Raw genomic sequence first — 72089 nt, forward strand, 5'->3', positions numbered from 1 at the left:
TGATTAGGGTTGACAATAAGTTGGGTTTAACCCGGACATGACCCCTACCGAACCCTATAGGGTCAGGGTTCGGTGCTAAAAAAAGAGGTCCAATTAGAATCCAGCTCAGACACAAAGTGTCCAATTAGTATATGGAACTGGGTATGGTTTATAAAAATTCATATGGGTCCGAACCCAAGTTCCAATTTAGATCCATACATTTTCATTGTAAAAAAATAAAAGGTTCATGTAATCTTTATATGACCTGAGTATGGTTTTTCTTATGGTAGGTCTGATCAGACCTGGCACCAGCACATCAAAGTCAGATCCAGGTTTGGACCCACCTAGGTCTGTCCCGTTGACATCCTTAATCTCGATGTGTGCATATTGAAACGGGCTAGATCAGAAGGTTGGAATAACACACCGGTTGTTGGTTTACCAAACTAGGTTGGAATACCACATTTGGGCTGTTTGTTTCAGGCAGCTGGGGAAAGCAGCCATTTTCATGCGAAAATGTTTTCCTTCCCCGTGCAACAAACGGGTCTTCAGAGAGAAAAGTAGAGATGAGGCGTGACGATAACTCCATAGTGACAAAAAAAAAACAGTCAGTAAAAGTTAAAACTGCTGATAAAATCATGATATTGATATTTGTATCAGCAAAATCTTGCGGAAACATACATCATTTTAGTTCTTTTCTTATATTTATAAAATATCAACTTTGTTTTTTTTGTTGACATTTCTGGAGAAAAAAAATCCAAGAAAAGTAAAGTTTTGAAAATTTCCTGAGGATTTTCATGGCAAGCTATTATTTGGGCTGCAAACAACAAGAATACTAATTTATAAGGATTTCCTAACCAACCACCTTTCCTTTTGGGCACCACCTGATCATTTGTTTATTGACAGAATCAAAACGAACTTCAATTCATGATCAACAGTAGTTTTTGTTTCAAGTGTGATTCAATTTGTTCTGGTGCACAATGCCCACTGAATGGCAGCTGTTAGTATGATTTAAACTGTTACATGCAAGAAACAGCATCATCAAAGCACTCCAAAGATGTTCCAACTTCCATCATCAGTCCACATTTACAATACAGAGAAATCTTTTGAATAAAATCATAGCTCCCACTTGGAGTAGCTCACCATTGGCTTTGTATATTAATATGATGAAATACCAAACCTTGAATCAAGATCATCAGCTAGTCTATTCTTGACAAAGTTTAAGTACCGATGATTGACCAAGCTCAAATCGTAGTTGATTCTAAGATCAGTAATTTGGATTATAGCAATAAGAACCTCTGCACAATTTATCCAACTAAGATGATGAAACATACACGCAAGAAGATGTGAGAACAAGGGAAACCACATCCACTGATTTTCTTACTGCTGCATCAACATTCCAGCAGAAGAGAAAAAAAGTCACCGCCAGTGTTCTTGCCTTGCCACCATCAGAGCTCTAAGCGATTTTTTTTGCTTATATTTATCAGGTGATTATGGGCATTACTATTTCCCAGGTATTTTTTTTTTCAATAATATAGGCAATTCTGTTTTTTCTTTCAAAAAGTATCTTTCATCCTGCATACTTATCAGTATCAATATATCACTACTTGATTAAGGCCTTGAAGTTGTTACTTAGACAATATACTACCTCCAAATGCTCACCAATAATCCCCACAAGAACAGATCCCATACCTGAAACAGTGGAATCTATTTACATCTCTAAGTACTATTTCCCGATTAGTAGTAATGGAAATAAACTTCATAGCAGCATGACAATCATCGCAAACACGAAGATTCTTGAAGATGCGAATATTTGTTCCACTGGGAGTGCTGATATGTCCAAAAGCTACAGCCAGCTTCTCACTATGATATCTAAGGCATTCCTCTTTCTGCTCCTCATCAACATCATGCAACACGCTGGCCACATAAGGAATATCCTGCAACTCTTATCTCAGCCAATAATTCAGCCAGTTTCCCATAGATGTGACCTAGCTGTGGATGTTCTCTATCCTCTGAAACGAAAACATGCGTGTGATTTTTCACCTGTATCCAGCTTACTCCTGGTTCTTTCTTGACATCGTTGGCCTTCATTCACCTACGTATCTCGGTTACTTCAGTCCATCTTCTTGATGTAGCATAGATATTTGATAGAAGTATACAAGTCCCTGCATCATCTGGATAAAATCGAAGGATGAAATCTGCAATTTTCTTTCCTAAAGCTGCATTCTTGTAAACTTGGCAAGCATTGAGCAGAGTTCTCCATAAAACGTCACAACGAACTGGCATTGATTTGATGAGACTCTCGGCTTCATCAAACAATCCAGCTCTACCCAGAAGACCAACCATGCAGGTATAGTGCTCTAGTCCAGGTGAAATGTTAAATTCTTTCATCAAATGATTCAAATAGTAGAACCCATCATTTACAAGGCCCAGGCACCCGCAGGCGCTAAGCACCCCAACAAAGGTAACATGGTTTGGAGCCTCGTCAGCCACAAACATATGCTTAAAGGTCTGTAGAGCTTGAGCCCCAAGGCCATGGTGGGAATATCCAGAAATCATTGAATTCCATGAAATTACATCTCTAGTATCCAGAGAATCAAAGTCCATAAGCACACTCTCAATGCTGTCACTCTTGACAAGTGCATTTCCAACAGGCAAATGTGTGATGTAGCCCATCTTCTTGGCATGGCAATGCAGCTGATTCCCATGATCTAGAGCCGATAAACAAGCAGAGGAGTTCAATAATACAGCATATGTGAACTCATTTGGCTAAATTCTTTCAAAGCACATATGAGACAACAGATTCAAAGCTTCCTCAAAAAGCCCATTTTGAGCATAGGCAGACATGAGTGCTGTTCACAAGATGACATTCCGGTATCCCTGCAAAAGCTAGAAAACTTTACTAGCACATTCAAGTTCACCACATTTCCCATACATATCAACAAGAGCACAACTGACAAACACATCAAGCTCAACCTGAGTCTTCATTATCTGGTTATGGATTTGTAGTCCTAACCTTAAATATTTCATACTAGAACATAAATTAAGAACAGTGACATACGTGATGTTATCCCAATCTTCATGGTTAACAGGCATTTTGGTAAGGAATTCCAAGGCCTCCTGATGACACCCATGTCTCATAAACCCAAAAACCATGACATTACATGATGAAATATCCCATCCATTCATACCATAATAAAATTTCAGGGAGTCTTCCAAATCACCACACTTGCAATACATGACAAGAATGGCATTCTCATCATACACATATGACGTAAAACCGTATTTGACCACGCAAGCATGGAGTTGTTTACCTCCATTGAGATCGAGAAGAGCCGAACATGACCCAATAACTGTTGAAAACACAAAGTGGTTTGGCTCCAATCTATCACCCACCATCATCTGAAACAGAGTTAGAACCTCCCCTGCATAACCATTCTGTAAATATCCAGCCATCAGTGAGCACCAAGAGACCACGTTTCTCTCAGACATTCTATCGAACACATGGCGCGCAATAGCCACAGAGCCACACTTGGCATACAAATTGATGAGTGTATTTGCTCCGACCAAGTTGCCATCCGACTGTGTTCTCATCGTATGAGCATGAACCGCCTTACCATGCTCTAATTGTCTTGTATCCGTTGCGTTCTTCAAGAGGTTAATGCAAAGGGCCAGGTTAGAAGAGCTCAAATTCGTAGGAAAATGGCAATTCTCACTGACACAATCAATCTTTCCAAAGGCTCTACAAAAAAGCCTCGGTTTTCCATATTCCATCACCCGCCTAAACATTCATACAGGGTGACAAATGTTTCTACTTCAAGGGGGTCAAACTGCCCAAACCATAATAGCCTAATTCCATTTCCTCTTGCAATGGGTATTTGAAAAAGTGTGTTTTTTTGAGAAATCTTAAAAAATATCAGTTTATCTAAATATATAAAATATATGAAAATGAAAGTAAAAATACAGTAATATAAAAAACTAGGCAAAAGCGTTTTTGTTGTGTTAATATCGGGTTAAAAAGATGGCATCTTAACAACAGGTGATATTCTGAAAATATCACGCCTTCCTCTGTATAATGTCGGCTTTTGAAAGTATTGCATTTTTATCGCGATATTTTCAAACAGTTGTGACTATGGTTGGTAGACCTGGATGAGGGAACTGGTGCATAAGAGTTTGAAAAGTTTTGGATACACTTTACTTGGAATGGACATTGAAATAGTTTAAAAAAAATATTGATACGAATTTCTAATAGACATTTATACGATTTTTCAAGAAATTTGTGCAAGTTTCTAAAAATTAATAAGTATATATTTTTATAAAAATAATTACGAATTAAAACAATTAAATATACACATTTAAATCAATCATTACCATATTATAATTTCTTTTTTGTTTGTAATGTTTAAACGTTTTAATGACACATCGTATCTTTGCAGAATGACATTTTTGTTTGTATTCAAAAGGATGTTGATAGCAACGAATATGATATTCACTTATAATGTAATAAAAAAAAGCCTTAAAAAAAGAATAAAAAATGGCCATACTATGCCTGAGAATAATGGTATTTTAGAGCAACCCATGGACCCTATTTCTGCTGAATTTGAGGGCATTCTTAACGATTTTTAGCTAAAACTATCCAACAAAACTCACTGCTAGCTAGGGGTGGGTATCGGGCGGCCTGGACTGGGCTCATTTAGAGCTCGGCCCGGCCAGGCCCGGAGATGGCACGATTCTTAACAGGCTCAGATTTGAAGAGCAGCCCATGACCCTGCTCATTGGCCCAATGAGCCAATGTGAAGCGGGCTAGCCGGGCTGGGCCCGACCAAGCCCAAACCCAATTAATTAGTGCAACTAATAAATAATTCACAAGTTCCCATGTACCCAACTAATTATTTTTTTAATTTTTATAAACTTAATGCAACTAATTAGGTAAATAATAATAGTTATCGAGTTACTATGCAATTAATTAAATTTATTTATTTTATATTATTAATAATTAATACATATTTAAGCTCGTCAAGCCAGCCCAGTAGCCTGCGAGCTGACCAAGACCCGACCCACATATATAACGAGCCGGCTTTCAGCCCAGTAGCTAAATGGGCTCAGGCCTAAAACCTTGATTCAAACCGGGCACATGACAGGTCAGGTCAGCTTGGCCCATTGGGCTGCTAGGCTTGTGGACCACCCTACTCACAGCTTCAGCAAAACTCAAAATTTGCCAGCAAAACACGATTATACATCAAAATAGCAAAACTCACCAGCATCGCCATTGCCACCGCCCCCATCATCACTGTCATCACCACCATTACACCATTCATCACCACCGTTATCGATCCAGCAAAATAGAATAGCTTTTTAAGTTTTATCAAACTTGACTTTCACCTACAAAACTTAGTTGCAATAGAATAACTAAACTAGGTTGCAATAGAATAACAAAACCCAATTGTGATAGAATTACGAAACTCTATTATAATATAATACTAAAACTCAGTTGTAATAGAATAGTGAAACTCAATTGTAAAACCTAATTGCTAAAGACTAGCAAAACCTAGTGGTGGTGGTGATGGTATTGATGATGATAATGGTGAATGGAGATGGTGGCAGCATTGATGACGTTGGTAATGGTAATGGTAGTTGGTGAATGAAAGTGATAGCAATGATGGTGGTGGTGGTGGTGGTGGTGATAATAATAACGATGATGAAAATAGTAGTGGGGATGAAAAATGGTGATTGATAGTGGTGGGGATAATGGTAGTGATGACAATAGTGATGGATGATGGTAAGTGGTAGTGACGACGATGGTAAAGATGGTGGTGGTAGTGATAATCGTGGTAAAGATGATGTTAGTGGTGATGGGAGTGGAGTGGAAGAAAAGAAGCAATTAAAAAAAAAAGCAAATTTCATGATTGAGATTTTTTTAGTTTTGTGGGGACTAGGTTTTGCAACTGAGTTTGCTAGTTTGATGTACAGGCGAATCTCACGAAAGTCAAGTTTCTCTAACAAAAGTTGAGTTTAGATAGATTGGTGATAGTGAAAGCTGCTTTAATGTTTTAGCGGAAAGGTAAAATCATAAAAAATGCCCCCAAATTCAGTGAAAATCAGGTGAGTGCATATGCGAAAAATATCTTCTAGCTATTCTTTGAAATACCATTATTCTAATGGGTAAGAGGACCATTTTTCCAAAAAAGAAAAAACAAGATTATACCAAAGATGACATGATTTTACTAGAGAGGGTATAATTTCTCAAATAAATGGAGATGAGTTTTTTTATCATTGGATACCTCTATTATGGTTTCTGGAAGAGGCTTCCTACCAGTACCTAATACGGGAAAACTTGAAACACGATACACTAGGCTGTATCAAGTACGAGGGAGACTATGCTATGCTTCGGAGTATCTTGATGCTATTTGTCAGGAAACATGGTATTGGGTGGAACTGAATTCTTTTCCTGCTTAGAGCCCGAGTTCCGTTCTGTTGAGCTTTAGAGCATCAAACTTTGATGGGGAATTAAAAAACCTCAAAATGGAGCTGTGATGGGAACCGAAAAACCAAGGACCGGATGCTTTCAGAAAGAAAGAGCAGTGTTGTATCATATCAGCCAAAAAAACAATTTGATAAGTGCAAATTCAGCACTTGGCCAATTTTTAATATTTTAAGATTTTTAAAATCTTTAAATATTTTAATAATCTTTCCTAAACCGTAATAATTTTTATATTTAAAAAAAGAAAAAATGGCCGATTTAGCTCTATTCAGTTTCGAGTCAGAATTAGCTGATTCTTTGAATTTAAGGCCGAAACCGATATTGGCAACATTGAGAAAAAAGGCAGGTTCTACAATTGATTCTGCTTGATAATTAACTTATTGACAAGAGTCCAAGGTACCTGAATTCATTGTGTGGGCATACGTTTTGAATACTCATGTAGGTGTTTGGATTCTTTTAAGATGTGAACATGCATAACTTCATGTACTTACAGAAACAAGGATTTATTGTTAAATCCAGAGGTATATCTCAATGAGTTTTCTTTCTCTTGTTCGGATCTTTTGCAAATGAATACTAACACAGGTCAATACATGTTCAGGATATGATGCTGATACGTCCAAACACTACCTTGGTGTAGCAAGAAAATGCTCATTGACACAATTATGACATGATGGTTTTATGGCAACTGATGAGAATGAGTCTGTAAAGATAGTGTGATTATGTATGAAGTAATTTTGTATTTTAATCTTAATTTAAGGCAACATAATTTGAGCACACCCAACATTTTGCATGAATGACTCCAAGCACTTGGCCAATTTTCACGGCCACTCGTTTGAGAGATGAAATTACACTCATAACGCAATAGACTGTCACAGACATCTACAATATAACTGATACGAGAAAAAAGGATAAGACGTCATCATATAGCAAGAGACGCAAGGTGCCAGTTAGAAGTCAAATCCACAAATTCCATGATTTCTACCTTCCAAGTTCCAACCAGTTTACCGTTTCAAAGTATTCAAAATATTTTTGCTCTCAATGGTTGGTTTCTCATGTAGGAAAAATAATGACATAAATCAGTTGTTTAAGATAAAAATCCAATTATAAAGTTCATTAGTAACTAATGCATATTAAAGCGTGTTGGTTGCACTTTGCACAACACTTGGAATAAATTGGCCTTCAGATCACCTTCTCGCATTTGTCTACTACTTGGAATCATTCCTGGTGGACGCCCCAAAAGTTGAAAATTTCTTGCTTCAATCTTGGATCTGTTGTAGTTTCCCATGTTGGCTGTGAGATTTATCATGCGATTTGGACTTTGCAAACAAAGACAATCTGCATAAGACCAAGAAGGTATTTAATCCCCACCACACAAGCAAGCAACCCTAGAGGAGAATTGAACATGGCAAAAAATGGAAGCATACAGCACACAGACTGTCATTTACCAAATCCTAAAAATACTGGATTGATGCAAACAAAGGCATATTAACCTGTAGCCAGCACACACACACACACACACATAACAAAACATTTGATGGAGTATCTCAATTTAATATAGCAGATGGTTTGCCATTAACTGATCTAAGGAAAAGCACCAATAACAGGAGCAACTCCATTAAGAGCTACCTGACCCCCTTGTCAAAGACGATCAAAAGATAATGCTTTTTTCTAGATAGTTTTCCAGACAAGAGTGCATCTTGGGATCTGAAGAATGAAAATGGAAGAAAGAATTGTTTCCGCTGACAACTTCCTCAAGGATAACATAATCAGGGAAAAAGAGTGAATTGCAAAATATTTTTCTATTGATTTTGACTGCTCAGTATGAGAGTAATTCCTCCCAAATTCAACCAAAGAATGAAAAGCATTTTGAAAATACAAGAGAGCAACTGCTTCAAGTCAAGCATGACAAGCATTCTTCAGGGATTTTGTTAACTATAAATAGATTTTTAGGAGCTAAACATTGCATATGATACAGCCACCAAATTGAAAAGGAGACCTGAGCTACTCAAGAACCATTTAAAGAGGTATTGGCTATTACCTCTTCTAAAAGAGGAAAGAAGCCATAGATTGTTTTTCTCCAACCCAATGGTGTACTTGGCATCTGTGAACAGTGGGTTGCAACAAGGAGTGAGAGCAAGAAGGGCAACTCCACGTTGTTCTCAGGTGGAGGTAGAGCTAACAAGAGTAGAGGACTATTCTTTCATATTAGATCTGGATATCAAGAGCAAACTGAAGATAAGATATATACTCCATGCATGGCATTAGATTTAGTTCTGATGACAAGACCAAGAAATAAGATTCATTCTGCCAGAAACATGTCCATCTGGTGGTTTCAAGTCCTGATTACTCCAGCAAATGGCATAAGAATTGGGAAAAAGGAAATGGTTTATCACCTTCATGAAGCCCTGACATGAAAAATTCATTTTTTTTTCATTTTTCAAAAGTCAAGCAAAAGAGATGCTGAGATCAAGCCTATGGGCTTCAATGCAATGATATTCTTTGCTTGGTCAAGCCAACAACACGAGCATGCTCTTCACTCATATGACGCTCATAACTTTTAATGTGATTAGCCTTATCATGTTTAGTACCGAGCATTCCTCTACATCCATAGAAGCCACCAAGCTACTTTGACCAATTGCCATAGATTCAACCACTTCTTTCCACAACCCCTAAAGCAAGTTCCCAGGGGTAGATTTTTCATGCAACAATCTTACACCATTCTTTTACACCTTTGTAGACCCAAAAATGAAAAGGTATTAGAGCATTTTTGCACTAGTACAAGGATCCAATAAGAGAATAAAATTCAAGATGATGTGCCAAAGGTATATCCAGAATTGGCAGCAGATTTAACTACATGTCTCATCTTCAAGGTATAATTTGGCATTTAGCAACTGCATATTGGTTTAGTAGGTAACCCATTCGCTGCCTCCATTTCCACTGCATTCTATCTCATTGTATGACATTTTATTCTACGATATTTGAGAATCACCATCAAATTCTTGGTGTAGACCCAGAATAATCCTTTGCTCCATAGCTCTGGAGCTATTTACAACCAGCCAATTAAGAATTCTCAAGTAATGAGTATTGAAGAAAATACATGTTACACTGGTTGCACGACAGATAATCAAGATTGGAGTCACTAGAATGGTCATCCATTCACATGGTTGGATGAATCAAAGCAGCTGAAGAATATCTGGATGCACCGCATAGGCTTTTTTTTTTTGAAGTTGTTCTTTTTAAGACATCATTTGTTTTCTTCTTCGAAGAGGAGAAGAAGAAGAAAGAGAAGACAATATACATGTTTTTTATGTTTCTTTTAATTTTTTTATTTTGGGTACCGCCTAAGCCTTTTTAGGGGCTCACCACCTAGGCTCTGCCAAGCGCCTATGACAACTAAGATCGGCGTCCATGCCAGGTTAGAATGCCGAACTCAGGACAAAGCTTCCACTTCAAGATTTCTAATTGCATAGGGGCCCTTTACGAGGCCAAGTTCAATTTCCAACAACTTAGCACAAGTAGTTAGAGTTCGGTGGAAGGATAAAGCTCAAGAAGTATAGATCAGTTATGAGCCATACAAAGAGAATAATAGGGAGGAGTCCTCAAAAAATCTGAACCTTCAGACTTAGGGTGGTGTTTCTTTCAGATGGTTGGTACACTTATCATATGTTACAATGCTCCCATAAGTTAGGTTCTGAGGACAAATTGATTGCAAGGTCAGCTTAGTCATGTATAAAGTCTATAAGGGCACCAAATGATGCCAACAATGAAGAAGCCTTCATGAAGTGCAAGAGCATTATAGATTTTGTAGCATACGGTTGCACCTACACTATTCATCAAGTAAAGACTGAATCGTTATCCACTCAAAATTTAATGTTACCAATGAAAAACGTCCAAGGTGGACACAACTTGGAAATAGTCCACATGCAGTTCATCCATAACACAAACATCACCATCTTCATACCTTGTCTCAATCCAATTGCTTTATTAGCAAGCCTACAAGATGCCAAGATAGAGGAGATGACTGCATCATAGTAGAAATTCAAAAAAGTATGACCAGCTATGTCACATGAACACTCCATTTCAGAGTTACCGGAAGCGCCATACAATATGAGGAAGCGCGCTTCCCCGAAGCACGAAACGTGGAGCTTCCCATTTAAGGGAAGCTCGCTTCCCCATATTTTTTTGTGTTTTTTTTTATTTTTCTTACTTTTTTCTCTTTTTTCACTCCCCCCCCCCTATGTCGCTTCCAGTTCGCTTCCAAGATGGTTCCTGGTTCGCTTTTAAGTCGTCCCATGCTTCCTGCTTTCTAAAATTTTGAAAGTGCCTCGCTTCCCGCTTCCCCGACTGGCAACTCTGCTCCATTTGCCCTCCATACCTGTGTCGACACGCGTTGACACTTGGACACTCAATTTTAACATCCGAACATACAAGTTTGTATTAAATTTATAATTTATAATAATATTTTCAGTATATAATATATATTTTAGATATACTATATATATATATATATAGCCATGTCCCCGTACCCACATTTTTTGGAATTGTCGTGTCGTACCCTCCACACCTGCACCCGTACCCGTACCCGTACCCGTACCCGTATCCAAGTGATACAGATGCCCTTACTCCATATTTTTTTACAACAAGAAAGATAAAAATAAATTATGGCTGCAAGGAGTAAAGGACAAGAGGGCATTGAGATGTATGCAACAGAATAAGGAACCAAGTACAGGGAAAAGTAGCCACTATTATTGTGTTAAGTGTTCAAGTGCACCACTTATCAGGAAAAGACAATAACCTGTGATAACACATTTTCAGAATTTAAAATGTCAGTTTTTCCCACTTTCAAAGATAATCAGGAGCACCAAACACCCCAAACATATTCATCAGTTCTGACTATAAATTTAGCATAGGATGCTTGAACACTGTAAGGTTCTATGAAGGAACAAAACCAACAAGATGATCAAAGAGACCACCTGTTACACAGAATCACAACAGTAAACAAAGACACATTATGTCAAAGTGAATTCGCAACATATTGCATGTACTAACTGTGAATAATTCTTGCAAACAATCAAGTTTTCAAATAACTTTACACCAAAATAAATGCACAGTGTTTATAAGCTTTACACAACAAAAGAAATGCAATAAATGCACAGTTTATAAGCTTTACACCACAAAAGAAGTGCAATAAATGCAGTGTTTATAAGCTTAAGGAGACAACTCCTTACTGTAATACGTTCTTTCAATGGGCTCACATAGCCCTTATTTATAGGCACTTAAGGAGACGTTGGGCTATTCCCAACGGAACAACGTCTACCTTTTAAACTGTGTACACTGTACACAGTAAGCCACTGACTGTGTACAGAAATATTACATAAAAGAACAAAAATAAGAAATAAAAAAAATTACAAAAATAAGAAAAAATAAAAAGGAGGAATTACAATCATATTAAAAAACATGAATATGTGTAAAATATAGAAATGACTAAAATACCGCTACAACTAAAGAAATATATATTTTATATATATAAGTAGATGGATACATGTACATATATATGTATATGTATCTTTTTTTATATATATAAAATACATATACATTGTCTTATGAATTACAATTTAACACCCCCCCTCAAACTTAGGGCAAGATGACCGAAAGTTTGCCAAGGAGGAAATTGAACCGCAGAGCACACAAAGCTTTGGTGAAGAAATCTGCCAACTGATATTCTAAAGTTACATATGGAAGATCTATAATTCCTTTCAGATACGCTTCCCGAACATAGTGAGAGTCCATCTCAATGTGTTTAGTCCGCTCATGAAAAGTATGATTTTTTGCAATGTATATTGCACTTTTGTTATCACAGCATAGCTTGGTGGACCCTTCTATTGAGATCCCCATGTCTTCTAATAGCTGATGAATCCATACAATTTCCATGGTAGTAGTCGACATGGCACTATATTCAGTTTCTGTTGATGATAGAGATACTTTTTGTTGCTTCTTACATCTCCATGAAATCAGCGAGTCTCCTAAAAACACACAAAAACTAGTGGTGGAGTGACGGTTATTTGGGTCACCTCTCCAGTTAGAGTCAGTAGAAGCAATTAATTTTAATTCAAAAGAAGAAGATAAGAATACTCCCTTGTTTAATGTGCCCTTTATGTATCTCACAATCCGCAAGATGACACTCATGTGAACTGATGTTGGTGCATGTTGGAACTGACTTGCAGTATGAACTGCATGAGAGATATCTGGTCTAGTAATACTTAGATACATCAAAGATCCCACAAGTTGTCTGTAGGGGGTGGGATCGGAGAGAAAAATAATATCATCAATCTTCATTTTGGCTCCTACTATAACAGAAGTTTCACAAACCTTATCATCCATAATACCTGACCTGTCAATAATCCCAAAGGCAAGCTTAGCTTGAGATAAAAAAAACCTTCTATGAGAGTATGCTACTTCAATACCCAAAAAATAAGTTAAAAATCCTAAATCAGACATTTCAAACCTATCTTTCAAAATTGATTTTATGCTTTTAACCCCTTTAGAATCACTTCCGGTTATAAGCATATCATCCACATATAAGAGCAGAATGACAATCCCTGCATTGGTTTTTCTAACAAATAAGGCAGTGTCAGTGGAATAGGAAGAAAAACCATTTTCTAACATTACGGAGTTAAATCTATCATACCAAGCCTTGGGAGCTTGTTTTAAACCATAAAGTGCTTTTCGAAGGCGAAGCACTTTCCCTTTGGGAGTCTCCATTCCTGGTGGAGCATCCATATATACCTCTTCATTCAGATCACCATTTAGGAAGGCGTTTTTAATATCCATTTGATAGATGTTCCATTTATTGATTAAGGCAACGGTAATGAGACATCAAACAGTGACCATTCGGGCCACAGGGACAAAAGTTTCTTCATAGTCAATCCTGTATTCTTGACTATATTCCTTTGCAACTAATCGAGCCTTATATCTCTCAAGAGATCCATCGCTCTTAGTTTTTACCTTAAATACCCATCTACACCCTATTATTTTCTTACCCTTAGGAAGATCTTGGAACTCCCAAGTCTTTGACCTCTTGAGAGCTGAAAGCTCACATTCCATTGCTTTCAGTCATTCATCATTCTTTTTCGCTTCTTCGAAGTTTCTGGGTTCTATATAAGAATCATTTGTTGAATTGGACCCACTAGGTTCACTGAATTTTTCAATTGCACTCCTAAAACTTTTTCTATCTCTATGGGTATATGTTATAGGATCTCTCAATGCTCCTTCATTTCTATGTTGGGAGATCGGTGGATGGGAAGAGATATCTTCTTTATCATTGACATCATTATGAATGAAATCGTCATCACTATCATCATCATGTGCTAACATTTCAAATAAAAAAGAGTAATCCATGTTTTCTTCAACGAGTTCACTCCTTTCAAAACCATTAACATTTTCCAGAAAACTCACATTTCTGGAAACATATAGCTTGTCATTCTTAATATCATAACAACGAAACCCTTTTTGGGTTTCAGAATATCCAAGAAAAGCGTCGACAATGGCTTTTGGTGAAAGTTTGTCATTCTTGTCAGTAAGAACGAAACATTTACAACCGAAAATTCTCAACCGACTATAGTCGGGTTCTTTGGTATACAATTTTTCAAAAGGCAAAATATTGTTCAAGTTTTTAGAAGGTAGCCGATTTATCAGATAGACAGATGCTAAAGCCGCTTCAGTCCAAAAACCTTTTGGGATGTTTTGAGAAACAAGTAATGTTCGAGTTGTCTCTATTATATGTCTATGCTTCCTTTCGGCTAATCAATTTTGTTGAGGGTTTTCGAACAAGATCTTTCGTGAAGAATACCATGACTTTCAAGATAATTTTTGAATTCACTTGAAAGGTATTCTCCACTAGAGTCAGTTCTAAAAATTTTTAGATTCCCATTAAATTGATTTTTAATCATCATATGATAGGTTTTAAAAATCAAGAAAACTTCATATTTGTGTTTAAGAAAATAAATCCAACAATATCTCGTGTAGTCGTCAATGAAAATGACATAATATGCAAAGCCTTCTTTTGATAGGACAGGTGCCAGTCCCCATACATCCGAATGGATAATTTCAAAAGGTCTTATTGTAAACATAGATCTTTGACAAAAAGGCATTTTTTTATTTTCCCAAGAATACAATAGTTACAAGTGAAATCACTTTTACATAGACTTTTAACAAAAGGTAAATGAGAATTTTTTGCAATATTTGGATGTCCAAGTCTCTTGTGCCACGCATTAATATCCTTTTGTTGGATAATATTACAAAACAGGTTCTTTAGAATTTAAAGGAAATCGATATAGTATAGATCGCCCTTCCTAGAGCCTTCCCCCATCAATCTCTCGGACCGACGATCATGTATCCAACATTTGTTAGATGAAAACTTTATATCACACCCATGATCCGAGAGTTGAGAAACGGAAAGCAAATTTAAGTTTAATTTGGGTATAAATCTAATTTTTGAAATAAAGAACCCTTGTTTTTCAAAATTTCCTATTCTTTTTACTTTAAGAGATGTTCCATCCACGGTTGAAACAAAAGATGAAGAGGGATTTTTTGAGTATTCAGAAAAAGAACTAAAACTTGGGGTCATGTGAAAAGAAGCACCTGAATCTAAAAGCCAAGAGGTCTTACCGTGAGGAGAAGATGTTGACATGGCGGCTCCGAAAATAGCCCCTTTTAGAAGAGGTTTAAGTGCATCAACGATTTGTTGTAATGAGAGAGCTTCCTTTGAAGATGATGAGCACTCTTCCTTTTGAGGTTGGAATATAGTAGCCATGGCAAGTAACTTTTTTCACTTTGGGCAAATAGGCTTGATATGCCCCGGTTCCTTACAAAAATGGCATAAAAGCTTGCTATAATCCTTCTTCCCTCCTTGACCACTTGGGTTTTGATTCTTGAAGTGAGGAGGCCTTAAGCTGCTCCCCGATCGTGAGACGACATTAACTCCTTCATTTTCTTCATTATTGAAAGGTGTAGCTAGAACACTTGGGTTGTTCTTGTTTATACCCATACGAGTCTCTTCCCCACTTAGTTTAGTAATTAGATCTTCAAGAGAGGGGGAAGTGAAGGCGGATAAAAGAGAAGACCAGATTTGTTCGAATTCAGGCCTAAGCCCATTCAAAAAATTAAAAAATCTATCTTCTTTCAATTGTTTATGACGAAGCTCTATGGCTTCTCCACTCCACTTGGGTTCGAGCATAGCAAGCTCTTCCCAAATAGAAGAGAGTTCAGCAAAATACTCTCTTATAGTCATCTCTCCTTGATGAAGAGTTAGCGCCCTCTTTTGGAGGTAATATTTATGGGATAAGTCCCTAGACGTGTACATCTTCTCAAGATACTCTCATGCTTGAGAAGCCTTCTTAAACTTGATAATATTGGCATTAATTCTTGTTTCTACGGATGAAAAAATCTATAAGAGGATTTTAAAATTCCTCATCCCCCATTCTTCATGCTTTTTGGTGCAGTCTTCAAGAGTCTTGGCTCTTTCTTCGCCTTTAAGGATTTTTATTTCTCCTTTCTCCATCAAGGTTATCTTTGGCTCCGGTTCACGAATCGAGCGTTGGACATAGCCCCAAAGCCCTTTCTCTTTAATATGAGCCTCAATGTTTCTGGCCCAAACGTGATAGTTGACCCCATTGAGTTTGAAGCCGAGAGAAAAATAAGTCTTTTTCACCCATTAGAGAGGAGAGATGATGAAAAAGAATACGTAGCACAAAAGATTTTTAGACCTTTCTTGATAAAAGAGTCTTCTAAAATATTGGATGAACAAGAGGATCCACTCAAATCACCAAAAAATCGAAGGCACGCTTTTCGAGACACCCAAAAAGTGAGAATCCACACCATCTTTCTTTCTCCAACCTTGCTCTGATACCATGTGAATAATCCTTGCAAACAATCAAGTTTTCAAATAACTTGATACTTCAAATACTCAAGACACAAAATAAATGCACAGTGTTTATAAGCTTTACGCAACAAAAGAAGTGCAATAAATGCATAGTGTTTATAAGCTTTACACCACAAAAGAAGTGCAATAAATGCATAGTGTTTATAAGCTTAAGGAAACAACTCCTTACTATAATACGTTCCTTCGATGGGCTCACATAGCCCTTATTTATAAGCACTTAAAGACACATTGGGCTATTCCCAACGGCTCTTATTAGAGACATTGGGAATTAGCCCTATGTCTACCTTTTAAACTGTGTACAGAAATATTACATAAAAGAACAAAAATAAGAAATGAAAAAAATTACAAAAATAAGAAAAAATAAAAAGGAGGAATTACAATCATATTAAAAAACATGACTATGTGTAAAATGTAGAAATGACTAAAATACCCCTCCAAATAAAGAAATATATATTACATATATTTAAGCAGATGGATACATGTACATATATCTTCTTTTGTATATATATATATATATATATATATATATATATATATATATATATATATATATATATATATATATATATAATACATTGTCTTATGAATTACAATTTAACACTAACATCATTGCACAAATAACATTTCACTTGCAGGGGATATGCCCATTTTCACGTCAAAAACAAGTTCAGCAGCAAGACAGAGCCAAATTAGGATCCCCCTTTTTTCCTTGTTGTGCAGATTACAAACTGCAAACAAACTGAGAAGATGAGTAGGTGCAATATCATGCACCCACATCCTAAGTAAAAATCAAGATTCGAAGTTAGAAAAACAGGATAGTAAGACCCCACTTGTATACATTGCAAGCTAGAAAAAGAAAAAAACAAAAAGATGTAAAAAAAGAAAAGAGAGAAAAAGATGACTCTCAGACCTCTATCTTGTTGGGAGCCGTTGCTGCCTCTCTTGAATCTCATCTGCAATGGCCTGCCTCAGACTCTCGCCAAAATAATAAAACGACTTCTCATTCTCGAGCGGCCTCGCAGGCGGCCCGCTCTCCTTAGGCTCCTTACAGACCACGGGTTCCGGCTCTCCAGCAAACTGGCATATATTGTGGAGAACGCAGCAAGCAACAATCGTCTGCGGGGCATGGTTGATCCCCACATTCAAATCCTGCAGAATCCTCCACCTCCCCTTAAGCAATCCGATGGCGTGCTCCACCGTTGACCGCCCCTTCATCAACGAAGCATCGAAGAAGTTCTGCGCGAGCGTGCCCGTCGAATTGGAGGTGAAGGGTGTGAGCAGGCAGGAGAGCAAAGGGTAGCACCAATCCCCAATGATATACGGCCGGACATGGTGCCCCCGGACGGTGATCACCGAGTCCCGGAGGATCTCAGCCGAGGTGAGCCGATTGTAGAGGGCACTATCCCTAAAATGGGTGGCATCGTCGGAGGCGCCGGGCGCCTTGACGCAGACGTCCCAGAAGATCTTCCGGTGGTCGGAGACGACCTGGAGGAGGATGGAGCAGTAGCCGTACCTGCAGCGGAAGCTCGCGGGCAGGGCAAGGCGGGCTTCGGTGGCGCGGGCGAGCTTTATGTGGCTGCCGTCGATGGCGCCACAGACGTTGGGGAGGCCGGTGAGCTCGCGGAAGGCGTGGATCGTCTCGAGAAGGCGGTGGCCGACGGGGGTGCAGATGTAATTGGAGTAGAGCTCTGTGGCGAGGAGGCGGGTGACGGTGTTGGTGAGCTTGGAGATGAGGTAGGGCTTGATCTTGTAGTGGGCAGCCATGGCTTTGGGGGAGTGGCCGTGGGCGAGGCGGGAGAGGACGATGGCAACAGCGTAGTCCGGCGGGAGGTCGACGCCGAGGTCGAGGGCCTTCTGGAGGTGGGGCTTGAGCTGGTTCACCAGGGAGGCGAAGACGGGGTATGAGAGGCCGTAGGCGGAGCGCCACTGCGCGTCGCGTGTCTGCGGTTCCATCGACCAGATTTGGTCCGCCGTGAGGGAGCGGAAGGCGTCGATGCTCCGATCGGAGGAGGAATTGGGGGTGGTGGCGGTGGTGACGGTAGTGGTGGTGGTTGTAGTGGTGGTGGTGGTGGTGGTGGTGGTGGAGGCGGATGTTGGGGAGGAAGAGGAAGGGGAGCGGGAGCGGAGGGCGGCGGCGTAGGAGAGGACGGAGGCGATCATGAAGAAGAGGAGAGGGGCGGAGCTGGAGTAGGCGTCCGCAAGGGAGGAGGTGGGGAGGGCGGGATCGAGGTAGTTCTGAAGTTGCAGAAGGTTGGAGAGCACCATGAAGAGGGAAGGGTCCATTGCTTCTGTTCTCTCTCTCTCTCTCTCTAAAATCTAAAGGTTTCAGCTTTCAACTCATTCGCTAGGAGAGATGGGTAAACAAGAATCCAGAGCCTAATCCAGTCTGTGAGTGATTGGAGAATATGAAACCTCTTAAACCTATTCGTTCGGTTTTGGGGATTGACATGTTAGAATGGTACATCTCGAACAGAGGAAGAATGGTTTTCTGTCCCTCTCTATCGCATTCGTGTATTATATACCTTTTAAGCGTGTATTATGTGGAAAAGAAAGCATGCTCTAAGCCTCTAATGTCATACCCCGTGTGATGAGATTTCATTTTGTTGCGAGTTCTCATCTAAATTCCATAACATAGTTGAATTGAGCATGGTTGATTCGATAGAAATTGACTCTTAAATTGTGTTTTTAAACAAAAAATAATATCTCGATTATCAGAATTTTAATATTTTTATGATAATTGATTTTTAAATCGCCAAAAATCCTACATATAGATGTAATTTAACCAGTTAAAACACTTAGGGCGTGTTTGGGATCGGTAGCTGGGATGGGCGTTATGCAGATTATGCATTTGAGGAAGTGGCAGCTGCTTTGCCATCTCCCACTCAAATTCATCCTTTAGCCTAAATACAAAGGAGAAAGGGCCTCACTTTCCATCCCAAATGCATAAACGCCCGAGATTTCAAACGGAACTAGCACGGGCGTTTTGACCAAGATTTTGCCTGGAAACATCACCCATCTAATTGGCTATATTTGATGAAACAACTTGCCACAACCAAATCTAATGGAGGGTATGACATTAGGTTATATAAAGATAGGGATACTGCATGTAGTAAGCCGAGCCCTGTGTCAAGCTGAAGGCCGAGGATTATATCCCTCTATCACATGGGGCAGCTATTGTTCTGCCTAACTCATAGTCACAAGCTTATTTGAAAGCATTGTGCGGCACTTGGCGATTCCAACCAGGGCAGTCTTTTGAGTCAAGGAAGCAACACAAACACCTCGCACAAGGGTGCACAATCATAACAGAGCGTACACAATCTCAAATAGAGCAACCAAGAGAGACAAAGAGGGAAGATAACTCATATTCATAAGTTTCAAGATTACACAAAGAGAGTGAGAGGAGAGGAGAGGAGAGGAGAGGGGGGAGGGACCCACAACAATTCTAGTTCATGAGAGATCTTAGGTCAAAGGTCATTTATGTACACTACGAAGGACCAAAGAGGTATTTACATCAAGGGAGGAAGGTGTTAACATGGCAGGTTGGAACACACTCCCTCGCCTAAACTGACACCGTCCTCGACGCGATCTGCTACTGATAGTCTTCAAGAGCTTGCTGAAACTGACAGATATTTCATGAAGTTTCTCAACTGGCATAGCTCTTTGATAGTTTTTTTCATTTTACGAGATACTTCTTCACTTCTCTTAGATAATTGTTGATGTGATCCATGATGAATTCAATTTCTCTGGAGGTTGACACTGACGTTGATGTTGGAGCTCGCTGAGGAATGGGAGCTCGTTGAGGTAGACTGCGGCTGAGATCCTCTTCATCTTCGTTGAAGGGCTTTAGATTGCACACATGAAAGACAGAGTGGACCTGAAAACTAGTAGGAAGGTTTAGCTTATATGCTAACTTGCCAATCTATTGGATAATGGAAAAGGGTTCATTGTATTTTTGAATGAGTCCTCGATGATGCCCTCGAAAGATAGCCGTTCTCTCAGGGTATAATTTGACCAGCACTTTATCTCCAACTCAGAACTCAGTGGGTCGACAGTCTTGATCCACCCACTTCTTCATTCGCTTAGTAGCTTTATGTAGAAATGCCTTTGCTAATTCAGTTTGATCATGTCAGTTCTTGACAAAGTTGTAAGCAAAGGGCATTTTTCCTCGACCTTAGGCCGCTATCGAGTGTGGTGTCTATAGTTGTTGTCCTATCACAATCTCAAATGGATTATGTCTTGGTGATTCACTCTTTTGAAGATTATAACAGAACTGAGCAATATCCAATAATTTCATCCAATTTTTCTGATTTGCATTCACAAAGTGCCTTAATTATTCTTCTAACATCCCATTAATATGTTCAGTCTGGTCGTTAGTCTGTGGGTGAAAACTGATAGAAAAGTGTAATTCAGAACCTAGCAACCAAAAGATTTCTCTCTAAAATTTACCTATAAATCGAGTATTCGATCACTAATAATGCTCTTCGGAATGCCCCAATACTTTCACAACGTGCTTCATAAAAAGTTAAGTTATATCTTCAGCCAAACAATTGTTAGAGCCAGACGCAAAGGTCACATATTTTGATAACCTGTCAACTACAACAAAAATGATACTCCACCCCTCGGTTTTTAGGAGGCTAACAATAAAATCCATAGAAATGCTCTCCCAAGGTCGACTTGGGATAGGGAGAGGTTTCAATAGTTCTGCAGACTTCTGATTCATGGCCTTGTCTTGTTGGCAGATCAAATAAATGCATACATAATCGTCCACATCATTACGCATTTGAGGTCAATAATAAACATGTTCAACCAACACAAAGGTTCTTTCTTGCCCTGAATGTCCCGCCCAAGGGGAATCATGGCACTCCTTCAATATCTCCCACCGCAAGGATCCCCATCGGAGCACATATACTCGATTTTCATTTGTTATCAGCAATCCTTCTTATTCCCAAAACTGTCTCATCTTTTCCTCTTCTATAAGAGAGAAAAGATGTTATGCTATGGGGTCTTCTCGTAAGCCCTCTCAGATTCTGTTGAGGAGGTCACCTTGAGGTCCAATACTCCAATTTTTATCTTCAATCAAGACCGCCAACCTGACCTTCTTGCTCAATGCATCTGCCACTACGTTGGTTCTTCTGAGTTTGTACTCCAGAATCATGTCAAATTCAGCTAAGAACTTCTACCACCGAGCTTGTTTAGGACTAAGCTTTCTTTATGTTTGAAAATAGCTCGTGGCAATGTTGTTTGTGTAAACAACGAATGTTGAACCCAGTAGGTAATGCATCCAGGCACGTAAGCAATGGATGATGGCAGTAATCTCTTTTTCATGTACTGTATATCGCCGTTCAGCACTGTTAAGCTTTTGACTCTCAAAAGCGATAGGGTGACCTTCTTGCATTAATACGCCTCCAATGGCAAAATATGATGTATCCATATATACTTTAAATGGTTTTTCCTGGTTCGGCAACTGCAATACCGATTCTTTGGCCATGACATCTTTAAGAGTCTCGAATGCTTTCTGGCATTCTTCTTATGAATCCCAATTTTTGTCCTTCTTCAACAATTTTGTTAGAGTTGTTGCAATAGCTGAATATCCTTTGATGAAATGATGATAATAATTTGCTAGACCCAAAAAGGATCGGAGCTCGGAGACCTTGGTTGAGATTCTCCAATCCTGAATAGTGTTTACCTTCTAACTATCTATTCTTAGACAATCATTTTCAACCACATGGCCCAAAAAACTTATCTCCTCTTGGCCGAACATACACTTTTCTCTTTTTACATACAGATCGTTATCTTTTAGAATCTGAAACACCATACATATATGTCGTATGTGTTCCTCTATATTTTGACTATAAACAATGATATCGTCCAGATATACGACCACAAATGATCAAGGTAAGGATAAAATATCATGTTCATCAACGTAGAAAAAGTCACAAGTGCATTAGTTAAACCAAACGACATCACTAAAAACTCAAAAGCCCCATATCGTGTAACAATATAGCCTTAGCCTCATCCCCTTCCACAATCCAAACTTGCCAATATCCCAATCACAAATCCAAATTTGAGAAAACTCGAGCTTCCCCTAGCTGATTGAACAAATTGGCAATTAGGGGCAAGGGATATTTGTTCTTGACAGTCAGTTTGTTGAGTGCTCTATAGTCTATGCACAACCTCTTGGACTCATCATGTTTGGTCTGAAACAACATAGGAGCTCTAAAGGAAGCTTTTGACGGTCGAATAATTCCAGCAACCAATATTTCGTCCAACTGCCTTCTAAGTTCTGTCAATTCGGGCGGGGCCATTCTGTATGGCACCATCGCAGGTGGTCTTGCATCTGGCACCAACTATGGTCCACTTCTCTCCGCGGTGGCAAGTTTCTTAGCAACTCCTGGGGCATTATCTCTCAAAATTCTTCTAATATTGTAATAATTGGTGATGGTACATCTTCAAGAGACTTCCCCTCTGCTCCTTGTATCGCCATTAGAAATGTGTGATCGCCTCATTGGAGGCTCCTCTTAATCTGTAAAGCAGAAACCATGCAGACGTTCGACGTTCCTGGTGTCGAAGTAGGGATCATGCAAGGAGACTCTTTACTCATAAAGTTGACGACATCCAGGTGGGGCATAGGCATGGCCTTACTCGCCCGTAGGAACTCCATTCCCAAGATTACTTTGAAATCATCCAATGGGGCAATCGAGAAGTCCATTCTGCATATCCACTGTCTAGCCCCAACTTGTATGTTCCTAGGATACTCCCAAGATGGGTTGCGCTGCTGAGTTCACGACCTTCATACAGCTAGCTTTCCGATCCCATTGCAAACCCAGTCTTCTGGCTTCTTCTTGGGCCATGAAGTTATGTGTGGCCTCTGTATCGACTATCGCATTGGTAGCTTTTCCATTAATAGTCACTACCAAGTACATTAACTTCTTCTTGACCGTGGGTACTGCAGAGGTAGACCTCTCTAGTGAGTTCACCCTCTGTAAGACCCCCATTTTGATGTCCTCTTCTGCGGGGGCTTCTTTCAACTCGATAGCATTGGCTAACCTTCTCCCCGCATTCTCTTGATTTAAGTTGGGACAATCCCATGCAAAGTGATTTCCACTGCAGTATCAACAACAGAGGTTCGGAGGTGCCAATTTATTTTCCAAAAGTCCACCAGGTCATGCTTGGGGTTGATTTCTTTGGTCTCAAGGAGGTGGTCGATGTTGGTTTCCTCCTTGGCCTCCTGCGGCATTATCTCGATCGTCTCTACGGAACGATTTTGCTTGAGGTCCCCCACGATTAGGATATTCAACTATCTGTTCAACTATTGCCATAACACTTACCAGGTCCATCGATTTTATCCAAGTCAATTCCTGTTGAGCTCAAAACTTTAGGCCTCTTTTAAAGAAGTAGATGTGATCCATTTTTGACATGTCTTCTATATCGAGCATCACTGATGAGAATGCCGTCACATATTCTTGAATGCTTCCTGTATGCCTTAGAGCCATCAGCTTGTCACGGGCAAGCTCCTCAACATTGTGTGGAAGGAAATACCCTCTCATTTCCTTTTTAAAGTCATCCCATGATTCAATCATAATTCCTCCGTGTTCCATGATTCAATATTGCGTCCTCTATACATATTCGATCAACATCAATGCCAATCTCAGCTTGATCAAAGAATTGTTCCACATCCCACAACCAATTTTCTACGATCCTGACATCTCTTTCACCTTTAAACTTTGCTGGCTTGACTGGCTTCAATTTAGGTCATTCGCGATGGATCATCATTGTGTTTTCCCCTTGTGGGTTAGTTTTAAGATTTTTAACATTAGCCACACCACCAATCCCGTTCCCTAGCAGCCTTTCTAAAACTCCATATCGTTCTCAAAGTTCTTGCATTTGGCCTCTTGCATATTGAACCGATCTATTAATTCTTGGACTGTAGTCCTCAGCTCTTCAGTCTCAACCCTCACATCACCATCTAACTTTCCAAAATCATCTTGTGCTCTTTCAACTATATTGGCACAAGCACGAACATCACCTATTAATTTTGTCATTCTTTTATCGACTTTGGTCAGCAATTTTTTTATATGGCCGACCACTTCCTTCAGACGAGACATTTTTGTCGCCTCTATGACAGATTTCTCCTTCTCTGCCTTTTTTTCTTTGTGGACTTTTTCAAGGAGTTCACCCAACTCTGAGTCCATTATCGAACTCAACTCATAAGGGTTTCAATAAATACCCCTCTTTTCTTCCCCTAGTCCCCGAGTAGGCTCTGATACCTGTTGCCATATGCTTATTTGAAAGCATCGTGCGACACCTAGTGATTTCAACCAGGTCACCCTTTCGAGTCAAGAAAGCAACGCAAACACCCTGCACTAGGGTGCACAATCACAACAAAGTGCACACAATCTCAAATAGAGCAATAGAGAGAAGATAACTCATATTCATAAGTTTTAAGATTACACAAGGAGAGTGAGGGGGGGGGGGAGAGAGACTCGTAACAATTATAGTTCATGGAGGATCTTAGGCCAAAGACCATTTATATACACTACGAAGGACCAAAGAGGTATTTACATCAAGGAAGGTGCCAACATAGCGGGCTGGAACACCCAACTTGTCTCTAGAAAAAAAGATAAGCATGTTTTCATGTAGTGTTTTGTGGTGCATATTTTTGATGGATTGTGTGTCTACATAGTCTGCATTTATATTTTAGACTAGGAGTGTCACGGGCCTATTTCCTTCAATGGGCCAGCGCGGCGCGACGGTCCTTCCTTACCGCCGCAAGCCTACTCGTCAGCTCGCTTGCCGGTCGCGGAAGCTTATGATCAGAGTGCAAGAGAGCAAGAGAGAATAGAGGGAGAGAAGTTGCAATCACAAGAAGCAATCACAACGAGGGTGAACAAAAGAAAGCTCAACGCATTTAATTCATTCACAATTTTGCCCGCAGGCTATTACAGTTCAAGTATACGGGCTGCCCCTTCGGGGTATTGATTCACCTGAACCGGGCAGCTTACATCAGACTCAACAAAAGCAAAACAGACTCTAGCGCAACTGTACACTGTAAGTCGCAAGGGAACATGCTCCCCCCTTCAAATCATGCGCCGTCCTCGGCGCCATCTGTTTCGTGGTAAGCCTTGACTTTAGCCGGGTAGCGGCTGTTCATTCGAAATGCAGGCTTTCACGTTGGTTCCGCTGTTTCCTCCCACTGCACCAAGTATTTCTTCGCTTGCCCCAAGTAGTTGACCTTGTGGCGAAGGATCTGACTGAGGTGCTTCTCGGCCCGTTGTGCTGCCGGGGCCCTCTGCATGATGGGAGCGCGTTGCGGCACATTGCGTTCCGGGTCTCCATCATCTGGATGAAACTGCTTGAGGTTGCACACGTGGAACACCGGGTGCACCTTGAAGTCTGGGGGCAACTCCAGCTTATATGCCAGCTTGCCCACCTTCTTTGTGATGGTGAAGGGTCCCTCATACTTTCTGAGTAGTCCGCGGTGCCGCCCGCGGAAGATGCCTGTGCAACCAGGATATAACTTCACCAACACTTGGTCCCCAACCTGGAACCCTGCGGGCCGACGGTGTTTGTCCGCCCACTTCTTCATTCTCTTCGCCGCTTTGTGTAAGAATGCCTTCTCCAACTCATTCTGCTCGTGCCAGTCGCGAACAAACTGATAGGTGAAGGATGGCCTTCCCTTTTCTTGTGCGGCAAGAGTGTGCGGAGTCAGTGGCTGCTGCCCCGTGGCTATCTCAAACGGGTTGTGGCCTGAAGATTCGCTCTTCTGCAGATTATAACAAAACTGTGCCACATCAAGGAGCTTCACCCAATTTTTCTGATTGGCACTAACAAAGTGCCTAAGGTACTGCTCCAGTATCCCGTTGATGCGCTCTGTCTGCCCATCTGTCTGCGGATGGAAGCTTGTTGAAAACAGCAAATCAGAGCCAAGTGACCAAAATACTTCACGCCAGAACTTGCCCGTGAAGCGAGCATCGCGATCGCTCACAATGCTCTTTGGTATGCCCCAGTGCTTCACCACATGCTTTACGAACAACTCTGCAGTCTTCTCTGCAAAGCACTCCTTGGAAGCTGAGATGAAGGTGGCATACTTTGAGAAACGATCCACCACGACTAAAATAGAACTGAGGCCCTCTACCTTTGGCAGACTAACAATAAAGTCCATAGAGATGCTTTCCCAAGGACGTTCTGGAATTGGTAGAGGCTCAAGGAGACCGGCAGCCTTCTGGTTTGTCCCCTTATCTTGCTGGCAGATGAGGCATGTCCGCACATACCCCTCAACATCGTCTCTCATCTGCGGGCAATAGTAGCCGCGTTCAAAGAGTGCTAAGGTCCGCTCCTGACCAGGATGGCCGGCCCATAGTGTATCATGGCACTCCTTGAGTAGCTCTCGGCGAAGGCTTCCCCACCGTGGTACAAAGATGCGTCCCCCTTTTGTTACAAGAAGGCCATCCTGTAGCCAAAATCGCCGAGTCTTCCCTGCCTGCGCCAGAGAAACAAGGTGTTCTGCCGTCGGATCCTGCTGTGTACCCTCGCGGATGCGGCCCAGCAATGCACCCTCCAAATGCACTTCAGAAGGCTCTGCGCGCGCAGCAGCTAATTCAACCCTACGGCTCAGGGCATCCGCCACAACATTGGTTTTTCCAACCTTGTACTCTAAAGCAAAGTCGAACTCAACCAAAAACATCTGCCATCGAGCTTGCTTGGGCGTCAACTTCTTTTGCGTCTGAAATAGCTCGTGGCCACATTGTCCGTCTTGACGACGAACTCGACACCCAAAAGGTAGTGCCGCCAGGTCCTGAGGCAATACACAATGACGGTCATCTCACGTTCGTGCACTGTGTAACGCCTCTCTGCATCCTTCAGCTTGCGACTCTCATATGCGATCGGATGACCATCTTGTATAATAACTCCGCCAATGGCAAAGTCTGAGGCATCCGTGTGGACTTCGAAGGGTCTCGAATGATCAGGCAGTCGCAGCACTGACTCTCTCACTAAGGCTTTCTTCAAGCCCTCGAAGGCATCTTGGCACGCTCCTGTCCAGAGCCATACCCGATTCTTCTTCAACAAATCTCTGAGGGGCGCAGCAATGAGGGAATAACCTTCGATGAAACGCCGATAATAATTTGCCAAGCCGAGGAATGACCGCAATTCTGGCACTTTGCTTGGCGGAACCCATTTCTGGATGTCCCTTATCTTCTGCCCATCCATACACAGCACACCACGCCCCACAACGTGGCCAAGGAAGCTGATCTCCTCCTGCCCGAAGAGACACTTCTCTCGTTTAATACAGAGGTCATTCTCCTTCAGCACCTGAAACACTGTTCGCAAGTGCCCGACATGTTCCTCCATGTTACTGCTGTAGATCACGATATCATCCAGATAGACTACCACAAACTTGTCTAAGTAAGGGTAGAAAATCTGGTTTATTAAAATCGTGAACGTGGCTGGAGCATTTGTCAACCCGAATGGCATTACTAGAAATTCGTAAGCACCATAGGGGGTGACACAAGTTGTTTTCGGCTCATCACCTTCGGTAATCCTCACCTGCCAGTAACCCGATCGCAGATCTAGCTTGGAAAAGATACGGGCACTGCCTAGCTGATCGAACAAGTCTGCTATCAATGGCAATGGGTACTTGTTCTTCACCGTGACCTTGTTCAAGGCCCGGTAATCCACACATAACCGTTTAGAGCCATCATGTTTCATCTGAAAAAGGACCAGGGCACCAAATGGGGCTTTTGATGGACGAACAATGCCTGCGTCCAACATCTCGTCTAGCTGCCTGCGCAGCTCCTTCAACTCTGCTGGCCCCATACGGTATGGAACCATTGCGGGAGGCTTTGCTCCCGGGGTCAACTCAATCTTGTGGTCGACCTCGCGTCTTGGCGGAAGACGCTTTGGCAATTCCGGAGGCATCACTCCCCGAAACTCCTCCAATAGCGGGGCTAGGGTCGGCGGCACTGCTACTTCTACCTTCCCTTCATCTGCAAGCACTGCAACTAAGAATGTCTGCTCCCCATGCTTGACACCCTTCTTCAGTTGCATTGCTGATAACACTGAAGACTTGCCTTTATGCGTAAGACACTGCACTGTGTGGGACAGGTCTGATCCTATGATCGTCAACGTGTTAAACTTTGGCAGCATCATCACATTCTGGCTTCGCAGAAACTCCATACCCAGAATCACCTTGAAATCGTCCAGGGGCACCACAGAGAAGTTGGCTTTGCCGACCCAACTCCCCACTTGAGTAGCCACATCTCTTGCTTCACCAAGAATGGGCTTGGCCTCAGAGTTTACTGTTTTGATAGTCCTCTGCTTTGGCCCAGTTTTCAAGCCCAACCGCTCTGCCTCTTCCCGCGAGACAAAGTTGTGTGTGGCCCCGGAGTCTACCATTGTCGAAGTAGACTTTCCATTCATAATGACTTCTACGTACATAAGTTCCTTACTGACCTGCATGTTCTTAGCTGCGCAACTTCTAGCTGCGTTGATCGATCGCATGGCGCCCATCCTCGGTTGCATGGTCTCAGTGTCACTGCCTTCAGTATCGCTGCATTCTTTCTGTGCAGCTTTGGCTTGCCCGTCGTCCTTTACAAGGCGCTTTGGGCATTGCCGGGCGATATGTCTATCACCACAGAACCAACATGTAACAACTGCAACCTTGTTGCTGTTGTTATGCTTTGAGTAGTTTTGTTTCTTTTCGGATTGATGGCGTGTCGACGCCTCACCTTTATCGTTGCGCTGCTCATCCTTCTTGCCTCCGTGGTCAGGCTTCTTCCCAACTTTGGTTGATGGGGTGAAAGGTTTGCGCTGAGTGTCAACTAAGCGCTCAGCCGCCACATATGCATCTTCCAAAATACGAGGGTTACTCCTTTCCACTTTAGACTGTGCCCATGGTTGAAGTCCCACAATGAACCAGTTGAGCATGTCATCTTCTGGCATGTTAGGTATCTCCAGCATAAGCTTCTGGAACGTTCTGACACAGTCTTGCAACGAACCAGTATGTTTGAGCTCACGAACCATCTGGTAAGCCTGTCTCTGCGCATTTCTTGGCATGAAGTAGTTGCGCAACTCTACTTTGAAGTCGTCAAAGGTGTCTATCACACATTGACCCCTCTCCATGTCATTGCGTTTCCGCCTCCACCAAGCGATAGCATCACCATCAAGTAAGGCCACTGCAGCCTTGATCCTCAGATCTTCGAGGGTCACATTCTGGATATCCAAGTAGTCTTCTACTTGGAACAAGAAGTTCTCAATGGCCTTGCTGTCGCGAGAACCATTGAATTTTGCGGGTCTAGGTACATCAATCCTTGATGGTCTCTCACCATTTCCGCCATTCAGGGTCACCGTCCGCTGCAACGTACAGTTCCTCAACTCAAGATCGGTCACTGTAGTTGTCAACGAAGTGACCTGCCCCATTAGTAAGTTCACCTGCTCTTGCAGGCTCGCCACCACATCATTCAATCCATTGAATGATTCACATGCGCGTGAAATCGCTTCATCATGAGAAGTCACATATTCCACCAGCTTGTTAACAGTTGCAGCCAACTCTTCTTGGCCCCGAGGTGAACCCATCTCCTCAGCTCCGGCAACTGCCTTGCCCTTGGTGTTGCGCAAGTGTTGATAAGGCGCCACGATGTCTTGCTCACAAATCGCAGCCTGTCGGCGTGTCTGTCGACACCGACTCCGGAGTCCCTTCCTCAGCACGAGAACGGGCTCTGGTACTACTTGTCACTGCCTATTTCCTTCAATGGGCCAGCGCGGCACGACGGTCCTTCCTTACCGCCGCAAGCCTACTCGTCAGCTCGCTTGCCGGTCGCGGAAGCTTATGATCAGAGTGCAAGAGAGCAAGAGAGAATAGAGGGAGAGAAGTTGCAATCACAAGAAGCAATCACAACGAGGGTGAACAAAAGAAAGCTCAACGCATTTAATTCATTCACAATTTTGCCCGCAGGCTATTACAGTTCAAGTATACGGGCTGCCCCTTCGGGGTATTGATTCACCTGAACCGGGCAGCTTACATCAGACTCAACAAAAGCAAAACAGACTCTAGCGCAACTGTACACTGTAAGTCGCAAGGGAACAAGGAGGATTTGAGAGAAATAAAGCAGCATTGAGCTTTTCAAAGTGCGTACTTGAGGAACAGAACCGAAAGGTCATGTTCCATCATGCCATTATGGGCATGTTAGCATCTTTAGAATCACTCTCTCATAGTCCTGAGAGTGATCAGAACATGAGATTTCAGGCAGCCCTGATTTTCAAATCATTCTGATTTGAAATTATGGCAACCTATCATTCAGATTCTAAATCAGAGTGCGAGTGGAGAGGCCAAACATACCCTATGTTTCACAAAATCAAGAGTACGCTTCAGGCATAGGGATGCCAATGAATGAGATAGATGTAATCCAATATCCCACATAAATCTATCAGAATCCAATTTCAAATTTGGTAGCGAAATTATGATCCAGTAATAATGAAACCCCAATTTAGTAGTGAGTTTTGCATTCGAGTCTGAATTCAAATCCCACAAAAATCAGATTCTGATTGTGTAAATATCAGATTTTAAGCTAGTCGAATTAGAATTTGGTTTTGTCTGATTCCATCTGAATCATAATTTGATTATGTCATATCGATTAAGTTGGACTCAGTAATGGATAAATCCTACCCGTTTTACATCCCTAGGTTTGATGATAGATCCTCTTATTCTTGTCTGCAGGATCAACTGGGGGTGATGGTGGTGTACGACCCATCAACTGGTGCTCGCAAGAAGATTCTATGGCCCAAATTAAATGGCATTGGTTCTATTGCCTCAGATCTATGGTATATCATTAAGGACTTTAACTGCATTCAGGTAATTGGTGCAATAGTCCTGTCAAAGCATCACGCTCCATGCAAGATTTTAATGAGTTCATCTCAAAATGGAGTCTTCATGACATTCCTATGGCTGGTCAAAATTTCACTTGATCAAAGAATCATTGCTCCTGTCCTCGGGGGCAGGAGTCCTAGTCTTGGAGTTTTACACTACCGGCATGATGACCATAGGTATGGCAGACTGACCCAGTGCGACCCGCCGGTCTTCGTGCTGGGTGCGGTTTATTCAGGTTATAAATTCAAAAGAAAAAAAACAATTATCACTCCCCATGATCTATTGGGTTCTTCTATCATCAGGTTTTGTTGACTCCTTCCATGATCTATTGGGTTTGGCCTGCCCAAGGATAGTGGAATTTGGGAAATCCTGAAGATTGGTGGTTGGACATCCCCAACTTCAAGGATTGTGTCAAATATTGGTGGAATCAGCCTTGTGAAGGCATATGGGCAACCTATCTGATAGCATCAAAATTGTGCATGCTTCAACTCATAGGATTGTGTCAAAAATTGTGCATTCTTCAACTCACTGTGTCAAGTAATGTTGAAAGTGTGTTAAAAAAATTTGATATAATAGGTTCTCATAGAGAAGTTATTTTTTTCATAATGATATGCTGCTTCAACTCGTCTTCAAGAAGTGGATAATTTTGTTCATTTTGATGGATGCTTTGTTTTTTGATCATTTTAAAAGCAGTCCAGATAATGGATGTTTGACTACTTCTGTGAAACACTTGGGGATGTGTTTTTTATTATAGGGGAACAATTTAGTGGTGGTTGGGTTTGTGCATGGATGATATTTTATTCATGCTTTTTATATATAGTTTTGGGAGATAAATAGATCCATAAGTAGTTGCATTCTGCCCAAGATATATTTTCATTTTCTAAATGCTTCTCTTGCAATGCTTGTCATGTCAATATTATAGTGTGGAAACATGTTGGTGAAGGTAAATCTTAAAATTGGTGTTGCCTCAGGTGATTCTACACTCCACAAGGTAAATCTTCTTAACTAATTTAATTTCTATGTACTTTTGTTTTTTTGTCTTTTCTACTATGGATAGGCATCTGGTTATACATATTTTTTGGTTTTTAGGCACATAAATAGGGTATATCTCTGTTCTTGTTTGTCATCTGTTGACAAACCTAATATCATTGGAAAGATCAGAGAGTCAACTTTCTCTGTTCTTTTGGCAGCATTATTGGGATCTGTGTCTATTTGTCATGAAATGACAACAAACCTATTGTTATTAGTTTCTAGATTGCAAAAAATTTTCTGCAACAATCTTCTTTCTGAGACCATAATCTGGCGATTGTCTACCAAAATTTGGTGATTTCAGTGGCGTCTAAAAGCTATCACAGTGCTTGATAACTTTTATTTTTGTCATTTTTGTGATTCCTTTTTGGTGTATCATGAAATCTGTTCCAATCTAGGAAAGTCCTATCACAGATCTACTTTTCTACGATCAACTTGGGGCCCACGACTTTCCTCGAGTTGTGAATAAAAGTTTTTGTAAAAAAAAAATCTTTTTTAAAATATTAGTTAAAAAAAAGAAATTTCTTGTAGTACTTTACTTGCTTTTTTGTGTAGAAACCTTAAGTAGAAAATGGTTGCTTGTATGTTAGAAATTTTTTAGGAAAATCACTTGAGAATTTAGAAACGCTTGTTGAAAAATTGCATGTCACATAGTATTTAGTGAAAATTTAACTTCCAACAAGTTAGGTTTACATTTTGATTGAGACCTTACTAGCTTCATTTGTCACTTTTTATCTTTAATCTCTTAGTATTTTGATTGTAGAGCTTCTTGTTTTGTGTGTGTGATTTTTTCAAAACCCTATCTAAGTCCTGTTATTTAGATCTTACATAAGTTCATTATATTGGTGGTGGACCAAGGAAGTCAGATCTAGACTTATTCCATGGTAGCTCAAAAGAGAGTCTTAACCTAGTAGAACCCAATAAGTGACTTCACATATTCGTGGGGTATTTGAGGAGACCTAAAAAATTTGTTTCAAAATTCAATCTTGTATACAAGGTGAATTGTTTGGATTTTTATTTGTACTAGAAACACAAACCCATGCCTAAAGATTCGAATAAGGATTTCCTAATGAACTGCTTAAGAATCCTAGGCCATCAAAAGTTGGACTCAAATAAGAATAATCTAGATAAAAAATCTAAAGAAGGGACCAATAAACCGGGTAGATCAGACCTATCACTAAGTTGTAAATGACTTCAATGAAAAAAAATCCAAAATCTGGTCAATATTCTAAAGAGTCAAGTGTTGGATGTAATCTAGTGAGGGGATCCATATGATTTGTTAGAAAGAAGGTTAATAGACCCAAAAGATAAATAGGAAAACCAGATTCAAGGGGCATATGGAGCCGGAGGTAATGAAATATATGCCATGAAGACCGAGCCCTCGGCTTGGCTCGTTTAAGCTAAACGAGCAGCTCATGGCTCGGCATGCCATCTAGAGAGAGAGAGAGAGAGAGACAGAGTTAAATTAATTTGAATCAAGATAAAACTTGGCAGCTGGGCAACGCTGAGGCTAAGTTTCTCTCTCTCTCCTGCACGCCACCCTTCCTTCGTATTTATGCTCACTGCTCTCTCCCGCACATCACGCGGCCCTTCTACCGTTCTCTTCCACCGTCACCTCTTTTTTATAAACACCCTCCCCTAAATCCCCCCCACAGATCCCATCTTCCTCTCTCTTTCGTTCTTCACCAACACCAGCATCATGGGCAGCAACAGCAACAGCAACAGCAAAGGCATAGTTGCCATCGTCGGCGTCGGCCCCAAACTCGGCCGCTCCATCGCCCGAAAGTTCGCCCACGAAGGCTACAGCGTCGCCATCCTCGCTCGTGATCTAGGCACACCAACAGCGCCTTTCCTTTTTTTTTTCTCTCTCTCTCATGCTTTTGTTGTTCTTCTTAGTTTTCTTGGATCGTTGCAGGGAGATTATCCATACTTGCAGATGAGATAGCGAGGGAGGAGAAGACGCCGGTGTTCGCCATCCGGATCGACTGCTCCGACGCCAAGAGCGTGCACCAGGCCTTCGAGGGCGTCCACTCTCTCGGCTTCGTCGAGGTCTTGGTCTACAACGCCTCCACCCCCGCCACCAACGCACCCACCAGCCTCACCAGTCTCCCAGTCCAGTCCTTCGAGAAGGCGCTCGCCGTGAACGCGGTCGGTGCGTTCCATTGCGCCCAGCAGGTGGGTCTTCTCTTCTCCCCCTCTTATCTCGCTTATTATTGCAGCACCTGTCTGGCTGAGGGCACAAAAGGCAATGATGACTTTGTTTTTTTCCTTGTTTGTCACCGGCTGTTTATTTAAGGTTTCAGATTTAATGACAGCAATTAAACATAAAGCTTACTCCCGTTACAAGATTTAGCCCAGTACCTTACTACACGAGCTGATGACAACCATGCACCACCTTTGTCTGCTTTTCCATAGCCACCCACCCCTGAGGGTTTCGCCTACTGACCTTCCTTTTTCTTTCCTTTCTCAGGTCATCCCTAGGATGGTGGAGAGAAGGAAAGGCACCATTCTGTTCACCGGCGCTTCCGTGTGTCTCAACGGGATGGCTGGTTTATATGAGCTATGTAAGGTTTAAAGAAACCATCTTGGCTTTGGTTGAATCTTTCACCAAAAACAATTTCTTTTGAGTAATTGGTTTCCTAATTTTAGGTTGTGGCAAGTTTGCTTTGAGGGGACTGTCTCAATGCTTGGCAATGGAGTTCCAGGCACAAGGGATTCATGTGGCTCACGTTGTCATCGATGGGGCCATTGGGCCATCAAGGTATGATTCGCATCATGATAACTGATAATAATTATGATGATGATAAGGATAACAGTACTAGTTAGTGATGATGATGATGTGATGTGTCTATGTGAACATGCGTGGTGGTTAGGTCATCGCTTCGGTTACTCAGGGAACCGGTTGATCTGAAGATTCAGAAGTGGGGTGGATACATGGATCCGGACGCAGTGGCCCAAGCGTACTGGCAGATTCATACACAGGACAGGGCTGCTTGGAGTCAGGAAATAGACCTCCGGAGCTCGAACTGCAGCTTCTAAGTGCATGAGTGCACTCACGTTTAGAGTGTTGTTGCTCTTTGCCTTCTTTTCTTGGGCCTTGATGTAGACAGAGATTCAGTAAAAGAGGACCGAGTACCCTGCAAGTTACTCAGCCACTCAAAATGCGACCCATGTCCCTTCACTCACCTCACTTCACACATTTTCTAAATGTTTTTTTTTTTTGGGATAAAATCACTGGATAGTTCAGCGATTTGTGATGTTTTTGATAAAATACAATTGATTGCAAAGCTGAACGGAAAAGTGTATTAGAAAAATAAGAAAACATTAGTCTGTTCATGGCTTTTATGAATCAAGATGTTAACAAAAAATCGGATATTTGGGCAGAGTGAGATAGGCTTATTGCACCTTGGGTGATATACGTGGATATGTTGTTGATTTGATGTCTTGTTGTTTATGAGTATGCCAAGATATAGGTGGGGTTTATTATATACATCCTTAATGGATGTAAATGATTGTTTGGGACATTTGCTTTTTAATGGACAATATGTGTATTATGATTTGTGACTGATGTAACATTTTCTCTTTCCTTTCTTTCGCTCTTTTCTTGACAACGGATATATATATATATATGTATAGCTGCTACCCTTTTTTTTTTTAGGAAAGGTGAGCTTTAGAAGGGTTTACTCAATATATTACTTAAATTTGATGTGTTTGGCACGATTGATTTACTTGAAAGTGTCACTCCTATCATGTTTTTTTTAAGAAAAACATGATTTTTTAAGTTTTAAATATTTTAAAAAAATTTAGGTCATCAATTTTTTTAAACCTTATAAAAACCCACCTGCATATCAAAATAGGATTCAATCAGGTAGAACACATTTATATGATCAGATTTAAGAAAAATATAAAGAAACCCTTTGAAAGCTTAGTTAGCATGGCAGTTAGCTAGAAAAGCCATTAGCAGTTTTCACTATATATATATTCTTCCTGTGTAAATGATTGTGTGGGGACATTTGCATGTTAACGGACAAGATGGTATCATGATTTGCCACCTGATTTAGCCTTTCTTTTTCTTTCTGTCTTTTATTGATAAAAGAGGAGAAACCACCGTTATGATAAAAATTGACAAGTTTTAATAATGTATGACGGACTTTTCGTGCTAGATGCAAATTACATATATATTACGAACACATCTTATTTAAAAAACAAGCCTTTGAACAACTCATGAAGAGAAACTCTACTAGGCCACCTTGGACTAGGGTGCTGGAGAAAGTGTGTCTATACTGGTGGCTACTGTGGAAAGGGGTAAACTCACAGTTTTACGCTGCTAGGATGGCGATCGTAAGTATGACAGACAGGACCAGCACAGTTAGGTCTCTGATCTTAGGGGCGGTTTGTCCATGTAAATATAAAAAAAAATGTGTGTCTATACTCCTAAAATTTTAGATGATTATTAGTCTAACAATGTTGCAAAGAAGGGATTGACTAGTGGACCATTTGGTCTTGTTGGTCCATATACATGGTCACTACAGCCATAATCAAAGAATAAACCATAAGAGGTAAGACCACATAATGAAATAAGTATTAGAGGACCAAAATTTGTTTGGATCAGGCATTTGATTGCTTCGGATCTCATATCTGAAATAGTTGCCGAACCATACCACATAGTTCCAGCAACAACAAACGCTGTAAAAACACAGCAACGATACTACTGAAAAACACAGTTTCTTGCTAGCATGCCAACTTACGGATCTCCATCCAGATATCTTTCTGTACCGGCAGCTTGTGGGGCGGTAGTCGACATTCCATTCCCAAGGCCCATGCAATGTTGGTGCAAGCGCGCGATGGTTTCAATTATTGATTCATAGGGTCTCAACGAGATAATTCATATCAATAGCGAATAAGTATGGATTATGTGGGGTTCATGCTGGATCCTTGGTTTTACAAAATGTAAGATCTTAGATCCTCGATCACCCAATTGAGATAGAAATCAGTGTATCTGAGATCGAAGGCTAGGGATGTAAAATGGGCTGGATTCAGGATAGAGGTCTGCCCACCAGCCCCAAAGGGGTTTGATTTAGTGGGATGGGACCTTTTCTGCTAGGCACGTGGTCTAAGTTCAAATCCCATGGGCATCACCCTTTGCGCAAGCTGAAACATGACGCCTCTCTAGGGGCAAAAGGTACGTATGTTCACTGAGTTTTACACTGCCAGAACAGTGACCGTAAGTAAGGCAGGAAAAACCAGCATGATATGATATGGTCCCTGATCTTGGGGGTGGTTTATCAGTGTAAATATAAAAAAAGGGTTTCACCCACCATACATCCTTTGGACAGGAAAGGATGAGGACAGAGTTGGGTTTAGGGGCATCACAGACTATTTGGTGGAAGACTTGGGTGTTTGGTCATCATCCCATCATTCCCAAATGATTGAATCTAGGTGCTGACACTGCCTGCATTTAAGGTGATCCGGGCGAGCTAATCCTGTGTGAGTAAGTCGCAGACAAGGACGTTGATAACTCGGTGACAGTCCTTAAATGCCATTCACATGTGGGGGCACTCCCCAAGCAAGTTGTTGCCTAAGGTTAGGTGGTGATGGGTGATGGTCACAGCAGACAAATCTCGGAGATATTTTGAAAATACTTTTAAAAATGTTTAAAAAAGGAAGGTATTTTGATTGCGATTTTAGATGACTAAAATATTATAATAGTAAGAAAAACTCTTTTTTATTAAAAATATGAGAACTACAGTGTGAATCTAGATTTTCATTTTTTCTTAAATGTGATCAACATACTTGGTTTTAGAGGGAGGCGACTCTTGAATCGTCCGATTATGATGAATAAGGATTGAAAAATCACTCTCAAAATTTTCTTAAATACTCAAGTATTCAAAAATTATGTTTTTTTTTTTGTCGAAAAAGCATGATCCAATTGATTCTTAGCTTAGCAAATGGACCATGCTGAAGACGTCTGCATGGTCAAATTTGCGAAACAAAGAAATTAAATTCGAGTGGTCCTCTCTCTCCATATATATATATATATATATATATATATATATATATATATATATATATATATTTCAAAATCATTTTTTTAAATAAGCCGATCCAAACTGATTAAATGTGGAAAAAACATGCCCAACTTTTAGCCTATTTACAAATCCATCCCAACTTTTGATGGCAGCAATTGCATACAAAATAGTCTACCTCCCAATCTATCAAATATTCATGACACGTTTCATGTATCAATGCTTAGAAGTATGCGCCAGATCCATCATATATTGTAAATTATGATCCAATCCAGATTAGAGAGGATTCTACTTATGCGGAGCAGCCCATTCTAATCCTTAAAAAAAAAAAAGCAAGTTTTGGGATCCAAGGTAGTGTTAATGGGCCCCAAAAGGGTTTGGCATAGTTGGATGGGGCCTAGGCCGCTAGGCCGATGGTTTAGGTTCAAATCTCATGGGCATCACCCATTGCCCAAGCAGAAGCGTGGCAAATCCCTGAGGGAAAAAGGTAAGCCCATAAAATTTTACACTGCGAGGACAGTGATCATAAGTACGATAAGTAGAGCCAATACAGCTAGGTCTCTGATCCTAGAGGCTGTTTCTCTATGTAAATATAAAAAAAAAGATAGTGCAAATGGTAAAGATCTTATGGCATAGGAAGCTACTTAGGATCATGAATAAGAAATGAGAGCAAAGTATCCACAATTATTCCATGGTACGGAAAATTTAAAGGACTAAATTTCTTTAAATGAAGAATTCTGTAAATAAGTCAAAAGTTAGTTTTTTTTTTTTCTTGAAAAATCGATCCTGACAGTATTGCTTTTATCGCTATAGTGATGACTATGATAGCAGAGAGAGGATGAGGTGGCTGACAGCTTGTTCTTCTGACTGGGTCACGGCAAGGTTGGTAGGGTCATGGACTCTTTTGAGTTAGGTTCAGTGTCCCGACTGTGCAGTCCTTGGACCTAACTGGGACCTTTTGTATCATGGTTGATGATTGCCAAAAGCATGGCCCAAACCTCTGTACAGATATTCAGCATATAAAAGGATCGTATCTAGTATCTCCAGATGTGCACAGAAAGGACAAAACATGTTCATGCATCCGTGGTGGGGTTTTTTCTTTTTGATAATGCAAGTTAAAACCCCGTCACCATCCTCCCCTAGGCTGGCCTCATGTTGGTAAAACCCTTAAGGTCCGCCTACCAGGGAGTACACCCAGCTTCGACCTTACTGCAAAGGATGCCACCCATGGGTTGTGACGTCTTGTCAACTTGGTGTCATTCACAAGTCGCTCCAACCAGATGAGCTGAGCCCTTGTGGCCGGCCCGCATGCATAGTAGTTACATAAAATATTGTCAAAATCAGTCTGAATTGGTCCATAGACGATTCAAAACGGGGCTCGATTTAAGGTCAATTCGGTTCATTTTAAAAATATTTTTAAGGGAGTTAAAAAGATTTTAACATTTTTTTTATTTTTTAATGATACGTCATCTGATGGTAAAAAAAGGCGATTCACGATCGATTCCATTTGGGTTTTTTCATTGTTTTTAAAAAGCTGATTCACCTAACGAACCTATTTTAACATCGGTTTACACTCTGTGTGTGTGAGAGAGAGAGAGGATGTGCCTTTCTTTCACCATTCAAACCAGTTTTCTTTGGAGGTGCCCATACTCGATTTTGAAATTGCAAGGCATGGCATGGCATAGTGTAGGTAGAAGCCTTTAGAATTCGGGGAAATGAAGAAATTTGATCATGATATCCTGAAAAATACACCACCATAGGGATCTCCCCTGTGGCCAGCAAGGGGCAGTTGAAGGTGTTGAGTTGACACTATAAGAAACTTGTGGATTAGCGACGACCTAAATTCGTCGCTAATTCAACGCTAATCCGTCGCTAAACAGTTTAGCGACAAATTAACGTCAGATTAGCGACAAATAGCTTCCATCACAAATTTTTTAACGCTAAGTAGCGACAAAACTTATCCGTCGTAACTTTCATTGCTAATTTGCGATGGATTAGCGACGAAAATGATCCGCTGCGAGTCTGTCACTATTTTAAATTAGCGATGAATAATATTCGTCGTGAGTCCTTCGCTATTTTAAATTAGCGACGGATAATATCCGTCACTAAATTTTAAAAAAAAATTTACTCCCTGTCGGGCGGTATTCCGACAGCAATAGGCCAGACTTGGACCAATTCGTCGACGTCGGCGAAGGAGGAAGACGACCCACCACCGGATCCCAACAAGTCGTACTCCCTCAGCCCCAAGATCTCCGATTGAGACTCGCAGAGGTCGGAATGGATCGCCCGCCACCCGCATTTCCCTAATTTTCTCTCCCCCAGCAAAACCCGAGTCCTCCTCGTCACCAGCTCGTCTCCGAAGGCATGCGAAAACCTGATGGGCGACCATTATCTTCTGAAATTGATCAAGAACAAAATCGATTACTGTCGCCTCCACGACATCGAGATCTTCTACAACATGGCCCTCCTCAACGCCGAGATGGCCGTCTTCTGGGCAAAGCTCTCGCTGATTCAGAAGCTCCTCCTCTCGCACCTGGAGGTTGAATTCCTCTGGTGGATGGACAGCGACGACATGCTTACTAACATGGTCTTCGAGCTCCCCTGGGATCGCTACAAGGACTCCAATTTGGTGATGCACGAGTGGAACGAGATGATCTACGATCATAAGAACTTGATCGGATTGAACACCGGTAGCTTCCTCTTGCGGAATTGCCAGTGGTTGCTTGACCTCCTCAACACCCGGGCTCCGATGGGGCCGAAGGGGAAGATCAGGACGGAGGCAGGGAAATTGCTCACAAGAACGCTCATTTGGGAACAGTTTAAATCTCACATCAGTTTAAATTTCGAACAGAGGAGAGAGGAAAATTTTGCGCCTTAGGTGGAATGGTTTAAATCGAAAAGTAGCGACGAAATTAGTGAGGGAAATATTTCATCGCTAATTAGAGACATAATATTTTCCTCGCTAATTCCGTCGCTAAGTTGCTACAGTTTTTGCGATGAAAATTTTTTGTCGTCGATCTGTCAGTAATTAGCGACGGATTTGAGACAGAATTTGTAACCTCACTAATTTCAAAAATATTTCAAAGATTGGCGACGGATAATGTTCTCTCGCTAATTCCGTCGATAATTTGCGACGGAAAAAATCCATCGCAAATATCCATCGCTAATCAGGGTTTTTCTTGTAGTGTGAAGACCTCTCGGATCAAACTCTGCTGGTGCACATGTGTGTGAGTAGCTTTCAGAGGTGGGCCAGGTAAGGTAGGGTGGTCGTAGGGCCCCACCCAGGGTTTTTCCTCACTTCGGTGAGGGTTTCTCATCTCAAAGAAAAAGAGACATCTGAAAAAATATGGCTATGGTTAGTAAGAGCTAGTTTGCATCAATCTAATATGAGATGTAAGATAACGTATTCTTAAGCACAAGAGGTTAAAAAAAGAGCGCACAATTTTGTAGAGTTGAAGAATGAGGTCATGATCCAGTGTTGGGGTTAGGGATGGCAGTCACTACAAGAAAAACCCTGATTAGCGACGGATATTTGCAACAGATTTTTTTCTTCGTAAATTAGCGACGAACTTAGCGAGAGAACGTTATTCATTGCCAAACTTTGAAATATTTTTGAAATTAGCGATGGTACACATTCTGTCTCAAATCCGTCGCTAATTATCGACAGATCGGCGACAAAAAATTTTCGTCGCAAAAATTACAGGAAATTAGCTACGGAATTAGCGAGAGAATTTTTTCGTCGCTAATCCATCACTAATTAGCGATAGATTAGCGACGAAAAAATTCTCTCGCTAATTTTGTCACTAATTTTTTATTTAAACTGTCCCACCTAAGGCACAAAATTTTCCATCTCTCCCCCATTCGAAATTTAAACCGATGTTCGATTTAAACTGTTCCCAAACGAGTGTTCTTGTGAGCAATTTCCCTGCCTCCGTCCTGATCTTCCCCTTCGACCCCATCGGATCCCTGACGTCGAGGAGGTCAAGTGACCACTGACAAGGCTCACCAAATGATCCCGCTGGCCGATGAAGCAGAGCCTCGTGCTCGTCGCCGTAAGGCTCGTCGGACGATCCCGCTGGCTGATGTCGACCGCCGCGATGGCCGTCGCCCAACTCCAACGCAACAGAGGAGGGTGGGAGAATCTCGATGAAGGGCGTGCAGATCGCGGGGCGGCCGCTATACCTGGACATGCAGGCGACATCACTGGTGGACCCGCGGGTGCTGGACACGATGTTGCCCTTCTTCACTGGCTGCTTCGGCAACCCCCATTCCCGCACTCACCTCTATGGCCGGGAGTCAGACGAGGCGGTCGAGCGCGCCAGGGAGCAGGTTGCTTCCATGCCACCTACCTCCCCGTCGGCTCCGACGGCCTCCTCGACCTCGACCGCTGCCGTGACGCCATCCACCCCGACATCGACCTCGTCTCTGTCATGGCCGTCAACAACGTGATCGGTCCATTCCGACCTCTGTGAGACCCAATCGGAGATCTTGGGGTCAAGGGAGTACGGTTTGCTGGGATCCTGTGGTGGGTCGTCTTCCTCCTTCGCCGTCGCCGACAAATCGGTCCAAGTCCGGCCTATTGCTGCCGCAATACCTTCCAGCAGGGAGCAATTTTTTTTTAAAAATTTAGCGACGGATATTATCCGTCGCTACTTTAAAATAGCGGACTCGTAACAGATATTATCCATCGCTAATTTAAAATAGTGACAGACTCGCAACAGATCATTTATGTCGCTAATCCATCACAAATTAGTGACGGATAAGTTTTGTCGCTACTTAGTGTCGAAAAATTCATGATGAAAGCTATTCGTCTCTAATCTGACGCTAATTCATCGCTAAACTGTTTAGCGATGGATTAGCGTCGATATAGCGATGAATTTAGGTCGTCGTTAATTCACAGGTTTCTTGTAGTGAGTGGACCGGGGTCAAACGGGGCCCCACCTTGCCAAACCCCATTTGAACCGGGGATGAAGGGCATGAAACAAGGATAGAGGCAGGAATGAAGGTTAAAATCCATTCCTTGCGGGGATGAAGGTTCGGATTTTGAGACAGAGAAGGGCTGGAGGCCTTATCCCCTGCCCCCACCCCAGTCCATTGCCATCCCTAGTTAGGGTCTAACACCTGTGAGGTGTTCCGCCCTTTTGAACGGAGGGAGGACTGAGGAGGTGTGGGGCTGCGGGTATGTGGCAGCCAATGGTTGGGCTGCACACTTTGTTAGGTGAATACTGGATCTGCATAGTGATCAACTTACTCAGCCCATAAAGGGACGTCTCAACCAGAACGATAATTTCTTTCTATTATATAAAAGAAAAAGTATTAAAAATAATCCACCAACTTTCAGCTAAGTCAAAGACTGGGAACTCATCAAAACATGTTATGAGCATAAATTTGTGAATAACACATTTGTTCCTTGTTTTCAGAACATATCAACTCCATTCTGAACATGAAATGTGACGAGTATGAGATGAGGTTTGTCTTTTTTTCTTCGACAGAGAAAGCTGGGGTTAGGCAGACCCTTACCAGTTATACAACCTTACCAAAGACCTTGGGGACAAGGTCTCCACCACTGCCCCGTCTCAAAACTTTTTCTTCCATTATCGCCTTCATCTCTGCACCTGTTTTGATTTTAACCTCCATATCCCCAATTCATTCTCTGTTTCATGTCCTCCTTCCCTGGTCTAAATGGGGGGCGAGGCGGGGCCCATTTTTCTGATCTTTACGCCGTTATAAGAAGGAGAAGAAGGAGATGAGAGAAATAGGAGCTCGTGCAGCTCATTCGATAAAAGGTTTTAAGTTAGAGTTATATATATATATATATATATATATATATATATATATATATAAGTATAATATTAATTTCCTTAATGGAGATCGGGGAAGGGATGGGGGCAGGACCTCGTTTCCCCTGGTCCACTGCCATCCCTAATTCCAACACAAGGTGACATGCACCCCCTTTGGTATGAGATGTCATTTGTCGACACTGGATCTCTTCACCCCACAAAAATATCATTTTTTTTTTGTTTTCAATGATAACCAAAGAAAACTACCGATACCTGGTCTTACCGGTCAACTCTATTATAAAAATGGTAGTTAGAGCCTCCAAAATTTATAAAAACCTTAGGCTGTTGATTTTTGAAACCTTATAAAGACCTGTACATTCGTCATAATCAAATGTTCCAAGAAGTGGTTCCTATAAATTAAAGAAACACCAAAAAGTATTTTCATATATATATATGAGAAGGTGGTAATTGCTAATCACTAATTAATCTAACTAATCACTAGCTAACCAGGTTTTTGAAGAATTATTTCTATGTTTTTTCTTAAATCTAACTGTATAGATGTGTTCAACATGGTCAATTTATTAAGAAAGAACGCTTTGATGATGTTTTTTTATGAAACATGATTTTTTAAGCCTTAAATATTTATAAAAATCCCTGATCATTGATTTTTTAAACCTTATAAAAACCTACCTGTATATAGGAATCAAATGATCCAAGAGTCGATTCCTATAAAATCAAGCATGTGGAACACATTTTTATGGTCATATATTAAAAAACATGAAAAAAAACTCTTCAAAATCTTGATTACCTTGAAAAGTTGTTAGCAGCTACCATCTTCTCTCTCTTTCTCTTTATATATATATATATATATATATACTTGATTTTATTGGGATAAGCTCTCATGATATAATAAGCTAAATCTTTTAAGCTTTAAAAATCAACAACTTAGAATATTTTTAAATATTGAAACATCCAGAAAAGATGTTTTTTATTTATTTAAAAAACATGATCCAACAATAGCTTCATAGCAAATGATACATGCCCAACACATTTGCAGGGTAGGAAGTGCAAAAGATTGCCTTAGTTCACACTCTAGTTCAGGCCCTATCACGGCCTAGTTGTGAATGGTACTCTTCAACAGTTGTAAAGTCTGTACAGAAAATGAAGGCCAACATGTGACGCTTCAAACACTTGACAATCAAGTTGGTCCTTATGTCGTTTAGCGGCCCCCAACTTGGCTCGTTCTTATCCAGCCGTACGTGTTGCCAGCCAGGATACACAATCACAAGGATCCACTTAAATATCTTTTGCCAATATTTTTCTAAAGCTGAAAGAAACAGGTAAAATTGTAGGTACTGATGGCATGTTATATATATATATATGTCTATGCATGTGTGATGTGCCCAAGAGTCTCTAAGAGTCATGATGAAGTTGGCTCTTTTCAAACACTTTTGATTGCATAGACTTACTTAAATGGTCCTATCGATGCTCAATCATGAATGCATGAATACTGATGGGGAAGGCACTAAGGGGGGGCCATGGGATTGCGATGAACAGGTCTCACATCCATTTGTGATTCGATGGGCATGCATGCGTGGATGTCTGCTCTTCTGCGGGTTACTAGGTTTTGTTTTTTTATGAAAAATGATGGTACTGTCCTGTTAAAATGGTAGCAAAAATCCAATGATATGTCAAAATCTTTAGGTTGTTCAAAATACTTTTGCAGAAGTTTAACTTAACAACATTGAATTATAAGTGCTTAAACAACTTTGTCCTCTCATTTCAATGGAAAGTTTTGAATCATGTCAGTGCGATAACTATCATATCCACTAAACAAAATGTTAATTAGCGACGAAAATTTACGAGAGATTTTTTCTGTCGTACATTTGTGATGGATTAGCTAGAGAAAACTAGTCATCGCCAAAATTAAAATTCGCGATGAAAATATTCTGTCTTAAACTCCGTTGCAACTTCGTGATAGATGAATGACAAAATTTGTCTATTGTTAATTTTGTCGCTAATTAGTGACGGATTTTACGACAGAATTTTTTCATCGCTACTTTTCAATTTAAACCACAAATTTTTTTCACCCCTTCGCACTTTTCCCCCTTTCACTGTACGCAGCCGCCCCCTGAGCCTTCTCTTCTTCTCCTTTCTTTTCCTCGTCCGCAGACCGATCGGAGCCACGTCGCCGACCCCTGTCGGCCGACTCTTGTCTTCCCCTCCTTCCTCTCTCATTTCCCTTCCCTTCTTCTTTTCCCCTCTTCCTTTCTTTCTCTTGTTTTTCCCCTTTCGTCCGAGCACCCACGGGTGCATAGTTGCCACGCCATTCTGGCGACCCCCTCTCTTTTGAAACCCTCCACTATCGATGTCAGAAGGCGGGTGAGCCACCACCATGAAGTGTCTGTTTGGGCACCTGTCAAAGACCAGCCCGACTATCACCGTAGTGACCTCCTCCTACTCTTCCCTATTCAGGCGCCGATCAGAGGCGAACCAACCCCTACTGCGACTCAATGCTACTACCATGCCACCGGGAGCCCCAACCACTGTCGGATGCCCCCTTCTTCGCCACCCTCTACATGATCCACCACAGCGGTTCATTTCTCAGTGACTGACATCTGCTTTTACCACTTCATTTTTTCAGATCGTTCAATATTTTGTTGATAGAAGCCTTTCCTGTGAAGCCTTTTGTTGATATCATTATGAACTTTGAGATGCTTCTACTAAGTCCTCTTAAATGGATGCTCTTGTTTTAGGCCTATTGGATCATCATGCTATAATTGCCTTCTTTTTTCCTTTATGTTGTGGTTGGATTTTCTGTAGTATTCAACAAAGTTATTTCATATCACGTTCAACCAAGTTTATATCTTTTGTACATTCTAGCACATTCAATATTGTTTTTCTTTTTTTTTCACCAAAATCCGATTCTTTTGCAAAGTGAAAAAGGGGAAAAAAGAGGTGGAAGAATTCAGCTACCAAATACATAAAAAATAATGAAAATTGAACCTCATTCATAATTTTTTGGCATATAGCATGCAAAATCTTTCTGTGCTCTCTTACCATATTATGCATCCTTTATGTTTCTGCTATACTTTGAGTTACTACTATATCCCTAAAGTGGATTCAAATTTCAAGTGGTGTATTTATTATTTTCATTTCAGAATCAGGGATATTGTTTATCAAGTAAACAAGTTTAGTTACAAGCTTTTTCTATGGGGTGTTTAATCATGAGCACACTCTTCCTTCAGCAATCCAACGTCTCAGATCATGTGATCATAGAATGAATTGTGCAACTTTTCCCTTAGTTTGTGGTGGGATTCTTCGGAAATCTCTTTGGTAGGTCTTGGAAGTAATTGTCCTCAATAGTTTCTATTGTATCTTGGTGTAAAAAAAAACAGTTGGCCATTCTGATGTAAATTTTTTCCTCTTCCAATTTTGGTAGGAATTATGGGGTTCTCCTTTCTTTCTTTTTTAATGTTGGATTTGATTAATGGGTGAAATCGCAGGACCAATCCCAGCCAGTCCTGTAAATCCAACCATAGCCTTACCAGAGACAGTTATATTTGAAAAAGTGAAAGATGAATCACAAAATACAAAACCACAATCTTATATGTGTAAATAAGAAAAATGAGATATCCATGGTTTATATTTTACAGAAATTAAACTAACTGTCATGCCTGCAGGTGTTTGCTCAATTGCTTTAAGTGCCTCGTGATTAGACAGATGTCATAATAAGGGAGCATTTTCCTGTTCCTCACTTGGTTATATGTGATCAACATGGCTCCCAGGTAACTCTCCCATTTTTTCTTCTTGTCTTGTTTTGGAGAAAAGATTACCAATCTATGATAGTAGAGGTTTTAACTAAGCCTAAAATCATGTATTTCTTGAAAGTTGAAACATGAATGGGACCTAAGCTACTTGTTGTGTGAAGTATACAAGTATTTGTTTCATTTACTTGGGGTGTTGTCCATGTCTTATTTACAGTGAGTCTCACTCTGAATTGGTGAGACTGATTTGGTACTTGATTGAAGCCGAGTACTCTACTTGTCTTCAACATTGGTTGCTTGTATCAGTTATACCATGTCCTGTCAACATCAATCAGATGGCCTAAGCCCTTTGTTAAACGGGGAACAGATTGTGGATGGACCCAAAGTTGCATGCATTTATACAATACTGTTAGGATGCTTAAATAACATCTGACAAACATACTGCAAGGAAAATTCTTGGAGCAGTTGACCTTGTAATGAAAACTCTTCAGCTTTGGTGTTTATATCATTATTTTAGTATAATCTGTGATATTTTGGACAGTCGTGGCGTATTTGATAAATGCTCCATGTGGAAGTTTTGGAGATTTAGATAAACAAATGGGTTTAAAGAAGCATTTTCATTCATCCTTTATACTTTCTCTAGCATATACATCTCTTGAAAGTTTCCACTTATGCTGGCTCTCCCACTTACGTTTCTGAGCATCTTTTTGGCTTATCTTTGCAAGTCTAACCTCAGCATGAGGCCATTTAGTATTAGATTGGAATCAATTCCAGTCATCGTGGTTGCATTCGAATATGGTGTCAACCATTTTATATTTAGCATGATCTTATAAATCATCTGTTGCAGAAGGTTGGAGATGTTAATTCATTTTGTGTTGCTTATAGAGAATTGTTGTATTGGTTTTAGTTCAGCTACTAATTTTGACCCCCTTATTGGCTTAATTAGGCCCATTTTCTACTGGCAAAATTGAATCATTCCGCCACCTATAACTCTCACACAGTGCCCCCACCAGGCGGAGATATCATTTTCACAGATGATGTCAGTTTCCAAGTCTTCCTGGATCATATCCAAAGACTTGTTGTTCAATAGTTGGTAATGACATTATACCAATTTCATAAATTTCATTATTAAAATCTTCTCTTGTACAGTAGGAAGTGCTTTCTTCTTGCTTGTTAAATTTGTGATCTTCTATTTAATTAAATTTATTTGGTTTTGAGTTGATCCTTCTTGTAAAACAGATGTGTATATTTACGAAAATGTTTCTCTTTCTGCTTATGTACTCTTGTTACAATTGGTGAAATCATTTACATAACATATTTGTCAGCTCCTGAGTTTAAGACCTGTCACCAAAATTTTTCTTCATTTCTAGTCTAATACCCAATGTAAAGTCCAGCCAACTCCCACTTGCCCATCCCTGCTGAGTTAGAATGAAAGAAAAACTTTTGAAAAGGGTTCAAACTTCAAATTAGCAAAACCTTGAATAATATAAGTAGATAGACTGAAAGTGATTGGCTATTCTAGGTGTAGTACTATGATATGTTTCTACCAAGTCCTCTTAAATGGATGCTCTTGTGATCATGTTATTTCTATGAAATTGTATCTTGATATTGCTAATATGATCATGTTATTTCTATGAAATGATATCTTGATGTTTCTAATATCATCTATTTGGGGCTTTCAGGCTGGAAATGTTTTAATTGATGCTAATGGTGTTGTTAAGTTAGCAAATTTTGGAGTTTCAACTTGTATGTTTGATACTGGTGATAGGCAACGGTCACAAAATACTTTTGTAGGAACCCCATGCTGGTGCTTTCTTAGTTCCTTTCTTTATATCTATGTTATGTTACTTGTGAAAGCTGTTGAAGTTTTTTCCTATTATTTGTAACATTTTTAATGTATGAACTCTCAGAATTTATTGAGTAACTTTGAATGTTTTTTTCCTATTCATTGGATAATTTGATAGGATGTCTCCTGAAGTTATGCAACAACTGCATGGATATGATTTTAAGTGAGTTTGGGAGCTTCATTGAACTTGTAGGTTTATTTAAGAACCTAAAAAGGTTTAAAACCTTATCTCTTTATGCTACTATTCCCAGTAGTCAATTGACTTTAATTTAATATGCACATCAATATGTTGTTTGTGAGTGCATCTTGACATTGAATCTTGAATGCAGTTTAATTATTCTCACAGTACTTTTGATCATGGAATTGGACCATTATCTTATTATAAGGATATGTAACTTGATTAGTTGCAAAACTGGTTCTCTAGTAACACTTAATACTTCAATGACGCAGATTGGATGTTTCAGGAGCCACTCATATAGAAAATTACTACAATGAAGTTGTAACTTTGCATGTATATCTCTAATCTATGCTTCTTCTGAACTCATGACTGTGTCCAACGATTTCTCGATCTTCCTAGAACCTGCAACCACTGTTTATGAAAAGTAGCACCTCAAGTGACAACTTTCAAGTCTTCAGAAAAAGATCTTGTTTATAAATAATGTTGATTTTAAATTAGAATGCTTCCTATGATTTCTGGTTATGAGCAATGTTTATGTCTCTTATAGGGATCTGTAAAGATGGTCAGCTATTTTTGTCACAGGTTCATGGAGGATTAAGCGGAATTGAAACATTTTTCATTCAAATAGCTAAACATATTGGGGCAAGAGTTTTTGTCACTGCATGTGATTAATCAACACTTTACATTGTTAACTAAACCTTGAATGTGATGTGACATGTCTGTGATATTAAAAAATTTTATTCAGAAAATCACGAGAAGCTCAGATTTTGCAAGAATCTTGGGGCAGATGTGTGCATAAACAACAAAACTGAAGATTTTGTTGCTCGCATTAAGGAAGAAACAAAAGGGAAAGGTTGGTTCCATTACATGAAGAAATGCTTTATAAAATTGCTTATATCAGGGATGCATCTGGTGAGGCTCAAAGACATGCTTAAAACATGTTGGGGGCTATGTCACATGTATATGGTTGTGGATACAGGGATACAACTGTTTTTATGAAGTTTTCAATATGACCACTATATAAGGGGATACAATATGGGGGCGACGTGTGACATAGGTTGTTTTGATTTCTACATGTGTGCTCATGCGGGAATGATAGTAACTAGTAAGCCTTCTCTCGTGGTTCCTACTTTACCCCACAGTTTAGACACAATTGTTTTAATTTTTCTCTGGCAGGGGGTTATAGGGTGGCAACACCCCCCTCAAAAGAAATTTTTTTTCTCGGGCTTATGTTTGGGACCCGGTTTCTTATGGATCTAACCTGATTCGTTTAGATTTTTTTAATTTTACGATGGATTAGAGACAGATTACATCTGTCGCTAATTGGCGATGGATTAGCGATAGATCAGTTCTGTCGCTATTTAGCGACTAGGATTATGCAACGGATGCTATCCGTCGCTAAACACATTTAGCGACGGATAACGTACATCACTAATTCACATTTTTCTTGGAGTGATCCAGCATGTGAATATGAGTTGGTAATTTTTTTTTTAAGACAAGAGGACATGGTTTTTTGTATTTTTTTAACCAATATATTCTTTTGATATTTTAATGTATAAAAATAGTTTTATTGAAATATTATTAAAAATTATAAAAAACTATAAAAATGGTAAAATAATGGTTTGATAGTGCCGTAGTGTGTTCAGTCGTGTCATGTGAGACACGAGAAGCCAAAATGGTGAAGTAGGTTTTGAAACGCCAAAGAGGGTAAACGTCTCAAAACTCTTGAACGCGTTGGTAAACTTTTTCATGCAGACTCTCTCTCTCTCTCTCCTGGCCTGCAGTTTCCTCGGGTCAACCTGAATATTATTCGGTTTAGTATTTTTTCATGTCCAAATCAAGTTAGATTGACGGGGCGTTTATTTTCAATAGACTGATAATGCCCTCTACTTGACTTTTGCGTGTGAGCCAAGAATGCCAACCATCCTAAGTAAGCCGAAGCTTGGCGAGTCAAGGGGTAAGCCCTTAGAGTTTTACGCTGACAGGACAGTGACGGTAAGTGCAGCAGGCTGAGCCAGAGCAACCAAGTCTTTACACCTGGGGGCGATTTCTCCGAGTAAGAAAAAAATGCCAACCACATTTACCTTTCTGGCTTTCTCATTATTCGCACTCAATGATTGGAGATGGACAACTAGGGTTATCAATTGCATTTGGCCCTCAAATATCACACTTCACAATAATGAGAATCGATCTCATGGTCACCCAAGTACTGTCAAAGTAGACAGCAGATCTGAATGAGGACTTGTCCAATAGATGTCATTAATTTCTTGGTGTCAACTGTGCCATCATCATGTGGGTGTGGCTGCAGGGTTAGGTTTGTCATTATGAATACTCCATGATTGACAGTTTATATGGACATGGCAGACACGGTTGCATCATAGAAGAGAACACAGAGATCTGACAGGTTAACATGGGAGTTGCCCAATGATGGTGAATACTAAGAAGCCTTATGTCCGCTGAAAGGTAATTTTTGTGTGAAAATCTTCCTCCTCCAACCTAATTCAAGAAACTTGAAAGGGCTAGTAATTAGAACAGATATATTCATGTACTTGTCCATAAATTCATTGTCATCTTCTCACATGCTGAAAGACAGCACTTGGGATGTTAATCTCAATGCATGGAGCATATAGTTTTTCCTTTTTATGTTAGTGTTCCATTCTTGATGTAAACAGAAGACCACTTACCAACTTAGCAATGTAGCACACAGTTACAGCAGCTTATATATATATATATATATATATATATATATATATATATATATATATATATATATATATATATATATATATATATATATATATATATATATATATATATATATATATATATATATATATAGTGTGTGTGTGTGTGAATTTCAGTAGATTGCTCGATTTCCCTTTCTTTTGAGAGTCAAACCAAAGTTTCCTACAGTGCACGTAGAGGGGTGAAACAGGCAAGTTGTTTGCAGAACGGTGCACATGATTAACAGATGTGCCAGCCTCCCAACTTGCACCAGCGAGATGCATTTGGGCCATAACTGTTTCAGGCAAAAGTTTTTGTTATTGGAATGTACATGGTACTTTGCTCTTAACCCTGCTAGCTATATGTCACATCTTGTTGTGTGGACAACCATGCAACATTAGATGCTTTGGCAGGAATAGCTCCTTGTACAATTATAGATCTTGCCAGCTGTATGTAAATGATCCCATGCAGTGTAGATTCTCTTCATAACTCTAGAATGAGGATTAGGTCAGAGCGACCTCTGACAGCAACCCGTCAGAGGTCACTCGTTCATCCATGCGAAGAATGGCATCCAAAACACCATGATTGCACTCATCTCCCGTGTTCCTTGTCAGAATCATTGATGCCTTAGATGAACGGCATCTAGAGTTTGAAAAATGAAGGGCTGAAAACATAGTTCAGCCATGGTATTTTAGATGCCGTTCATCGCATGAATAAAGGGCATCAGAGTGACCTCTGACAGGCCTGATGCGCACTCCCTAGAAACAGGAGAAACATGCGAGCAACTGAGAGTCTCTCAGAGCCTGTCTCCATGGTACATCACAGGCCACCAGGGACCATCTATGGTTGTTTGGTGCTGTGTTCGAAAAGGTTCTTACAAGTTACATGGCCTTCCTGTCAAGGTACTTTACCTGTACATTACATAGGGTACCCCTAGCAAGTTGGCTAGATATTAGACATGGCCTTGCATGACCTTTACTTTTGAGGAAATCGACCTACATATAAGATAGGGTATCCCCCAACAAGTACCTGGCTAGATATTGCACTTACCATTGATTTGCCTGGCTCTAAACATAATAATTTTGATTACTTTATGTTAGCAGCACTTGGCAGGGCGAGCAAACCAGACAAATTGCTTGTGGTTCGCCTCGTAAAGAGCTCATTCCAACTTGCAAAATAGGCTCAGCAAGCTGAGCACTTTAATAACAAGCGGGTATGAGACAAGCTGAGCCAAAAACTTGCAAGTGCTTGGCTCGGCTTGGTTCATACCCGCTTGTTAAATAGTAATTATAAATATATCTTAGATATATTTTATATCGTATAATGTAATGTAGAATAAGGGTAAATATTGGTTACTAATGAAGGGACGAAACTAATGAGCTAGAAATCATAAGCGCAAATTGCAGTGTTGTGAGAGGCGTACGCCTCAGTACCTGAAGCGTACGCCTCAGAGGCGAGGCGCACGCTCAAGGTACTGAGGCGTGCTGTGATGCGCAAATTGCCCCTCATCAACCTCCAGAACCCCCTCCATCCCCAAGTCTTCCTCCTCCGCCCGATTCGTCGGCTGTGCTAACCCCAAGTGCCGGTGGATCCACCGCCACGTGCCGGCCAACTGCTCCTCCGCCGCTCCCTGCCTCCCCTCCCACCGCTTCACTTCCATACCAGTTGTGAGAGGCGAAGCGCAGGCTCAACGTCTCGCTTCGCCTCATCGCATTTAACAACCTTGGCAAGTTGTATCAACTCAATCTAACCACATAGATGTGTCCAGCATGGTTTGTTTGCTAAGGATCTTAGATCGTGTTTTTCTGATGTAAAAATGTGATCTTTTGAGTTATGAAATTTTAACACATTGTGGGCCGTTGATTTTTGGACCCCTTTAAAAACCTAATTACTTGTCATAATCACATAATTCAAAACAAGTTTTCTACTAAACAAACCATGTAGATCACATCCGTAACATTTGATCTACAAAAGATAAAAATAAAAATTGAAGAAAAAAATGATTTCTATTCATTAGATCGACATCTTCATTAGTAGCCAATATTTATCCGTAGAATAAATAGTAAGTGTTTTGCTTGCAGGCAACAAGTTTAGAGTTTCAAATCCTATTGTCCTATTGCTTTCAGCTTCTTTTATTTTTCTATAACAAAGCTGAGGGAACTAGGGGCCCCTCCCTTTTACAGAAAGCACTTAGCCAACTCAGACAGGCCATAGGCCTGTTCATATATAGTACCAAGCAGTTACTCAACCACTCATATACGAGTGGGGTTTGAACTTGCAACATCCCCATCACATGATGACTTGCACAAACTGCTCCTACCAAACGATGGGAGTCCCCGTTGAAACAGTTCATCCTTTCTATGAAAGTCAACTTGTGGTTAGTTCAATTGGTCTAAAGTTCAAATCTTGTTAAGCGCTCTTTGGGAACCAGAAAGAGAAGAGACATGGTATTTAATGAGGGTTTAATTAATACCACCTACTCCCACGGGTGTTTGGGACAGTTTTAAAACCCAGTGACTCATCCTTGATTGACTGGGTAGGGTCAACCTGCTGACTGGACTGGGTCATGTTAACTTTATATTTTATATAAAATATGTAAATATATATAGTATGTATTTTATAGTATATTACCAATATATTATATATAATATGCAGTATATGATATTTTTTATAATATGTTTAATATATAATTTTATTACTATATGTATAACCATATTTTTATATATAATATGTATAACTCAGCTGTCATGCTAAAACTCGGTTGACTTGATCGAGTTAGCTCATGACTTGATCGAGTTTTGTTGATTTCATGGTCATTCATTGGGTTGGATTGACCCAGTAAATGATCGAGTAAAATTGAGTCAATTGAGTCACTGGGTTGACTCGATGAGTCTTTAAACCATGGTTTGGAAACCCTATTTTGGGATATGAGAATGGTGTTGAGAGTAAAGAAAGTGGACTTGGGCCATTTTTAACTACACCCTCAAGGATGTAGTTAACAACTCCAACCTTATCTCCCATTTTCTGCTTTACTCCCATCATGTCTCATCTCCTTTCTAACACTGACTTACTTTTGGCTTTCAAAACTTTTTTTTTTAACAAGCTCATGTTTGGCTCATTTTGCTAGAGCTCATCATGAGTTCAAATTCTGGTCAGCTCACCACAAAAAAAGAGCCAACCTTGAACACCTTAAGTTTGGTTTGACTCGTTTTACCAGCCTTACTTGAATAAGACATTTCTAACACTGCCAACTAAAAGCCAATGGATGTAATGATATTAACAGGATAGGCAACCTCATCACACCTTCAACATGGCAGAATCCATAGTCTTAAGACTTGAAAGAAAAAATGCACATGGTAAGTAGCAACTGGGCTAATACCATATGATAAAAACTTTAAGTAATTTTCCCAGTTCCTTTAAGGTTGCTCAAAGCCCATGAGCGCTCCACTCATTTAGCATGGGCAAAAAATGTTACAAAGTTGATGAAACATCACAAGTATGATAACCATAGGTGTCTCCATTGTTGTGAGGGCAAAGCTAGGTGCACTCCTTGATATGTAGGGGGGACTTGGGGTTTTACATCAATGAACTTCGTGAGCGATTGAAGTTTTTCTCATTTATAAAAAAAAAAAACTTAGGTTGTATAAATTCAAGATGATCAACTTTCTATGCACCATATTTTTTTTTCATAACAAAGCTGAGCTGGGGAATTGGGACACTCTTTGTTAGGAAAATAATGAGCAAAACAAAATCAACCAGAACAATAATAAAGATAGTAAAAAAAATACAAGATATTCTATGACCTACCACTACAAGAAAAATGCGTATTAGTGACAGATGCTATTCATCGTTAAGATGTCGCTAATCCGTCGCTAAAGACGTTAACGATGGATTTTGCGATGGATAGCATCTGTTGCATAACCCTAATCATTAAACTACGGTAGAATTTATCTGTCACCAATCCGTCGCTAAGTAGCAACGGATTAGCGACATATCATGTCCGTCGCTAAATAGAGATTGATTTGGTTATGCGATGGAATTTAAGTCGTCGCTACTATTTAGTGACAGATATGTATCCATCGCTAATGTCCATCGCCAATTTGGCGACAGATATTAGCGATGACTCAAATTCTATCTCAAACCACCGATTGATTTAAATTGGTGACAAAATAGTGACAGATATTATTCGTCGCTAATTTTTAAAAGAAAAATTTATTTTTTTTTGAAATATTATAAAACTCAAGAAAAATTTTTCGTTATACAATTCATATAACCTGCTTATAAAAAATAAATAACACATAAAAAATACATATACAAGTGGAACAAATTTAACACAAGTTCTACATTAAGCAAACTTAAACAATCAAATACAATCATTGCCAAGTTATAATTAGTTACAAATACGTCAAACAAATTAAACAAATGAATCTAATTCTCGCCAAGATTTTGGGCATCATCCTCTTCATTTTCTTGATCTGCCCCTCCATCTATGCCTCCATCAACTCCTCTATGCTAATCATCTCCAACATCCTACAAGAGAACAAAAATGTTAGTATTTATAAATAAAATATAATGGAATAAATTATATGCAAAGCACCTAATCTAATGCAACAAAGTAAATGACTGAATGACACATAGAATAGCAATAAACTGAAGGTCATTAACATAATTCAAATATGTGTTCTAAGACTGGAAACAAATTTATAGTGATTCAATCATGCAGATATGTGTTCTAAGGTTGTCAAAGAATGTCACAGTAATTCACACATGTATATATGGTTTATAAGGCTGTCAAATAAATGTGTTATGTATCACAATCATGCATATATATGTTACAAGACAATAAAAAAACTTTTATAGTGATGAAATCATGCTTATATGTGTTCTAATATTGTCAAAAAACTTTCATAGTGATTCAATCATGCTCATATGTGTTCTAAAGCAGTAAAAAAACTTTCATATTGATTCAATCATGGATAAATGCGTTCTAAAAAAATATTTATAATAATTCAATCATGTATATCTGTGTTCTAAGGCAGTAAAACAATTTCATAGTGATGAAAGCATGCTTGTATGTGTTCTAAGGTTGTCAAAAAACTTTCATAGTGATTCAATCATGCATATATGTATTCTAAGGTTGTCAAAAAACTTTCATATTGATTCAATCATGCATATATGTGTTCTAAGGTTGTCAAACAACTTTCATATTGATTCAATCATGCATATATGTGTTATAAGGCAGACAAAAAACTTTCATATATGCTAATATCATGTTCATATGTGTTATAAGGCAGTAAAAAAACTTTCATAGTGATTCAATCATGCTCATATATGTTCTAAGGTAGTCAAAAAACTTTATATGTGATTCAATCACGCGTATCATGTTCTAAGGAAGTCAAAAAATGTTATAGTGATTCAATCATGCTCATATGTGTTCTAAGGCAGTCAAAAAACTTTATATGTGATTCAATCATGTGTATCATGTTCTAAGGCAGTCAAAAAAATTTATAGTGATTCAATCATGCATATATGTGTTATAAGGCATTAAAAAACTTTCATATATGCTAATATAAGGCTCATATGTGTTCTAAGGTTGTCATAGTGATGAAAGCATGCTTGTATGTGTTCTAAGGTTGTCAAAAAACTTTTATAGTGATTAAATCATGCATATATGTGTTATAAGGCACTAAAAAATTTTTATAGTGATGAAATCATGCATATATGTATTGTAAGGTTGTAAAAAACTTTCATAGTGATTCAATCATGTGTATATGTGTTATAAGGGTGTCATAAAAATTGTATAGTGAATCAATCATGCATATATGTGTTATAAGGTGTCAAAAAAATTTATAGTGAGGCAATCATGCATATACTAGCTTGAAATCTAACGACATAAAACAAACGACATGAATCTTTATATCTGACAGGCACCGAAGCTCATGTTGAATGCAGATGAAGTTCCCTTGTTCTAAAAAAAGTTATATAACTCATTACAGACAATGTTGGGAATGACTTCATTTAAAAAGTACTGTATTTTGTCCTCAAGACGCTCACATACACCATCCCAAGACATAGCAGGGTCAATCAGACGTTGGGAGTTGATGCTGGCAGAAGAACTCTAAGAGTCGTGGCTGCAGGAGGCAACGATTGGTATAGTGTTCATGTTATTTTCAAACACAAACACATGACCATTTTTGGGTTCACTAGTTGCAGTCACCCATGCTGCAGGATCAAAAGGCGGATGCTGAGTGAAGTCATCGACATATCGTTGTACCATTTGCTGCTCGTATGACTCCTACAAAGTAATGATTAGAATATGAATTAATAATTAAGAATTATAATGTTTATGATAACGTAATTCATAGTAACATGTATATTACAATGTTTATTAATACAATAAATACATACCAATGTCGTTCTTGCCTTCTCTGATGCAAAATCTTTTGTGCTCTTACGTTTATGTGTTTTAACAAACACATCCTTGTAAGGCATAATGTCTCCTTTTTCTGCTTCCTGCAATGTTAAATGATAAAAAAAATTGATTAATAAATATGCATAAATACTTACAAATTTGACAATATATATATATATATATATATATATATATATATATATATATATATATTAATGAGTTACCATTTTCTTCTGGTGGCTCTCAAAAGTCCTAGATCCACCTGTATGTAGATGAGCATCAGACATCTTTGCTCAGTTTTGTGCAGCCTTTGCTGAGCGGTTTCAAAATTCATTGCTCGCCCAGTACTTGTCGCACATGCCCTCCCAATAATCTCTCTTGATAGTAGAAGGCTCATGGCCCTTCCACTGCAGTTGATCATCTATCCCACCAGCTGCTTTTTTTGCTGCAATATTTATATTGTGCAGCATATCGACAAATCGATTGACAACCACCTTCTACCACACTACTCTTGTGTCTTTCTCCTTATTCGCAACCGCGAAGCAATGAGAAGCCTACAAATATTTTTAGAAAGTTAGTACACATAAATATGAAACACATTAGTTATGAAAAATGATTATATGCAATGAATGATGACATTAATTTATCCAACACCTCCGTCAGATACTCTTTTCATTGCGCTACCAGTCCTGAAAGATGCTGCAATAGTGACTTCCTAATTTCTTGTATTACTTCTTGTTGTTAAAACCTTGCATTGTACATGAATTGATACACATTAACAATCGTCTGTCGATATACACTTTTTATAAGATAAGTATTGAACAAGGGACAATGAAATACTTATGATCGACTATCAATATACACCATTTGAATTAGTCATCGTGTGTCACACTGAGAAGACCCTACATCCGACGTTGTCTCGTGATGTGTATGCATAGCTGGTGTAGGTGGGTCATGTGTAGGCGAAACATCACCTACAAAACAATGAGTTAGAAATTCACACAATGCACATTTAAACTAATCAAGTATATAATTATTTAAATGATATACTTATCGAAGCAGAACCCATTTCGGTCTAAACTAATCAAGTATAATATTTAAATGATATACCTATATAATGAGTTGGTGCATCATTATGTCCCATAGCAGAACCCATTTCCGGTCCTGCGGCATCAAATATCAAATCCACATATGAATTATCGTACACCACATCCACCCGTGCATCAAAATTATTCTAAAAATTTTCAACATGAAGCGTCCAATTCTGATAATCACTAACAAAACCCTTCTTGTATAGGTTATGTCTAACGCCATGAGGTTCTACAAATCGATTGTTCTTACACATCGTGCATGGGCATTTGATCTGACTAGTGAGATCCACTGTACTGACACTTGCCATTGCAAATTCAATAAAACTGTCAACACCATCCATATATTCATGCGACACCTTATTATCAACTATCATACAGTACATTCATTCATAGTTTGCAGTTATTTTATCCTATAATGTTACAAATATTATCATCACCAGTTAAAAGAGAATCTTAATAATGCTATGATAAAAAAAATATCTAATTTATCTACTAATTCTTATTTGGTGATTGTTTGTAAGCAATTTTTTGTTTCAATTAATGCATAAATTTTCTTTCCCTCTATACCACAAACATACTTAACATAAAATGCAATTCCATGAACTATTATGCATGTATTGATAATTCAATATTTTCGTATGTGACACCATCACATCATATTTATACACATCACGAGGATATTTAGAAATATGAAATCACATTTCATAACATGATACATTCATTTGAAGCATGTTTTCATGATACAATTTCACATTGAAGGCATAATCAAATGAAAAATAACTTCATGCAAATATGGATACAGACACATCAAACATTGCAATACATTCAAATCATTCATATCAAAATAATGTCAAATATGTACCTGCTGCAAATACACTTCAATATCTCGCTAACTACTACCATGCCTGACATGAAATTCGTACTCCAAAAATAAGAACACTTATATTTTTCATACATTAAAATCATGCTCAGCATGATCTCCAAACTCCATCAAAGCAGTCTTAGATATCCACAACTAAATGAGTGTGTGAACAAAAAAGTGTTGCATCCAAGAAATTAAATAACATGTGATGCGTCTGCATTACTTACTCACCACGGGTATTTACCCGATTTGCATTTTGCTTGTTTATTTTTTAATATCATTTTAAGCCACATGCGATGCTTAGTATTAACATCCATTTTATCAACTATACCTTGTGAGATGAGTTTTTTTTAAAGTTTGGGACATGTCTGACATATTCCAACATTCTAATCACACCATCATGCATCTTAATTTGAATTGTTCCCTTGCTAGCGATTTTACAAGTTGCATTATTGTACATCAAAACAAAACCACCATCAATGACTTCATATGAAGAAAACCACTCCCGGTTCACATACATGTAAAAAGAACACCCCGAGTCAAGAATCCACTCATACTAGATCTGAACCCATCATCAATCACAACAAAGACATTAATATCAACTTGAGTGATACTAACTTCTGCAGTGGGTTCTTTTTTTTTTAATCCTTGTTGTCGTCTTTTGGCTGATTATTTTTTAGCTTGAAGCACTCATACTATACTGGATATCTGCCATCACTTGTGAATCTTCTATAAACTAGAGCACATAAGGCCTCCTTAGCAATACATCGTCATAGTGAACAAAATGTTAAAAATGACAAGCATTAGCAGTCAATTCATCACTTTTTTCCATGATATTTGCAACTTTCTTGGCTAGGCTGTAGTTAATAGGAAACAAAATGGACATGAGAAGCTATGCGTGAAGCTGAAGCAAGTGTTAAAGAGTAGTATGAAGCATGAAGCAATTATGTAAGTGCATGAAAGAAAAGAAAACACAAAACAATATGAAGCACGGGCAGATGCAGACAAGAAATGACTTAAACACAAATATAAAACCATGTAAGTTTGTCACAGAAACATTTTATTTTTCTAATATGAAAAATTTAGTAAGTGAGGGAGGAAAAATGATAAGTGAGAGAAATGTTAAGTGCAAGGGAATCAATTTGTAAAACAAAGAGGAAGCGGGCTTCCCACTAAAGGGAATCAAGTTTTCCTTATTTCCAAAGTGGGTTTCCCAAAGCTTCCCCTCTTTTCAAGAAAGCTAAGGAAATTTTGAAGCGAGCTTCTGAGGAAGCGGGGTTCTACATGTAGCAAGAAGCTTTCAATAACTATGGGCTAGGCAGTTTATCATTTTTTTTCTAAAAAATACCAATATATAGAAAAATTTGGTAGAGGTTCAGAATAAACAAGGCAATGGAGATACATTGATTAAATCCTAGTTGTTGGTTGCTTTCAACACTTCTCTGTTATGTTTTGCTTTGATTTATTAAAGTACAAAGATTATTTCTACATTAAATCATGGGAAATAATTAGTTTAGCTTTTTCATCTTCCCATGAAATTTTCACCAACAGGTCAGCATGCATGCAAAGGATTGGTTGTGCTTCATAATCATATTAACCTATGAGTCACGCCGAATGTCCAGGCTCTTAGAACATGTTGAATGGGCTGAATTTTGTGCCTATGGGTTTTGATAACCTAGGCTTGCAACTTGATGGGGGTGATCTTTGAGGACCTTATTGGTTGTTTGATTGGTACCTGTAGTGTCTCACTGAGTGCAATGCCCTGTGATTCTTGGATTTTCTCAACTTCCAAATAGCGACACTTTCTCAAGTTTAGTGAAACATGATAAAATACAAATTGTGATTGTGATTCTTATATGAAAATGTTTTTCCCCCAACTACTCTGACAGTTGACTAACAATCACAGCTTTTGGATTTTCATATGTCTCATCCCTGAAGCAAAGCTGCAGTTGCTAGAGGACAGGGAATGACAACCAATTTATGATTGTGAGCAGGAGGGTTCTCTAGGGGAAGCGTTAACAAGGAAAATTTTAGTTACAATTTTGAAACATTTTTTTTTTTTGAAAAACACGATCCCCGTTTCTTGCTAATGAACCATGTTGAACACATCTGCAAGGTTGGATTTGAGAATAAAAAAACATGCCCAAAATGTCCAATGGGCAGATTAAAGTCGGATCATGCCAAATCTAAATCTGAATCCAAAATCTAAACAGTAAATCCGGATCCAAACATGAATCTAAATCAGATCTGATGAAGTAATGTTGAATCCCAATCCAAAAAACAAGTGATAATACTGGATTCAAGAAAAAAAAAGAAAAAAACTATTTACATGTAAAAAAATGCAATTAGATCAGATTTTAATTCGGACCACTTCTAGATCCGACTTAAAATACTGATCCAAATCTGACCCAACTCCAAAAGTAATCCAATTAAACATATTCGAATCTGATCCAAATGTACATTCAGATCTTACTTAAAGGATCCAAATCCAGACATATCTATGTCTGACTCGGATTAGATATCTGACCATATCAAATCCATTTGTAGCCCTATTCTGTGTGTGTGCGTGGATCCCAGTAAGGAAGTACCCAACTCACTTGCAATTCAAGTTATACCTCGCTCAGAATAATTGTTAACTTGACCCACAAAGTTAGTCCAGGACCGAACCCAGATCCAACCCATTTCCAGCCCTCACGAGCTTCTTGATGGTGCAAAAAGTAGGGATACACATGAGCCAAGCTTAGGCCGGCTAAGCTTGAGCCGAGCTTCAACAACTTTTGTCCAAACTCGGCTTGAGTCAAACTTGCGCTTGGCTCGGCTCGAGCTGAATATTTTTTTATTTAAAAAAAAATTGAACTGCACTTAAAAGAATGGGTTTCAAATTACCCACCTACTCCGTAAAAGGCTAACACCTTAACCGTCTGAGCAAGGACATTTGATCTGTTAAATTTTTAAACATAGATTTTACATATAACTTTGTGCATTATATAACCACTATATAACTATGCAAACGAAGCTTAATCAGGTTAGTGTACTGAACTTGCAACAGCAGCAGGCACAGCTGCAAAAGCAGGAAAGCCATAATAAGAATTCACAATAGGTAATTCTCGATTTTGCTTCTGAATGCATACTTGGTTTAGTTACTCTTTCTCGACTATCACGACATGAGCTGATAACAGCCATGCATGAAAGTCAGTACCATCTCATTAAGGACAGACACATTTGTTCATATGTGAAGGGCTGATAAGGTTTTGCGTGTTGTATCTAATTAAACCACATGCTCCACTGCTTGTGCAGGCCCCCGTCAATTTCTTTGAGTTTTAGTCTTGTGACCGTACTCCTCAGGGAGAGTATTTCACGTGTTAGTTGGGCCCTTGATCCGCATAGACCAAGGATGAACACTCATCGTTTACGACATGGACTACCAGGGTACCTAATCTTGTTCGCTCTCTATGCTTTTGCACCCCAGCATTGGTAGAGACCAAGAGAGTTGCCTTCGCTTTTGGTGTTCCTTTGTAGATCTCCGAATTTTACTCCTACACATGAAATTTCACTCTCCTTTGTCTTACTCAAGTGAATTGATTTCGAGAGCATGGGGTCAATTTTGTCTTCCTTTGTTCCTAGCTCTAGTTCAGCTATTCGATTGAATGCCTCAGGTGGGGTGGAGATTCAAAGGTTTGCTTTCTTGGTTCCGCTCAGTTGAATGGGTTGGAAAACTTTTATATCAAAGGAAAGGTTGGTTAGCTCTATCGAATGGAGGTTAGGTTATCAAAGTTCTTCTTCTCAAAAGAAATTCTCAAATCTTATCAAATTCGTAGCGTCAAGCGTCGATACTGAATTGGGGAAAGAATAGATAGAACGACATAAGCGAGGTTTGACTTCAGAGCTAATAGAGCCTGGCTTTCGCTTTCCAAACTCTTTTGACTGAATTATCTGACACTGTCGCTTAGCTAGCCTTCTATTGGCCTGGTTAAACCAATCATCAGACACCGCTTAGCCAGCTTTCTACCGTCCTGGTTAAACCAATCATTTCTTCTATCTAATAAAAAAAAAGTGAGGTTTCATGATTCTATGTTCCAGTTATTGACCCGTTTACTTGATTTGAATGTTTTTTTGCTTGCAAACCTATGATGGTCGAGGGCAAGGTAGTACTTGTGATATTTCAGCTTGGGACTTTCTTTGGCAGTTTGATGGATGTTAAATACCATTGGATGGGTTGCCTTCTACTGGCATTGGAAGCATATCACATTATCGCAGGGTAATGTTTCACAATAATTTAATGAATCTTCCACTTAAGAATGGGATGGTTAAGAGATTCTCTATGATGAAACTCTTCATAACTTCTCAATGGATATAATCCTTTTGGTATGATTTTTTTCTCCATCTGGGCATGAATGTTCTAATTTGGGTGGGCTAATGGATTCACGTCCTTAATTTTCTAGCATGGACATTGACAATAATTGATGAAAACTCCTTATGTTTCTGCACATTTTCTTTTGTTTGTCAAGTTAAGGAATAAGATAAATCCGCTATACTAATAGGTAAGAAATTGAAAAGTTATGGATAAAAAATTGAAAAATATTCTTACAATCAAGCATGTATTCTATTCTTTCTATAAGGAAGAAATCCATTATGTAAATCTTGTTGTCACTGATCTTGTCATTACGAATTCCCATTTTTGCTTCTTTTCTTCCTTCGTATTAAATGAGAAGAATCTGGAAGAGTATCCCTAGCTCTTTTCTGCCCTTCCCTTTCTAAGGCTTTATGAATCAAAATGTTAAGACTTTTCCTAAGGGGAACCTAAGGCCTTGGCAGGTGTCAAGATAATGTTCTGCCCTTAGACTTAAAGACAGGTATTCTTTCTACCATGGTTAGTCACATCAAGGTCATAAAGCCAAGGGCGCCCTAGAAGGATATGAGCTACATCCATGGGAAGACATCACAATAAACCTCATTCTTATAGTCACCTAACTAGATTAAAACAAGAAACCTCTCAGATACAGGTAAAGTTGTCTTATCTACCCAAGCTACCCTAAAAAAGGCTGGGGGTGTGGCTCTACTTTAAGGTTCAATCTAGCTATAGCGGACTTAGAAACCACATTCATGGTGCTTCCCCCCATCAATGACCAATTTACAAGTTCTCTCACCACATTGAATGTAGGTATGGAAAAGACTTTTGCTCTTTCACTCACCATTGCCAACAGTTGCAGACAAAATACACCTTAAAACATTGACATGGTGATCATCAACCTCAAGAGCATCTCCCATCTCATCCTCATCCCCATAATACTATAATGAGTCCAAAACTTGATCCTCACTCTCTGGTAGGTCACTAGACTCATATTCTAAGGCTAAGGCACGTTGATGACAATGAGCATCTACATGACCCCTATTATGACAATGAGGACATTGAATGAAAGAACCATTAGAATGAGACTCACTAAAGAAACCATTAGGACGACGATTATAGTAAATAGACTTTCTATTCCCAACAGTGCTATCCCTAGAGGTGAGAGACAAATCTAGACTGATGTTACTCTTCTGCCTGTGACGTCACACATCGAAAAGAGAGGGACCTAAAATACTTTTGTATCTCTAAGACCTTTTGATAGACCCCTCAAAATATGATGGATTGTACAATTCAACCTCTCTCTTAATGTCTACGCTCAGACCATTGACAAACCTACTGACTGTAATGAATGGCTCTTCATAAATTTTACACCTAAACATAAGCTTTTTAAATCAAGCCAAATAGTCAGACACACTAGAAGTTGATTGCCTAAAATTGAATCATTGTTCAACCAATTGACTCCTATAGTAGGTGGAGAGGTATTTTTCCTTCAACTTTTGCTTCATGATTGCCCATTGAGTCATGGGTGGTTCACCTAAACGCCCTAAGTTATGTTGGACACTTCGCCAATATTTCTTGGCAGATCATATTCACTTCATCTTTGTAAAATGAAGCATGTTCTATGTCAAGCATGCCATACCAATCAAAATAGTCCTCTATGTTATCCAATCAATCTGTGAAGATATGATATTAGGGTCCAACTTTCCATCATATTCAGGGACATAAGCTTTTACTCTCCTAGTAATGTCTCATAAATCCTCATGACCATACCTAGGAGGTTGTGATGAACACATGTCGTGTCTATCTGAAACCCTAGCATAGGGTTCAACTAAAATTCTATGGTCCTATCTATGCTGAGGCCTAAGGGTTCGTTGGAATACTATGAGTTGGCCCTCAAAAAAATATCACCATCATCAAGTGGGGTCCTAGGATCTAAGGTAGGAGGGAGATCTCCATCAGAGGAAAATCTCACAGTTGGTTTAGAGGTTGTGTATGTTGTTTTCCAAAAAGGAGTTGAAAGTATTCCTTGCACTGACCCTAAAGAATAAGGGAAACCATTTAACTGCCTAACTGACTCTTCTAAATCTTCTCCTGTCGGACGCTTACCCAAGTGTTTCAGGATTTTTTAAAATTGCTCAAAGAGTTGCTCTACTTTACCCTCGAGACTATCCAATCTAGAGTACATTTTCCTTGTCAGTTTATGGAGTGGGAGCCCCTGTTCGAGCATAGCATGCACTTAGCGCACTGCCTTATGTAAAGTATTTTTTTCTATCCTTTAAAAGAACCTTCCTTTATGAAAGGAAAGCAAATAAACATAATATTCATGGTCACTAGTTTTCTTCTCCACCCCCTCACATACTTTTCATTTTGAAAAGGAACTACAACCAACCTCAATTCCATACTTTTTATTTAGACAAGAAAGAACAAAAAAATCCCTAGAGATGGCTTATTCATAATTGTATCATTCATACTCTATCCAATCCAACCTAGCTTCATCCTGTATTTGTTTGCTTTCTCACGGTAGAGCTTGAAATCAACAATTGCTTTCAACCGCCTTTTCCAATATCAAGAATGAAAGCAAGGTCCCACTCTTTTACAACAAGGCCCCTTTCCCACCTGAGTTTCATAAGAAAAGTTTAATTATTCTGACTCCTCCTCCATACGCCTAAACCCCCATTCACCTTTGGTTGGTAAACCTGCTCCCACTTAACAAGGATAGGAATTGCTAGTTTTAGTACTGCTAGCCCCTAACTCTCTGATCTAAGAGCTCACTCGCTTCAATAAGGAACTCATTTGTCTACTTGAAAACTGGCTTGAATTGTAACCTGGTATGAAAACTAACTTCATAGGAGAGTGAAAGCTAAAGCTCTTCTGAAGAGATTATAAACTTAACAAATATTTACAGACTTTACTATATTTACCATATAGTACCTCCCCCCTTACACGTTTACTCGCTTACCAAATGAAACAAAACTCCCAGGGCAGAGGCTTACAACTGGAATGGCTGGCCTTTGAGGGCTACTCTAACCCAAGAAGGACTAAAACTAGATCGTTTTGAATAGGGGTTGTTATAACTGATAGGCTCCTAACCCTTTTTCCTGCTTCTATCAAAGTAGCTCTCTTCAAATCTCCTGCTCAAAGCAAAGGGAGTTAATCTATCCAGCAAGCAATGAAGGTATCCTACTCATCAACATAAATGAAAGACTCTTATATTTAATCCCTCTCTTTATCTGAAGTAGTCAAAGGATCTTAACTGAAAAAGTCTGAGAAATGCCTTACAGGGAGCTCCTCAAATCGCTGGGAGCTAAGAAGAGATAAGGCCAACAACTCCATCTGAAATCAAAGGAAACTGGCTTGTTCACACTCACATAACAAAGAGACTTCCTTTTCGAATAGCTTTGACTTGCTGAATATCCTTAGCTTTCTATTTCATCCCACTTTTCTTTTCTCACCGCTAGCTGGATTGCTTGCCTTAAGTCACCATAAAGTGTTTGAACTGACTTCTCCTTGAGCACTTTTGAAGGGACAAAATGACTTGTGCTCCTTCCCATGTTTAGAAAACAAAGAGGCCAACATACATCTGAGATGAGAGAAGATAGGATCATGCACTACTCAATTACTTGAAAAAGGCACTCCTTGTTCACTGCTTACCTAACTGATAACTTATTTTTGTAAGATCAATATCCCTAGCTTTTCTAAGAAACTGCAGGAAACAAGACAACTTAAAGGATAGGATTGAAAACTCACTGAAATAGGCAGGCTGGAACTAGTGTAGGTAATAATACAAGTTTGCTTGTGATACTCCTACTATAGTTGCCCTTTACCCCTATAGATATATCTTTCAACTGAGCCGACACTCGATGAAATGAAAGTAAATGGTAGAGTTTAGCTTTTTTCTGCATGCAATAGGAAGAGAAAAAACAAGGAAACCCCCGATAATTGTAAGCTCCACCCCTTACGTATATTTCCTCTTTTCAAACTAGCTTGCCCCTTAGATAAGGGATTCACTTGGGTTACAAAAGCTTATTTTTACTAGCTCATAGGCTTGACTTGCTTGCAAGAACAACTAATATCTCATCTTAAACAAGGAAGAGGTCCCTCCACCATGTTTTCTGTTTAGTGAGCAGGCCAAGAGCCAGATGAGAGGAGATAGGCTCAAGGTAATATTATTTAAGCGGTTTCTTTCTCACACTCACACAGTAGACTTATACACAACTCTTTGTAAACTTACCTAAACCTAAAGGGGGTACATTCCTTGCCATATTCAAAGCAAGTTTCCTTACCTGATCTTATATGACTTACCCCTTCCTTGCTAGATCTTACGCAGGTTTTTCTAAATGTGCTGAATTGAAAAAGTTTCTTTCACTGGGTTTCAGTGTTACTGCCCCTTCTTACCTTTTTTATCCAACTAGATGGTTGGTAAGAGCTTGTGCAATTGGATGGCCTGAAAAAGGATTCTATTATTACTGGCTTGAAACTGAATATATCCCACTTGGGGCCAGGACTAATGCTTTCAAGCCAGTGCCATTTATAGAAAGAAAAATTGATTGGAAGTTGCCTGCCAGTGGTGAGAGTACATAGTACTTATGCTTGCGAGCCATATGAATCAAGAGCTAGGCGTATAGATAAGTTGCTTAGATCACTAGGTAAAGGGCTAATAGCAATCCCCATTATTGGCCTTCCCACATAAGTTTGTTTTCATCCTTTAGGCGATCAGTTAAGCAATCCGGAGAGCAAGAAGTGCTTTTTAAAGTATAAAGTAATTGAGTAGTTATTTTAGGCAAACCTTTACATCTAACAATTGAATAAAAAAGGTAAGCCAAACCCCAATTGAGTCCTAAGGGCATTTTCTTTCTGTATTCAATGCATTTCCAGACCCGCCTAAATAAGTGTCTGTGAGGAGGAACGAAGTTATTCGACAAAGTGATGAGGGCCATCATTGCATTGATTCAGTTTCAATGAGAGTCAAGAGAGATCTAGTGTAACAGAATAGGGAGCCTAACTATTACATTGAGCTTCCAACAACAGACTCAGATGCAGATCCAAACACTCTCACGAGGCACACAATAAGCAATAGACTTTAAATTTTTTCTTGTCTTCGATTATGCTAGACCTAGTCATCATAGCAACCATATTCTCTTTGTGACTACTTAGACCCTCAATTTCGGCACTGCTTTCAAAGTGGTGACTCTTTCTAAGCTCTAAAGAGAGCAGGACAAGTTCTTTATAAGAAAAAAAGAATAAAGAAAGGGTCGACCTTCTAGTAAATGTTTTTCTTATATAAAAGAGGAAGCAAAGCGATCGATAAAGAAAGTAACAATTGAGGAAGCAAAGTGACCGATAGAGTGAGCACGCAAGCGTTAAAATTAAACTCAATAGGAAGTTGCCGTTCTGGTGCCTAAGTAAAATAGTATGGGATGTCACTCGTACTCTCTCACCAATATAATCTTGCAAACAAGGCAAGTCCTGACATATTCCTTTAACATCATTCTCCATCTGCGGCCAATAGTAGGCCCTTTTCAAAAGAGCAAGGATCCGATGTTGTCTTGGGTGACAGGCCTACTTGGTATCATAACACTCCTTGACCAAATTGCACTGTAGCGAGTACCATCGCAGAACGAAGATGCGCTCACCCTTCACAAGATCACTTTCCTTCCCATGTCTTTCCATGAACCGGGAAGCCAAGTCATTTCAGCAGCAGAATAAGGAACTAATTTCGTCAACAACTTAGTAAAAGTACTAGATGGACAAGTATCTCGATTGGATTCTAAGTATGCTAGAGTTTTTACAAGAAAAGTCAATGTGCCGATGATTATGATAGGGAACGACATGCCAAAGTGCATGAGGGAGAAAGGACCCTTTCAAGAGAGGTTTAAAACAAGAGATAGAGCTGGGGTGAAAGATGACACTGTTTCAGCTTTCCCGGTTGGATCGGAGCAGATCAACCACTATTCCTTCGCTCATAGGTGGAGACTTCAACTCAGTGCTCTTCTCTTATGAAAGACTTGGAATATATACCTAATCCGAATGCTATGCAGGATTTTCATTTTTTCATAAACAATTGCTCGTGCAAATGGGCAGGAGCAAGACTGGATTACATCCTCCATTGGGCCCCATGTCTTACCTGTTACCAAAGTTGAGCACTTGAGTCGTATTCTGATCACTTGTGCTCAAGGTCAACTTGTTTATCTACCCGAACGAGTTCGTGCTGAGTTTAAACGAGTCGAGCTCGAGCTAGATTGGCTCATTGTACATCTCTACTTTAGGCTTATGTGGTAAAGGCAACCTGTGAATGTCATCAAATTGGCGGAACGTCACAAGTTCGAAACCCACGGGTGGCTGTCCCTTGTACTTCCCGGTGGGCAGAGGAACCTTAAGGGTTTTACCAAAGCGTAGGGCAGCCAAGGTGCGGTCGGTGATTTGGGGTTCCCTTGGATTATAAAAAAAAACCCTTCGGAGTAAGCTAGTTGAGCCGAACAGAGAGAGACGACGACGACGAAGGATTAGGAATTCTTCGTTCTACCCGAACCCTCTCCTCCTGTCGAGTTCCAATCTAGCGTTTGGCGTCTTCCGATTTCGCGTCTTGCAATCATGACCGAGGTTCTCTCTCTCTCTCTCTCTCTCTCTCTCTCTCTCTCTCTCTGTGTGTGTGTGTGGAAAGAGAAAATCCTTTTCTTCTGTTCTAAAAATCAACCTATAATGAAAGAAAAAAACCATATATTATTGAGTTTGGGTTGATGGTGGGGTTGGAATTTTCATCCTT

The 72089-nt window shown here is 39.7% G+C and overlaps 3 protein-coding genes and 2 pseudogenes across 3 annotated transcripts in view; 3 read left to right on the forward strand and 2 right to left on the reverse strand.

The window, feature by feature from the left end:
* Positions 1-2067: 2067 nt before the first annotated feature.
* LOC149846542 (pentatricopeptide repeat-containing protein At5g39680 pseudogene) lies at positions 2068-5294 on the reverse strand (annotated as a pseudogene).
* A 2163-nt stretch (positions 5295-7457) lies between these two features.
* LOC149846543 (protein ANTAGONIST OF LIKE HETEROCHROMATIN PROTEIN 1-like) lies at positions 7458-18794 on the reverse strand. Its single transcript, XM_089998062.1, has 2 exons — positions 17308-18794; positions 7458-7792 (listed from the first exon to the last, which is right to left on the reverse strand). The coding sequence occupies exon 1, from the start codon at positions 18678-18680 to the stop codon at positions 17310-17312; it is 1371 nt and encodes a 456-aa protein (XP_089854188.1). The 5' UTR covers positions 18681-18794; the 3' UTR covers positions 7458-7792; positions 17308-17309.
* A 15078-nt stretch (positions 18795-33872) lies between these two features.
* Positions 33873-35884, forward strand: LOC149846544 (uncharacterized). The gene is made up of 5 exons (XM_089998061.1): positions 33873-34121; positions 34205-34464; positions 34760-34853; positions 34939-35050; positions 35163-35884. Exons 1-5 carry the CDS (start codon positions 33989-33991, stop codon positions 35326-35328), a joined length of 765 nt encoding a protein of 254 aa, XP_089854187.1. The 5' UTR covers positions 33873-33988; the 3' UTR covers positions 35329-35884.
* Positions 35885-40692: 4808 nt separating this feature from the next.
* LOC149846545 (xyloglucan 6-xylosyltransferase 2 pseudogene) lies at positions 40693-42311 on the forward strand (annotated as a pseudogene).
* Positions 42312-71787: 29476 nt separating this feature from the next.
* LOC149846546 (C2H2 and C2HC zinc fingers superfamily protein) overlaps positions 71788-72089 on the forward strand; it is a 14879-nt gene continuing 14577 nt past the window's right edge. The window contains exon 1 of the mRNA XM_089996397.1: positions 71788-71926. Coding sequence (XP_089852523.1) covers positions 71918-71926 — 9 coding nt within the window. The 5' untranslated portion in view covers positions 71788-71917. The remainder of the gene's footprint in view (positions 71927-72089) is intronic.

Source organism: Nuphar pumila, chromosome 2 (assembly GCF_984573655.1).
Source record: "Nuphar pumila chromosome 2, dmNupPumi1.hap1.1, whole genome shotgun sequence".
Lineage (NCBI taxonomy): Eukaryota > Viridiplantae > Streptophyta > Magnoliopsida > Nymphaeales > Nymphaeaceae > Nuphar > Nuphar pumila.

Excerpts from the sequence above, each read along its gene's own strand:
- LOC149846544 (XM_089998061.1), top strand. The coding sequence starts at position 33,989 with ATGGGCAGCAACAGCAACAGCAACAGCAAAGGCATAGTTGCCATCGTC. Across the intron at positions 34,122-34,204 it reads CATCCTCGCTCGTGATCTAG|GGAGATTATCCATACTTGCA; the intron begins GCACACCAACAG and ends GGATCGTTGCAG. Across the intron at positions 35,051-35,162 it reads GGGGCCATTGGGCCATCAAG|GTCATCGCTTCGGTTACTCA; the intron begins GTATGATTCGCA and ends CGTGGTGGTTAG.
- LOC149846543 (XM_089998062.1), bottom strand. The coding sequence starts at position 18,680 with ATGGACCCTTCCCTCTTCATGGTGCTCTCCAACCTTCTGCAACTTCAG.